This window comes from Telmatherina bonti (assembly GCF_933228915.1).
Source record: "Telmatherina bonti genome assembly, chromosome: 9".
NCBI lineage: Eukaryota > Metazoa > Chordata > Actinopteri > Atheriniformes > Telmatherinidae > Telmatherina > Telmatherina bonti.
Window position 1 is genome coordinate 40,152,656 of NC_136627.1, and position 72,089 is coordinate 40,224,744.

Here is a 72,089-nt window from a genome sequence, read left to right on the forward strand (position 1 = left end):
ACAGACCGGGTCCACCACAGACCAGGTCCCCCATCAGACCGGGTCCCCCATCAGACCAGGTCCCCCATCAGACCGGGTCCCCCATCAGACCAGGTCCCCCATCAGACCGGGTCCACCACAGACCAGGTCCCCCATCAGACCGGGTCCCCCATCAGACCGGGTCCACCACAGACCGGGTCCCCCATCAGACCGGGTCCCCCATCAGACCGGGTCCACCACAGACCGGGTCCCCCATCAGACCGGGTCCCCCATCAGACCGGGTCCCCCATCAGACCGGGTCCCTTATCAGACCGGGTCCCCCATCAGACCGGGTCCCCCATCAGACCGGGTCCCTTATCAGACCGGGTCCACCACAGACCAGGTCCCCCATCAGACCGGGTCCACCACAGACCAGGTCCCCCATCAGACCGGGTCCCCCATCAGACCGGGTCCACCACAGACCGGGTCCCCCATCAGACCGGGTCCCCCATCAGACCGGGTCCACCACAGACCGGGTCCCCCATCAGACCGGGTCCCCCATCAGACCGGGTCCCCCATCAGACCGGGTCCCTTATCAGACCGGGTCCCCCATCAGACCGGGTCCCCCATCAGACCGGGTCCCTTATCAGACCGGGTCCACCACAGACCAGGTCCCCCATCAGACCGGGTCCACCACAGACCAGGTCCCCCATCAGACCGGGGTCCTTCAGAGAATTCATGCAAATTAGCCACATAGCGATGTTTTGGGGTTTTTCTACTGGCTGCAGAGGATTTGATTTGGATTTTCAAAGCTTTTCTCCCTCATTTTTTTTTTCTAAAACATGTAAATGCAAAAACAGCATCTCCATTCCACTTTTATGATCTGTTTCTATCTCAAAACATCTCAAAAACCTCCTCATGGGAACGAAGAAACCTTTTAGCCGTATTTTATAGACTTTTCTTTAATGTACTGGTTTCCATTCGTGGTTTTATTGCAATATTTAGTTTTTAAACAATTCTAGGTGTGATAGAAACTCACAACCCTGGTTCCCACATAGACTTGGTCCTGGTCCTGGTTCTGTCCAGACCTGGGTCTTGGACAACCCTGGTTCCCACATAGACTTGGTCCTGGTCCTGGTTCTGTCCAGACCTGGGTCTTGGACAACCCTGGTTCCCACATAGACTTGGTCCTGGTCCTGGTTCTGTCCAGACCTGGGTCTTGGACAACCCTGGTTCCCACATAGACTTGGTCCTGGTCCTGGTTCTGTCCAGACCTGGGTCTTGGACAACCCTGGTTCCCACATAGACTTGGTCCTGGTCCTGGTTCTGTCCAGACCTGGGTCTTGGACAAACCTGGTTCCTACATAGACTTGGTCCTGGTCCTGGTTCTGTCCAGACCTGGGTCTTGGACAACCCTGGTTCCTACATAGACTTGGTCCTGGTCCTGGTTCTGTCCAGACCTGGGTCTTGGACAACCCTGGTTCCTACATAGACTTGGTCCTGGTCCTGGTTCTGTCCAGACCTGGGTCTTGGACAACCCTGGTTCCTACATAGACTTGGTCCTGGTCCTGGTTCTGTCCAGATCTGGGTCTTGGACAAACCTGGTTCCTACATAGACTTGGTCCTGGTCCTGGTTCTGTCCAGACCTGGGTCTTGGACAACCCTGGTTCCTACATAGACTTGGTCCTGGTCCTGGTTCTGTCCAGACCTGGGTCTTGGACAACCCTGGTTCCTACATAGACTTGGTCCTGGTCCTGGTTCTGTCCAGACCTGGGTCTTGGACAAACCTGGTTCCTACATAGACTTGGTCCTGGTCCTGGTTCTGTCCAGACCTGGGTCTTGGACAAACCTGGTCCCTAGTAGTCCCCATACAGAGCAGCTGCAGACCCTCAGATCTGGTCCTTGATAGACCTGATCCATGCAAGGTCTGATGGGGATTTAGTTCGGGTCAAGAAGCTGCGTTTCAGTGAGGTTCCAGGCCCTGTGGTTTAGTCCGAAAGTGGTGCCCTGTGGAGGAGGTTTGGTTTAAGCCCACTTCCTGTTACGTGTTGCCAAAACCAGGTTGTTATTTTAAGTCCTGGGGCGTTTCAGACCTCCGTTTCAGATCCGGGTGCCTGAAACTTACCATTTAGCTGTTAGTCCATCAGCTCCCTGATCAAAAAGGCCCAGCAGAGGATGTACTTTCTTCGGCAGCTGAAGAAAGCCAAGCTGCCGGCCCAGATGATGGTGCAGTTCTACACGGCCATCATTGAGTCCGTCCTCACCTCCTCCATCACCGTGTGGTACGCTGGAGCCACGGTCAGGGACAGACACAGACTGCGGCGCATTGTGCGCTCTGCTGAGAAGGTGATTGGCTGCAGCCTTCCATCTCTCCAGGACCTGTACGTCTCCAGGACTCGGGGGTCGGATAGCAGCTGACCCTTCTCACCCTGGACACAGACTTTTTGAACCACTCCCCTCGGGCAGGAGGCTACGGTCCATCCGGACCAGAACCTCACGCCACAAGAACAGTTTCTTTCCCTCTGCCGTTGGACTCATGAACACTTTATAAAACACTGGTTTCATCACATGGTCACTTTACACCTGTCACTTTATTTCTCATACTAGTATCATCTTTCTACTTGCACTGACAATTGCACTATTGCTTCGATTGTTTCGATTGCTGTATATATTTTTATTGTCTTTTTTTTTTTTTTTAATTTATTTTGGTATACATATTTCCTTTGCATGCCCTTTTATTTTATATTACATTTTTAAAGTATTTTTTATTTTTTATCATAACTAATATTCCTTCTTTTATACTATTACTTTATTAATGTTATATGTTGCACATTAGCATCGAAGCAAGTTCCTAGTTTGTGAATTTTGTAACTCACTGACAATGGCAATAAAATTTATTCTGATTCTGATTCTGATGCTAATGTTCGCGTGCTAATGTTCGCATGCTAATGTTCGCATGCTAATGTTCGCATGCTAATGTTAGCATGGTGACCGTTGGCTCCGCAGACATCGTATTTATCTCCTCCTGGTTCTCGGTGTCTCATCATGGCTTTGGGTGCCGGTTTGTGATTGACGCTGCCGTCAGATCGAGCCAGGACTAAAGTAATGAGATGGAGGCTAATGGAGACCGGACTGACGAGGCCAGTTTCGCTGCTGACGCTCGTCCATCTCAAGGATCCAGACTCAGCATCTTCTCCGCTCAGTCTGAATTCATGGCGTTGCTGCTGCTGTAAATTATGTTTGCATTTATCAATAAAGTTTAGTGACGGCTAAAAATCAATCTTCCAATGAATGAAGGAAACCATCTGCAGAGCTGGAAAATGATTCAGCAAACATCTGGTTCCAGATGCCAAAACTCGTCCTGATTGGACGATGACAAACCAAAGCGGCGAGAAGACAGCGATGACACGGCATGCAGCGGTTTATGAACGCTGCTTTATGCCTCTGAGACGAAACAAACGTGATGAAGTTTCCTCTCCGGCTTCATTCACACTGAAGCCATTGATCAGACATTGATCAGGCCACCAGTATCGATCAGAAGTCTGATCATAAGCTGTGCCGCTCGATCAGACGGATGTAAACACAGGAGGAATAAAACAGGAGCCGACCCGGTTCCTGGTTCAGTTGGGCTCTTCAGAGAGTCCTGCCTCCACGTCAGCTCTTTCATCAGTCTCTACATTGTTTACGCTGGTACCTGGTGTTGACCTGGGGGGCAGCGCCGAGCAGGATGGCTGACACACAAGCAGTGAAAGGAAGAAACCAGAGAAGAAGACAAGATGGCGGGAGCTCTAGAAGACCAGTCATATGAGGTTCAGGCTTGTTAAGAGGTTTCTCGCTGCAACGCCACCGACCTGGTCTCTGATTGACATCAGGCTCAGTGCTGCCCCCTAGTGGATAAACTGACTCCATCGCCTTGGCAACGTAAAGGCCACGTGGACGCTCGAGGACGGGGGACGTCCTGTGAAACCGACGTCCTCGAGGGACACAGTCCTGCAGGTTTTCCATGTTTCCCTGCTCCAACACACCCCACTCAAACTGATCAGTCATTGTGCAGAACTTCATATATTGTGTCCATAAAAGCTGGGGTCAGTCACGTTGGGGAGCTAGCGCCCTGTCTTGTCCCTCCTCTTGTCCTGGCTCCTCCCCTTTGTCTTGGCTCCTCCCCCTCTGGTTTTGCTCCATGTGTGGTCCAAGGCTTTTTTATTCGCAGCTTTTTCCACCAACGGTTTTTCGGCAACGGGAGAAGAAGCTACGAAATATAAGAAATGAACAACTTCATCTGGATTGGTCAGAGTTTTTACAGATTTACAGTAAACTGAGGGGTCTAACTAAATTTCTTATTGTTCATGATTACAGAATGTATAGACTACTATCAGGACGAGGAACCACTTCACCCAGAGGAACATGTCTCTCAGCAACGTTACCTAGTAGAGCTTGAAAGTGAGCCAGGTCTGTTGGAGCAGAGATACATGGAAAACCGCAGGACAGCGACCCATGAGAACCGACTCTGGGTACTCCTCCCATTTGACCCAATGGAGGAGAAACACCAGGACCAGGTCTCTGCAGGGACCAGGTCTCTGCGGGGACCACTTCTACGCGGGGACCAGGTCTACGCGGGGACCAGGTCTACGCGGGGACCAGGTCTACGCGGGGACCAGGTCTACGCGGGGACCAGGTCTCTGCGGGGACCAGGTCTACGCGGGGACCAGGTCTACGCGGGGACCACTTCTACGCGGGGACCACGTCTACGCGGGGACCAGGTCTACGCGGGGACCAGGTCTACGCGGGGACCAGGTCTCTGCGGGGACCAGGTCTACGCGGGGACCAGGTCTACGCGGGGACCAGGTCTCTGCGGGGACCAGGTCTACGCGGGGACCAGGTCTACGGGGGGACCAGGTCTATGCGGGGACCAGGTCTACGGGGGGACCAGGTCTACGGGGGGACCAGGTCTTTGCGGGCACCAGGTCTCTGCGGGCACCAGGTCTATGCGGGGACCAGGTCTACGGGGGGACCAGGTCTACGCGGGGACCAGGTCTACGCGGGGACCAGGTCTTTGCGGGCACCAGGTCTCTGCGGGCACCAGGTCTACGCGGGGACCAGGTCTACGCGGGGACCAGGTCTACGCGGGGACCAGGTCTACGCGGGGACCAGGTCTATGCGGGGACCAGGTCTACGGGGGGACCAGGTCTACGCGGGGACCAGGTCTATGCGGGGATCACGTCTACGCGGGGACCAGGTCTACGCGGGGACCAGGTCTATGCGGGGACCAGGTCTACGCGGGGACCAGGTCTACGCAGGGACCAGGTCTATGCGGGGATCACGTCTACGCGGGGACCAGGTCTACGCGGGGACCAGGTCTTTGCGGGGACCAGGTCTCTGCGGGCACCAGGTCTATGCGGGGACCAGGTCTACGCGGGGACCAGGTCTCTGCGGGCACCAGGTCTATGCGGGGACCAGGTCTACGGGGGGACCAGGTCTACGCGGGGACCAGGTCTACGCGGGGACCAGGTCTTTGCGGGCACCAGGTCTCTGCGGGGACCAGGTCTACGCGGGCACCAGGTCTATGCGGGGACCAGGTCTACGCGGGGACCAGGTCTACGCGGGGACCAGGTCTACGCGGGGACCAGGTCTATGCGGGGATCACGTCTACGCGGGGACCAGGTCTACGCGGGGACCAGGTCTATGCGGGGACCAGGTCTACGCGGGGACCAGGTCTACGCGGGGACCAGGTCTATGCGGGGACCAGGTCTACGCGGGGACCAGGTCTACGCGGGGACCAGGTCTATGCGGGGACCAGGTCTACGCGGGGACCAGGTCTATGCGGGGATCACGTCTACGCGGGGACCAGGTCTACGCGGGGACCAGGTCTATGCGGGGACCAGGTCTACGCGGGGACCAGGTCTACGCGGGGACCAGGTCTCTGCAGGGTTTACTGCTGATGTAACTGCGGTATTGATCATCTGTCGCTGATGATCATGTCGAGCTCCAACACGACGTCCTGCTGCATCTTCTGCTTGTAGAAACAGAATCATACTTCGGATCCACAGAGGAAGCTTCAGCCAGTTTTCTGCTGAAAAACTCGTCCTGGATCGGAAGAAGCCATCTGTTTCCGATCTGGAGACGATCTGGGACATAAGTCTAAACGCTCCGCTTGAGTCTGCATGAATCTTTCATGATGTTTACGTGCTGTTTCTCCCCTCCAGCTGCTCTCTACTTCCCTGTGATGATTCAGGATTTTCTCTCCGTAATGATGCAGTTTATTATTCATATGAGCTTTATGTCTCCATTAACGGTGTTTACATCCGCTGGTTTCTGCTCATCCCTCATCTCATCCGGCATCTCATCCCTCATCTCATCCGGCATCTCATCCGGCATCTCATCCCTCATCTCATCCGGCATCTCATCCGGCATCTCATCCGGCATCTCATCCGGCATCTCATCCCTCGTCTCATCCGGCATCTCATCCCTCATCTCATCCGGCATCTCATCCCTCGTCTCATCCGGCATCTCATCCCTCATCTCATCCGGCATCTCATCCGGCATCTCATCCCTCATCTCATCCGGCATCTCATCCCTCATCTCATCCGGCATCTCATCCGGCATCTCATCCCTCATCTCATCCGGCATCTCATCCCTCATCTCATCCGGCATCTCATCCGGCATCTCATCCCTCGTCTCATCCGGCATCTCATCCCTCGTCTCATCCGGCATCTCATCCCTCATCTCATCCGGCATCTCATCCGGCATCTCATCCCTCGTCTCATCCCTCATCTCATCCCTCGTCTCATCCGGCATCTCATCCCTCGTCTCATCCGGCATCTCATCCCTCGTCTCATCCGGCATCTCATCCCTCGTCTCATCCGGCATCTCATCCGACATCTCATCCGGCATTCCATCCCTCATCTCATCCGGCATCTCATCCCTCGTCTCATCCGGCATCTCATCCGACATCTCATCCGACATCTCATCCGGCATCTCATCCGACATCTCATCCGGCATTCCATCCCTCATCTCATCCGGCATCTCATCCGGCATCTCATCCCTCGTCTCATCCGGCATCTCATCCGACATCTCATCCGGCATCTCATCCCTCTTCTCATCCGGCATCTCATCCGACATCTCATCCGGCATCTCATCCGGCATCTCATCCCTCATCTCATCCGACATCTCATCCGGCATCTCATCCGGCATCTCATCCCTCGTCTCATCCGGCATCTCATCCGGCATCTCATCCCTCATCTCATCCGGCATCTCATCCGGCATCTCATCCCTCATCTCATCCGGCATCTCATCCGGCATCTCATCCCTCATCTCATCCGGCATCTCATCCGGCATCTCATCCCTCATCTCATCCGGCATCTCATCCGGCATCTCATCAATCATCTCATCAATCATCTCATCCGGCATCTCATCCCTCATCTCATCCGGCATCTCATCCGGCATCTCATCCCTCATCTCATCCGGCATCTCATCCCTCGTCTCATCCGGCATCTCATCCCTCATCTCATCCGGCATCTCATCCCTCAACTCATCCGGCATCTCATCCGGCATCTAATCCCGAATCTCATCCGGCATGTCATCCCTCATCTCATCCGGCATCTCATCCGGCATCGCATCCGGCATCTCTTCCGGCATCTCATCCCGCATCGCATCCCGAATCTCATCTGGCATCTCATCCCGCATCTCATCCCGCATCGCATCCTGCATCTCATCCCTCATCTCATCCCTCATCTCATCCGGCATCTCATCCCTCATCTCATCCGGCATCTCATCCCTCATCTCATCCGGCATCTCATCCCTCATTTCATCCGGCATCATATCCGGCATCTCATCCCTCATCTCATCCGGCATCTCATCCCTCATCTCATCCGGCATCTCTTCCCTCCTCTCATCCGGCATCTCATCTGGCATCTCATCCCTCATCTCATCCGGCATCTCATCCCTCATCTCATCCGGCATCTCATCTGACATCTCATCTGGCATCTCATCCGGCATCTCATCCGGCATCTCATCCGGCATCTCATCCAGCATCTCATCCCTCATCTCATCCGGCATCTCATCCTGCATCTCATCCCTCATCTCATCCGGCATCTCATCCGGCATCTCATCTGGCATCTCATCTGGCATCTCATCCCTCATCTCATCCGGCATCTCATCCCTCATCTCATCCGGCATCTCATCCGGCATCTCATCTGGCATCTCATCTGGCATCTAATCCCTCATCTCATCCGGCATCTCATCCGGCATCACATCCCTCATCTCATCCGGCATCTCATCCCTCATCTCATCTGGCATCTCATCTGACATCTCATCCGGCATCTCATCCGGCATCTCATCCAGCATCTCATCCGGCATCTCATCAATCATCTCATCCTTCATCTCATCCGGCATCTCATCCGGCATCTCATCCAGCATCTCATCCCTCATCTCATCCGGCATCTCATCCTGCATCTCATCCCTCATCTCATCCGGCATCTCATCTGGCATCTCATCCCTCATCTCATCCGGCATCTCATCCCTCATCTCATCCGGCATCTCATCCGGCATCTCATCTGGCATCTCATCTGGCATCTAATCCCTCATCTCATCCGGCATCTCATCCGGCATCACATCCCTCATCTCATCCGGCATCTCATCCGGCATCTCATCTGGCATCTCATCCCTCATCTCATCCGGCATCTCATCCGGCATCACATCCCTCATCTCATCCGGCATCTCATCCCTCATCTCATCCGGCATCTCATCCCTCATCTCATCTGGCATCTCATCCCTCATCTCATCCGGCATCTCATCCCTCATCTCATCTGGCATCTCATCCCTCATCTCATCCGGCATCTCATCCCTCGTCTCATCCGGCATCGCATCCCGCACCTCATCCCGAATCTCATCCGGCATCTCATCCCTCATCTAATCCGGCATCTCATCCCTCATCTCATCCCTCATCTCATCCGGCATCTCATCCCTCATCTCATCCAGCATATCATCCCTCATCTCATCCGGCATCTCATCCCTCATCTCATCCGGCATCTAATCCCTCATCTCATCCGGCATCTCATCCCTCATCTCATCCCGCATCTCATCCCGCATCTAATCCCGAATCTCATCCCGCATCTCATCCCTCATCTCATCCCTCATCTCATCCGGCATCTCATCCCTCATCTCATCCGGCATCTAATCCCTCATCTCATCCGGCATCTCATCCCGCATCTAATCCGGCATCACATCCCTCATCTCATCCGGCATCTCATCCGGCATCTCATCCCTCATCTCATCCGGCATCTCATCCCTCATCTCATCCGGCATCTCATCCCTCATCTCATCCGGCATCTCATCCCTCATCTCATCCAGCATATCATCCCTCATCTCATCCGGCATCTCATCCGGCATCTAATCCCGAATCTCATCCGGCATCTCATCCCTCATCTCATCCCGCATCTCATCCCGCATCTAATCCCGAATCTCATCGAGCATCTCATCCCTCATCTCATCCGGCATCTCTTCCGGCATCGCATCCCGCATCTCATCCGGCATCTCATCCCTCATCTAATCCGGCATCTCATCCGGCATCTCATCCCGCATCGCATCCCGCATCTCATCCCGAATCTCATCCGGCATCTCATCCAGCATCTCATCCCGCATCGCATTCCGAATCTCATCCAGCATCTCATCCCGCATCGCATCCTGCATCTCATCCCTCATCTCATCCCTCATCTCATCCGGCATCTCATCCCTCATCTCATCCGGCATCTCATCCCTCATCTCATCCGGCATCTCATCCGGCATCTAATCCCTCATCTCATCCGGCATCTCATCCCGCATCTAATCCCGAATCTCATCCGGCATCTCATCCCTCATCTCATCCGGCATCTCATCCGGCATCGCATCCCGCATCTCATCCCTCATCTCATCCGGCATCTCATCCCTCATCTCATCCGGCATCTCATCCCTCAACTCATCCGGCATCTCATCCGGCATCTAATCCCGAATCTCATCCGGCATCTCATCCCTCATCTCATCCGGCATCTCATCCCGCATCTAATCCCGAATCTCATCCGGCATGTCATCCCTCATCTCATCCGGCATCTCATCCGGCATCGCATCCGGCATCTCTTCCGGCATCTCATCCCGCATCGCATCCCGAATCTCATCTGGCATCTCATCCCGCATCTCATCCCGCATCGCATCCTGCATCTCATCCCTCATCTCATCCGGCATCTCATCCCTCATCTCATCCGGCATCTCATCCCTCATTTCATCCGGCATCATATCCGGCATCTCATCCCTCATCTCATCCGGCATCTCATCCCTCATCTCATCCGGCATCTCTTCCCTCCTCTCATCCGCCATCTCATCTGGCATCTCATCCCTCATCTCATCCGGCATCTCATCCCTCATCTCATCCGGCATCTCATCTGACATCTCATCCGGCATCTCATCCAGCATCTCATCCGGCATCTCATCAATCATCTCATCCTTCATCTCATCCGGCATCTCATCCAGCATCTCATCCCTCATCTCATCCGGCATCTCATCCTGCATCTCATCCGGCATCTCATCCGGCATCTCATCCGGCATCTCATCCCTCATCTCATCCGGCATCTCTTCCCTCCTCTCATCCGCCATCTCATCTGGCATCTCATCCCTCATCTCATCCGGCATCTCATCCCTCATCTCATCCGGCATCTCATCTGACATCTCATCCGGCATCTCATCCAGCATCTCATCCGGCATCTCATCAATCATCTCATCCTTCATCTCATCCGGCATCTCATCCAGCATCTCATCCCTCATCTCATCCGGCATCTCATCCGGCATCTCATCTGGCATCTCATCTGGCATCTAATCCCTCATCTCATCCGGCATCTCATCCGGCATCACATCCCTCATCTCATCCGGCATCTCATCCCTCATCTCATCCGGCATCTCATCCCTCATCTCATCCGGCATCTCATCTGACATCTCATCCGGCATCTCATCCAGCATCTCATCCGGCATCTCATCAATCATCTCATCCTTCATCTCATCCGGCATCTCATCCAGCATCTCATCCCTCATCTCATCCGGCATCTCATCCTGCATCTCATCCCTCATCTCATCCGGCATCTCATCCGGCATCTCATCTGGCATCTCATCTGGCATCTCATCCCTCATCTCATCCGGCATCTCATCCCTCATCTCATCCGGCATCTCATCCGGCATCTCATCTGGCATCTCATCTGGCATCTAATCCCTCATCTCATCCGGCATCTCATCCGGCATCTCATCCCTCATCTCATCCGGCATCTCATCCCTCATCTCATCCGGCATCTCATCCGGCATCTCATCTGGCATCTCATCCCTCATCTCATCCGGCATCTCATCCGGCATCACATCCCTCATCTCATCCGGCATCTCATCCCTCATCTCATCCGGCATCTCATCCCTCATCTCATCTGGCATCTCATCCCTCATCTCATCCGGCATCTCATCCCGAATCTCATCCGGCATCTCATCCCGAATCTCATCCGGCATCTCATCCCGAATCTCATCCGGCATCTCATCCCTCGTCTCATCCGGCATCTCATCCGGCATCGCATCCCGCACCTCATCCCGAATCTCATCCCGCACCTCATCCCGAATCTCATCCGGCATCTCATCCCTCATCTAATCCGGCATCTCATCCGGCATCTCATCCCGCATCGCATCCCTCATCTCATCCGGCATCTCATCCAGCATCTCATCCCGCATTGCATCCCGCATCTCATCTGGCATCTCATCCCTCATCTCATCTGGCATCTCATCCGGCATCTCATCCGGCATCTAATCCCTCATCTCATCCGGCATCTCATCCCTCATCTCATCCGGCATCTCATCCCTCATCTCATCCGGCATCTCATCCCTCATCTCATCCGGCATCTCATCCCGCACCTCATCCGGCATCTCATCCCTCATCTCATCCGGCATCTCATCCCGCACCTCATCCGGCATCTCATCCGGCATCTCATCCGGCATCTAATCCCTCATCTCATCCGGCATCTCATCCCTCATCTCATCCGGCATCTCATCCCTCATCTCATCCGGCATCTCATCCCTCATCTCATCCCGCATCTCATCCCGCATCGCATCCCTCATCTCATCCCACATCACATCCGTCATCTCATCCTGCATCTCATCCTGTATCTCTTCCCGCATCTCATCCCGCATCTCATCCCGCATCGCATCCCACATCTCATCCGGCATCTCATCCGGCATCTCATCCTGCATCTCATCCTGTATCTCTTCCCGCATCGCATCCCTCATCTCATCCCGCATCTCATCCCTCATCTCATCCGGCATCTCATCCGGAATCTCATCCCTCATCTCATCCCGCATCTCATCCCGCATCGCATCCCTCATCTCATCCGGCATCTCATCCGGCATCTCATCCGGAATCTCATCCCTCATCTCATCCCGCATCTCATCCCGCATCGCATCCCACATCTCATCCGGCATCTCATCCGGCATCTCATCCTGCATCTCATCCTGTATCTCTTCCCGCATCGCATCCCTCATCTCATCCCGCATCTCATCCCTCATCTCATCCGGCATCTCATCCGGCATCTCATCCCTCATCTCATCCCGCATCTCATCCCGCATCGCATCCCTCATCTCATCCCGCATCTCATCCCTCATCTCATCCGGCATCTCATCCGGAATCTCATCTGGCATCTCATCCCTCATCTCATCCCACACGTATCCGTGGTTTCAAACAGCATCTGACTTTATACCAGTGACATTAAGGAAGACGTTGCTGCTGTAGACATTGCAGATGCTAATGCTAATGCTAACTCAGGTCAGAACCCGTGCTGTTTGGACAGCAGCTGATTGTGATTCTGATTGGACCAATCCCTGAGCTGACGAGAGCAGGTGATCTGGTTGCTCCCTGGAGACCCGGCAGTTTCCTGTAACTGATGCTGCTGATTGAAGGGAAGTTGAGAGCTAATGGAGGCTAAAAGCTAATTAATGGCAACAGAGGCCAGGATGGCGAGGATGAAGACTAATGGAAGGATTCTGCTGATGGTTTGAGGTCTTCATGTTGATGTGACTCTTTGGCCCAGTTAAGCCTGTTCTGCGGCTCGGTTCTTGTCTTTTGGTCCAATGTGGTCTGCAAGTTTTTTTTTAGACTGAATAGATCAAAGTGTCCTGATCTGTTTTTCTGTCTGATTTCAGGGTGTTTAAGAAAGCAAGTCCAAACGGAAAGGTGAGGTCCTGCACGTGGTCTTCCCTCCTTCCTGGGGTTATTTTACCTCTTCTAGGATTACATTACCTCATGTAGGATTACTTTACATCTTCTAGGATTACTTTACCTCTTCTAGGATTACTTTACCACATCTAGGATTACTTTACCTCTTCTAGGATTACTTTACCAATTCTAGGATTACTATACATCTTCTAGGATTACTTTACCACATCTAGGATAACTTTGTCTTGTAGGATTACTTTACCTCTTCTAGGATTACTTTACCTCTTCTAGGATTACTTTACCACATCTAGGATTACTTTACCACATCTAGGATTACTTTACCTCTTCTAGGATTACTTTACCAATTCTAGGATTACTATACATCTTCTAGGATTACTTTACCACATCTAGGATAACTTTGTCTTGTAGGATTACTTTACCTCTTCTAGGATTACTTTACCTCTTCTAGGATTACTTTACCACATCTAGGATTACTTTACCTCTTCTAGGATTACTTTACCAATTCTAGGATTACTATACATCTTCTAGGATTACTTTACCACATCTAGGATAACTTTGTCTTGTAGGATTACTTTACCTCTTCTAGGATTACTTTACCACATCTAGGATTACTTTACCTCTTCTAGGATTACTTTACCAATTCTAGGATTACTATACATCTTCTAGGATTACTTTACCACATCTAGGATAACTTTGTCTTGTAGGATTACTTTACCTTTTCTAGGATTACTTTATCACTTCTAGGATTACTTTACTAATCAGGATTACTTTATGAGTCAGGATTACTGTGCAGTCAGGATTACTCTACCAGTCAAGATTACTCTACGGTCAGGATTACTTTACCAGTCAGGATTACTCTGGACTAGTGGACTAATGGACCGATGGATTGTTGGACTGATGGACTGACTGGTTGACTGATGGACTGTTGGACTGACTGATGGACTGACTGGTGGACTGATGGACCGATGGACTGTTGGACTGATGGACTGACTGTTGGACTGACTGATGGACTGACTGGTGGACTGATGGACCGATGGACTGTTGGACTGATGGACTGACTGGTTGACTGATGGACTGTTGGACTGACTGATGGACTGACTGGTGGACTGATGGACCGATGGACTGTTGGACTGACTGATGGACTGACTGTTGGACTGACTGATGGACTGACTGGTGGACTGATGGACCGATGGACTGTTGGACTGATGGACTGACTGGTGGACTAATGGATTGTTGGACTGACTAGTTGACTGATGGACTGTTGGACTGACTGGTGGACTGATGGACTGACTGGTGGACTAATGGATTGTTGGACTGACTAGTTGACTGATGGACTGTTGGACTGACTGGTGGACTGATGGACTGACTGATGGACTGACGGACTGACTGATGGACTGATGGACTTGTGGACTGACTGGTGGACTGGTGGACCTACTGATGGACTTGTGGACTGACTGGTGGACTGATGGACTGACTGATGGACTGATGGACTGACTGATGGACTGACTGGTGGACTGATGGACTGTTGGACTGACTGGTTGACTGATGGACTGACTGGTGGACTGATGGACTGACTGATGGACTGACTGATGGACTGTTGGACTGACTGGTGGACTGATGGACTGACTGGTGGACTGATGGACTGATGGACTTGTGGACTGACTGGTGGACTGGTGGACCTACTGATGGACTTGTGGACTGACTGGTGGACTGATGGACTGACTGATGGACTGACTGGTGGACTGCTGGACTGATGGACTGACTGGTTGACTGATGGACTGACTGGTGGACTGATGGACTGACTGATGGACTGACTGATGGACTGTTGGACTGACTGGTGGACTGATGGACTGACTGATGGACTGATGGACTGACTGGTGGACTGATGGACTGACTGGTTGACTGATGGACTGACTGATGGACTGTTGGACTGACTGGTGGACTGATGGACTGACTGATGGACTGATGGACTGACTGATGGACTGACTGGTGGACTGATGGACTGACTGATGGACTGACTGGTTGACTGATGGACTGACTGGTGGACTGATGGACTGACTGATGGACTGACTGATGGACTGTTGGACTGATGGACTGACTGATGGACTGATGGACTGACTGATGGACTGACTGGTGGACTGACTGATGGACTGACTGGTGGACTGATGGACTGACTGATGGACTGATGGACTGACTGATGGACTGACTGGTGGACTGACTGATGGACTGACTGGTGGACTGTTGGACTGACTGGTGGACTGATGGACTGACTGATGGACTGATGGACTGACTGATGGACTGACTGGTGGACTGACTGATGGACTGACTGGTGGACTGATGGACTGACTGATGGACTGATGGACTTGTGGACTGACTGGTGGACTGGTGGACCTACTGATGGACTTGTGGACTGACTGGTGGACTGCTGGACTGATGGACTGACTGGTGGACTGGTGGACTGATGGACTGACTGGTGGACTGCTGGACTGATGGACTGACTGGTGGACTGCTGGACTGACCGCCTGCCTGCTGTGTCCTGCAGCTCACCGTCTACCTGGGGAAGAGGGACTTCGTGGACCACGTGGACCTGGTGGAACCTGTCGGTGAGTTCTGTTCAGGCAGAAAGAAGACACCTGTCCTCACCTGGCTGACTGTTTGTGGTCTGTTGCAGACGGAGTTGTTCTCGTTGACCCGGATTACCTGAAGGAAAGGAAAGGTGAGGCGACGGCGGCGGCGGCGTTCCCGTGGACGGAAGTGTCCTGGAGCTTGTGGTTCCGATGATGTACCGAGAGTTCGGTTCTGGACTCTCGGGTCGTCTAACCCGCTGCGACGTTCTGCTTTTCCTTGTCAGTGTTCGTGACGCTGACCTGCGCCTTCCGCTACGGACGCGAGGACCTGGACGTGCTGGGGTTGACGTTTCGGAAGGACCTGTTTGTGGCGAACATCCAGACGTTTCCTCCGCTGCCGGAAGAGAAGAAGAGTCTGACTCGCCTTCAGGAACGACTGATTAAAAAGCTGGGAGAACACGCTTATCCGTTCATGTTCCAGGTACCGGGACCAGAACCGTCTTCTCTGGGCTGTCCACACGCAGCCGGGATTCATTTCTGGATCATCAGGTGTAGAAAAGAAACGAGCTGGAACCCAAGTTAGGACTGAAACACCGTAGTGTTGGACTGGTTCCCTGTGGACAGCAGGGACAGGGGGGGCAGAAGGGACAGGGGGGACAGCAGGGACAGGGGGGACAGCAGGGACAGGGGGGGCAGCGGGGGACAGGGGAGACAGCAGGGACAGAAGGGACAGGGGAGACAGGGGGGGCAGCGGGGGACAGGGGAGACAGCAGGGACAGGGGGGGACAGGGGAGACAGCGGGGACAGGGGGGGACAGGGGAGACAGGGGGGGGCAGCGGGGGACAGGGGAGACAGCAGGGACAGGGGGGGCAGCGGGGGACAGGGGGGGCAGCGGGGGACAGGGGAGACAGGGGGGGCAGGGGGGGACAGGGGGGGGCAGCGGGGGACAGGGGAGACAGCAGGGACAGGGGGGACAGGGGAGACAGCGGGGACAGGGGGGGACAGGGGAGACAGGGGGGGCAGCGGGGGACAGGGGAGACAGCAGGGACAGGGGGGGCAGCGGGGGACAGGGGGGACAGGGGGGGCAGCGGGGGACAGGGGAGACAGGGGGGGCAGGGGGGGACAGGGGGGACAGGGGGGGCAGCGGGGGACAGGGGAGACAGCAGGGACAGGGGGGGGGCAGCGGGGGACAGCAGGGACAGGGGGGAAAGCAGGGACAGAAGGGACAGGGGGGACAGCAGGGACAGGGGGGAAAGCAGGGACGGGGGGGGGGGGCAGCGGGGGACAGGGGGGACAGCAGGGACAGGGGGGGCAGCGGAGGACAGGGGGGACAGGGGAGACAGCAGGGACAGGGGGGGACAGGGGAGACAGGGGGGGCAGCGGGGGACAGGGGAGACAGCAGGGACAGGGGGGGCAGCGGGGGACAGGGGGGGCAGCGGGGGACAGGGGAGACAGGGGGGGCAGGGGGGGACAGGGGGGGCAGCGGGGGACAGGGGAGACAGCAGGGACAGGGGGGACAGGGGAGACAGCGGGGACAGGGGGGGACAGGGGAGACAGGGGGGGCAGCGGGGGACAGGGGAGACAGCAGGGACAGGGGGGGCAGCGGGGGACAGGGGGGACAGGGGGGGCAGCGGGGGACAGGGGAGACAGGGGGGGCAGGGGGGGACAGGGGGGACAGGGGGGGCAGCGGGGGACAGGGGAGACAGCAGGGACAGGGGGGGGGCAGCGGGGGACAGCAGGGACAGGGGGGAAAGCAGGGACAGAAGGGACAGGGGGGACAGCAGGGACAGGGGGGAAAGCAGGGACGGGGGGGGGGGGCAGCGGGGGACAGGGGGGACAGCAGGGACAGGGGGGGCAGCGGAGGACAGGGGGGACAGGGGAGACAGCAGGGACAGGGGGGACAGCAGGGACAGGGGGGGCAGCGGAGGACAGGGGGGACAGGGGAGACAGCAGGGACAGGGGGGACAGCAGGGACAGGGGGGGCAGCGGAGGACAGGGGGGACAGGGGAGACAGCAGGGACAGGGGGGACAGCAGGGACAGGGGGGGGCAGCAGGGACAGGGGGGGGCAGCAGGGACAGAAGGGACAGGGGGGACAGCAGGGACAGGGGGGGGCAGCAGGGACAGAAGGGACAGGGGGGACAGCAGGGACAGGGGGGGCAGCGGGGGACAGCAGGGACAGGGGGGACAGAAGGGACAGAAGGGACAGGGGGACAGCAGGGACAGGGGGGGGCAGCAGGGACAGAAGGGACAGGGGAGAGAGCAGGGACGGGGGGGGGGCAGCGGGGGACAGGGGGGGCAGCGGGGGGCAGCGGGGACAGAAGGGACAGGGGGGACAGCAGGGACAGGGGGGGCAGCGGGGGACAGCAGGGACAGGGGGGACAGAAGGGACAGAAGGGACAGGGGAGACAGCAGGGACAGGGGAGACAGCAGGGACAGGGGGGGGGCAGGGGGGACAGCAGGGACAGGGGAGAAAGCAGGGACAGGGGGGACAGCAGGGACAGGGGGGACAGCAGGGACAGGGGGGAAAGCAGGGACAGGGGGGAGGGGCAGCGGGGGACAGCAGGGACAGGGGGGGCAGGGGGGACAGCAGGGACAGGGGAGACAGCAGGGGGAGGGGGGGACAGCAGGGACAGGGGGGGGCAGGGGGGACAGCAGGGACAGGGGAGACAGCAGGGACAGGGGGGACAGCAGGGACAGGGGGGACAGCAGGGACAGGGGGGGGGGGCAGCGGGGGACAGGGGAGACAGCAGGGACAGGGGAGACAGCAGGGACAGGGGAGACAGCAGGGACAGGGGGGGCAGGGGGGACAGGGGGGGCAGCGGGGGACAGGGGGGACAGGGGAGACAGCAGGGACAGGGGAGACAGCAGGGACAGGGGGGGACAGCAGGGACAGGGGAGACAGCAGGGACAGGGGAGACAGCAGGGACAGGGGGGGACAGCAGGGACAGGGGGGGCAGGGGGGACAGGGGGGGCAGCGGGGACAGGGGGAGACAGCAGGGACAGAAGGGACAGGGGGGACAGCAGGGACAGAAGGGACAGGGGGGACAGCAGGGACAGGGGGGGGCAGCGGGGGACAGGGGAGACAGCAGGGACAGGGGGGGCAGCGGGGGACAGCAGGGACGGGGGGGCAGCGGGGGACGGGGGACAGGGGAGACAGCAGGGACAGGGGGGGGGCAGCGGGGGACAGGGGGGACAGCAGGGACAGCAGGGACAGGGGGGGCAGCAGGGACAGGGGGGGGGCAGCGGGGGACAGGGGGGACAGGGGGGGCAGCGGGGGACAGGGAGACAGCAGGGACAGGGGGGACAGCAGGGACAGGGGGGCAGCGGGGGACAGGGAGACAGCAGGGACAGGGGGGGCAGCGGGGGACAGGGGGGACAGGGGAGACAGCAGGGACGGGGGGGCAGCGGGGGACAGGGAGACAGCAGGGACAGGGGGGACAGCAGGGACAGGGGGGACAGCGGGGGACAGGGAGACAGCAGGGACAGGGGGGACAGGGGAGACAGCAGGGACGGGGGGGGGCAGCGGGGGACAGGGGAGACAGCAGGGACAGGGGGGACAGCAGGGACAGGGGGGGCAGCGGGGGACAGGGGAGACAGCAGGGACAGGGGAGACAGCAGGGACGGGGGGGGGGCTGCGGGGGACAGCAGGGACAGGGGGGACAGCAGGGGGGGGGGGCAGCGGGGGACAGGGGGGACAGCAGGGACAGGGGGGGGGGCAGCGGGGGACAGGGGAGACAGCAGGGACAGAAGGGACAGGGGAGACAGCAGGGACAGAAGGGACAGGGGAGACAGAAGGGACAGAAGGGACAGGGGGGACAGCAGGGACAGAAGGGACAGGGGGGACAGCAGGGACAGAAGGGACAGGGGAGACAGAAGGGACAGGGGGGACAGCAGGGACAGGGGGGGCAGCGGGGGGACAGGGGAGACAGAAGGGACAGGGGAGACAGCATGCTCATTTTGTCTGGATTGTTCTGGATTCTTCCCAACAACAACAACAACAGTCGTTATTTTTCCGTTTTAGTGGTGAAATTCTCCTCAGCGTCCCGGTTGACCGATTCCCGCTGCTTCCCGTCATCGTTTCTCTCTGTAGTTTACTTATTCCGGTCCTCGTTAGGAAGATTAATCCTGTAATCAGTGTACCAACAAGCTAATCGTTAGCTGGATCGGCGTTTACCGGTGCAGGTCGGCAGGACCCCGTCCTGCATGGTCTACCTTAACACACCTGGAAGAAATTAGGCCTGTTAGTCTTTTTCATTCTAAACACTGAGAAGATAAAAACAGACTTTTCCCTTCATTTCCTCAGACGGACAATAGTCCATGTCTTTGGAGTCATGGGACGTCCAAGCAGAAACGAAAAGAGCTGCACGACTGGTGGCAGTTTACACGAATCCAGGCTCCTGGCTGGTCTTTCTTCACGGGAAGCCATGAAAACTTCTTCTGCAACTCTGCCATCGTCTTGCTGAAGAAGGTTCTGTAGACATCTGCTTGGACATCCAAGCTTCTCTGGACTCGGGTCTCGTTGCGAGCGTGAGTGGGTGAACCATCGTCTGGTCCTGGAGCTCCTCCAGGCATTCCAGCCACCAGATGCTTTACTTCCAGATCTTACTCCGCGTACGGATGGCCAGTAGAGGCCGAGTGGTTGGGAGAACGTTGCCAGTCGCTGCTCTACAGCGTGAGCTTCTCTCCACTGCTCCACATTCAGGAGCCCAGATCCACGTGGAGGCAGCTGCTGAACTGGAAGCTGATGAAACTCCAGTCAAGCCAAACTGAGTTCCAGGAAACCGGATGAAATATTGTCCAGATGAGGTTCAACTTTTGCCTCAACTGCTTATCAATGATTTCCATCAGTCCGTCTCTGTCTGATCCGTCTCAGAGAGGGCAGGAAGGTCTAAGAGCCAAAAATCCTTCACACGTTTGAATTTTTCATTCATGTGTTCCCAGATTCCTCTGAACCTGCCGTGCTCCGTCACCCTGCAGCCGGGACCAGAGGACACCGGGAAGGTAAGGCATCTCTTGGGGATCCTCCCCTCTGCTTTCTGTCACAAATCCCCAAGATGCCGTTCTGTCTTCAGGCCTGTGGAGTCGACTTCGAGGTGAAAGCTTTCTGCGCTGAAAACGTGGAAGAAAAGATCCACAAAAGGTAAAAGCTGCCCCCCCCCTTGCAGAATAAGGAGATGAATTATGGATGAAAGAGGAATGGGTGGAGCATCAGCAGCTTCCTGCTCTTACGGAGCAGTGCGGCAGGGAATCTGGGACAGATCCGGCTTTCCTGTAGTCCTGCTGCAGAGTCACCCTGCTGGATTACAGTCCTGTCGTTGCAGGAACTCGGTGCGTCTGGTGATCAGGAAGGTGCAGTATGCTCCAGAGAAACCTGGTCCTCAGCCGACCGCAGAGACCACCAGACAGTTCCTGATGTCGGACAAACCCCTGCATCTGGAGGCCTCTCTGGACAAGGAGGTAACACCTGCGTCCTGATCCAGGTCACGGGTCTACAGAGCTGAGCTCCTTCTGGAAGTTTCACCTTAAGACTAGTTTTACGTTACCGTAGCCAATCAGCTTCTCCGTCAGCACCCCTGTCTCCGTCCCTACGGTTGTTACTGGAGGAGGCTACCCAGGGGCGGGCTCCCAGACTCAGACCAGGTACAGAAGCTGAGTCATGGAGACAATAAGTCATCTCCAGACACGATCAATACAAACCGATCACTGGTTTCCAATTAAAACAATCCCAGTTAGATGTATCCGTCCACCCATCCATCCATCCATTATCCATCCATCCATCTATCCATCGACCCATCCACCCATCCATCATCCAACGACCCATGCATTATTCATCCACCCACCCATCCATCATCCATCCACCCATCCATCATCCAACGACCCATGCATTATTCATCCACCCACCCATCCATCATCCATCCACCCATCCATTATCCATCCATTCATCATCCATCCACCCATTATCTAACCATCCATCCATTATCCATCCATCCATCCATTATCTGTCCATCAATCCATCCTTCATCCATCCCTTATCTATCAACCCATTCATCCATTATCCAACCACCCAGCCATTCATCTATTATCCAACCATCCATCCATCCATTGTCCATCCATCCATCCATTATCCAACCATCCATCCATCTATTATCCAACCATCCATCCATTATTCAACCAGCCATCCATCCATCCAACCATTCATTATCCACCCATCCATCCATTGACCATCCATCCATCCATCCATCCATCCATCCATCCATCCACCCATTCATTATCCACCCATCCATCTATTGACCAACCACCCATCCATCTATTATCCATCCATCCATTATCTATCATCCATCCATTATCCATCCACCCATCCATTATCCAACCATCCATCCATCCATCCATCCACCCATCCATTATCCAACCATCCATCCATTATCCATCCTCCCATCCATCCATTATCCAACCATCCATCTATCCATTATCCAACCACCCATCTATTATCCATCCATCCACACATTATTTAACCAACCATCCATCCATCCTTTATCCATCCACCCATCCATCCATTATGCAACCATCCATCCATCTATTATCCAACCACCCATCCATTGTTTAACCATCCACCCATCTATTATCCATCCATGGTTTTTTGACGTGCTGACGTTGCAGTAACGTGTCATTTCCTGTTTCCCTAGCGTGTGACTCTGTGGATTACTACGAGCCGTTGGCTCCCTTAACTTCTTTCTAACTTCTATCTATTGTTAACCAACCACTCACTTTAGCGCACAATATCTTCCCAAACCACTGTTTTTTATATTGCATATATTTTCGGGATCTTTGGCTTTCTGTTTACTGACTTAAACAGCTCAAGCACTCGGTTTTAGCATGGCTGCTAGCTCTCTTCCCACACCCCGGTCCCCTGCCTTCTCTTGCTCGGTGTGTCTGATGTTTAGCTACTCCTCCGCCTCCTTTAGTGATAACGGTAGGTGTATTAAGTGTAGCAGCTTGGCAGCTTTGGAGGCGAGGCTCTGTGAGTTAGAAGCCCAGCTCCGCACTCAGTTAGGGAAGCAGTTAGTCAGCAAGCCCCCATTAGCCAGCTACCAGCCAGGGCAGCTAGCCCACCTAGCGGTCCCTCAGCAGTTCCCGCGCAGCCGGGAGCCGAGGCGGGCTGGACGACGGTCAGGCGGAAGCGTAGCCCCAAACCAAAACCCACTGGCCACCACCGACCTGTTCACGTTTCTAACAGATTTTCCCCGCTCAGCGACACACCCGCTGAGGCAGAAACCCTGATTATAGGTAGTTCCATAGTCAGAAACGTGGCTCTAGAGACACTGGGGACCATAGTCAAATGCATTCCTGGGGCCAGAGCGGGCCACGTCGAATCATATTTGAAACTGCTGGCTAAGGCTAAACGTAAATACCGTAAGATTGTAATTCACGTCGGCGGTAACGACACCCGGTTACGCCAATCGGAGGTCACTAAAATTAATGTTGCTTCGGTGTGTAACTTTGCCAAGAGCATGTCAGACTCTGTAGTTTTCTCTGGTCCCTTGCCAAATTTAATCAGCGATGACATGTTTAGCCGCATGTCATCCTTCAACCGCTGGTTGTCTAGGTGGTGTCCCGATAACAACGTGGGTTTTATAGATAATTGGAGCGCTTTTTGGGGAAAGCCTGGTCTTATTAGGAGAGATGGCATCCATCCCACGTTGGATGGAGCCGCTCTCTTATCTAGCAATATGGACTCTTTCATTAGTCAGCTAAATTGACAACTCAGGGTTGGGACCAGGAGGCAGAATTGTAGTCCTACACACTTTTCTGCAGCTTCCCACCTGCCGCCGCCCACCCAAAACCCCATTCCGACCTTATACAACTTCCCAGCAGTAAGAATTAAACAACACAAAAACACTTCTGGGGTTAGTCGTGAAAACCTCATAAAAATAAAAACAATGGATCTAATAAAATCTGAAAATAAGACCATAAAGTGTGGCCTACTGAATATTAGATCCCTCCCAAATAAGTCTTTATTAGTCAATGACTTGATAGGTGATCACCACATTGATTTATTCTGTCTTACGGAAACCTGGTTACAGCAAGAGGATTATGTTAGTATTAATGAAGCTACGCCAGCTAACTATTTAAACTTTCACATTCCTAGAACTACAGGCAGAGGAGGAGGTGTTGCAGCTATTTTTCAGTCAGAATTATTAATTAATCCTAAGCTCAAAACTAACTATAAATCCTTTGAATTCCTGACATTAAATTTATCTCATCCAAAATGGAATTCAGAGAAACCGCTGCTTTTAGCATTAGTGTATCGCCCACCTGGACCTTACTCCGAGTTTCTGACCGAATTCTCTGATCTCTTGTCTGAGTTAGTGCTGACTACTGATAAGGTCATTGTACTAGGTGATTTTAATATTCATGTTGACCATGAAAATGATAGTTTAAACATTTCCTTTAGCTCTATTCTAAACTCAATTGGGTTTTCACAAAATGTCCATGGAGCCACTCACTCTCATGGTCATACTCTTGATCTGGTTCTAACATCTGGTATTGAGACTGATAAGCTCCAAGTATTTCCTCAAAACCCTGTCTTGTCCGATCACTTCTTATTAACCTTTGAATTCACTTTATTTGATTACTCACTGACCAAAAATAAATTCTACTATAGTAGATGTTTATCAGACAATAATATTACAAAATTTAAACAATTAACTGAATCAATTTTTTCCCCTCTACCATGTGTTAGCATGACTGAGAGTCCCCCTTTAAGCCTTACTCCTGCTCAGATTGATCAACATGCTGATACTATAACAGCTTCAATGCGTACAACCTTGGATAATGTTGCTCCCCTAAAGAAGAAGAAATTAGGTAAGATTATGAAGGCTCCCTGGTTTAATTCCCAGCTTCGAGCTCTAAAACAGGCATCAAGGCGTTTGGAAAACAGATGGCGTTCATCAGGACTAGAGGAGTCTCACTTAACCTGGAAAGAAAGTTTAATTGTATACAAAAAAAGCCTTACGTACGGCAAGAACAGCTTATTATTCATCATTGATAGAGGAAAACAAAAACAACCCCCGGTTTCTTTTCAGCACTGTAGCCAGGCTTACTAGGAGTCGGAGCGCTGTGGAGCCATGTATTCCTTTCTCACTTAGCTGTGATGATTTCATGTATTTTTTCAGGACTAAAATTGACACTATTAGAGATCAAATCCACAATACTCTTCCTTCTACCTATAATGTTGAGCCTGTTGTGGTCTCCGAAGCATCCTTAGAACCAGGATCTGACTTGTGTCTAAATAGTTTCTGTCCTGTCCAACCCTCTGAATTAACTAAAATAATAGCTTCATCTAAACCATCCACCTGTATCTTAGACCCTCTCCCAACGAGCCTCTTTAAGGACATTTTCCCTTTAATTAATACATCACTACTAAATCTTATCAATATGTCTTTAGTGACAGGATATGTACCACAATCATTTAAAACTGCTGTAATCAAGCCTTTACTTAAAAAGCAATCTCTGGATCCAGAGGTGATAGCAAATTATAGACCTATATCTAACCTCCCGTTTATGTCCAAAATTCTGGAGAGAATAGTTTCAGCTCAGCACATGCCCACCTGAGCAGAAATAATTTATGCGAGGAGTTTCAGTCAGGATTTAGAGCTCATCATAGCACTGAGACAGCATTGGTGAAAGTTACTAATGACCTTCTTATGGCCTCAGACAAAGGACTTGTGTCCGTACTTATCTTGCTTGATCTTAGTGCTGCATTTGATACAGTCGATCATAACATTCTGTTACAGAGACTAGAACAGGTGATTGGAATTACAGGTACAGCGTTAAGCTGGTTTAAATCATATTTATCTGATAGACTTCAGTTTGTTCATGTAAATGACAAGTCCTCCTCCCAAACTACAGTAAGTCATGGAGTTCCTCAAGGTTCTGTACTTGGACCAGTACTCTTCACGCTATATATGCTCCCTTTAGGCAAAATTATTAGACAGCATGGAATAAACTTTCATTGTTATGCAGATGATACTCAGATATACTTATCCTTTAAACCAGATGAAACAAATCAGCCCAATAGGCTACAAAATTGTCTCATAGACATAAAGACTTGGATGTCTAGAAATTTTCTCCTCTTAAACTCAGATAAGACTGAAGTAATTCTCTTTGGATCTGAAAAACTCAGAGCTAAATTTTCCAGTTTTGTAATGAACCTGGATGGCATTACTTTAGCTTCCAGTGCTACAGTGAGAAACCTTGGAGTAATATTTGACTCTGACCTGTCCTTTGGCCCACATGTTAAGCAGGTTACTAAAACAGCCTTCTTTCATTTACGTAATATAGCCAAAATTAGGGACATTCTGTCTCAGAGTGATGCAGAAAAACGGGTTCACGCTTTTGTTACTTCGAGACTAGATTACTGTAACTCTCTATTACTGGTCTGTCCTAAATATGCCCTGAAAAGCCTTCAGCTGATCCAGAATTCTGCAGCCAGAGTCCTGACCAGAACCAGCATGAGAGATCATATTTCTCCAGTTTTAGCCTCTCTTCATTGGCTGCCTGTTGAATCTAGAATAGAATTTAAAATCCTTCTCCTTACATATAAAGCCCTCCACAACCAGGCACCACTATATATCAAAGACCTCATAGGTCCTTATATACCAAGTAGAGTACTTCGTTCGCAGACTGCAGGCTTACTTGTGGTTCCTAGAGTCTCAAAGAGCCGAGCAGGAGGCAGAGCCTTTGGTTATCAGGCCCCTCTCTTATGGAATAAGCTCCCAGTTAGTGTTAGGGAAGCAGACACCCTCCCCACCTTTAAGACTAGGCTGAAGACTTATCTTTTTGATAAGTCCTATAGCTAGGGATGAGTTGGACCTCCAACTCAATCTGTTGGTTTCCTTATATAGGCTGTTATGAATTGGCCTTCATTATGCTTTCTTCTCTGTCTGTAAAGTGTCTTGAGATGGCATTGCCGTGAATCCATCCATTATCCAACTGTCCATCCATCCATCTTTCATCCACCCATTCATCCATTATCCATCCATCTATCCATCTATCCATCCATCAATCCATTCATCCATCCATTATCCAACCATCCATCCATCCATCTATCCATCCATCTTCTCTGCAGGTTTCAGGTTCTCCAGCAGGTCCAGGACTTTTGGATAATCTAAAAGTCTGAGAGGACTTTAGGGTCCAGTCAAACTCATCATTCAGAGGACAGTCAGATAAACGTGAAGGTCCTGGACCATCAAGACGTTTATAAACCTGGTTTCTGTTTCCTTCCGTGAAGCTGTAGGTCCGGTTTCATTTCACCATGAGTCCACTTGAGTCCAGCTCAGTTTTCCTGTAATCATCATGAAGGGTTCAGGCCCAGAGACCATCTTATGATCTTCGATGTTCCATCTCTGTCCTGAAGATAATGTCTTCTCCTCTCCTCTGTCCCAGATTTATTACCATGGGGAACCAATCAGCGTCAATGTCCATGTCACCAACAACACCAACAAGACAGTGAAGAAGATGAAGATCTCAGGTGGGTGTTGGCGAGGCGTCTGTCCCATGAGTGTCCGTTGTTCTGTCCTCTAATGCTGCTGTGTGTGTCCACAGTGCGACAGTACGCAGACATCTGTCTCTTCAACACGGCGCAGTATAAATGTCCGGTGGCTGTCGAGGAGTCCGAGTGAGTTCTAGTCTTTCACTTTACTAAACAACCAGGAGAAAAGCTGGTTCCACCCTCCCTGAGGAGGACTGTCCTGCTACTCAGGTCTGAAGCTGCTGTGTCACGTTGTGTCCAGCTGAGGCACCGCCTGTCCACGAGGATGCAGACGTACAAGGCGTTCCAAGGCCCAGAAAGTAGCAGATTCATAGAAAAGGACCAAAACTAATGTTCTTTATCCAGCTGAAGTCAGAGCAAAACCAAATGACAACAATATTATTTCATTTTATTGTTTACTTGTTTGTTGTCATTTTCTTAACTTTGATATTACCATTATTTATTATTAGTTTTCTGTTATTATAAGCCTGATTATTTTTCATTCTATTCTATTCTATTCTATTCTATTCTATTCTATTCTATTCTATTCTACTCCAGTCATTAGCAGATGCTTCTATCCAAAGTGACGTACATCTGAGTGTGAACAACACACCAAACAGCAGAGGAAATCTAGATGAATTATTGCTGTTATTGGAGCAGGTTTTCTGTGGTTTTTATCGTCTGACCCGGTAACATGCCATCTGAAGGTTCATGGTCATGTGACCCACGTTGAAGACCTGTCAGTCAGCCTTAGCTTCTGATTGGTCGTTGGGGAGTTCTGCTTTCAGATAACTGGGCAGATTTGCAACTGGAGGCTCATTTCTGTCCTCAGTGACGTCGTCGCTCCCAGTTCAACCTTCTGCAAAGTCTTCACCCTCACGCCATTTCTGGCCAACAACCGAGAGAAACGAGGCCTGGCTCTGGACGGAAAACTGAAGCACGAGGACACCAACCTGGCCTCCAGCACACTGTGAGTCCCGCTGCACTCCTGATGCATTCACTGCCTGCTGGAGACGGGGGTGCTCACGCCTGACTGTGTTCTGTCCCATGTAGTCTGAGAGAAGGAGCCAACAGAGAGATCCTGGGCATCATCGTGTCCTACAAGGTCAAAGTGAAGCTGGTGGTGTCGCGAGGCGGGTCAGTACATCCCATAATAGAAAAATCTGCACTTCCTCATGTCCTGAACTCAGCATCATCATTAATAAAAGCTCTAAACACGGCGCTGGCAGGATGAGCCAAGCTTAATGACTTCATCATCTTAACTGAGGCTGATCAACCTTTATCCATTTCAGGCTGCTGGGAGATCTGGCTGCCAGGTAACCTTTCACCGACACAGACCCCCACTGGGATTTACAAAGGCCACTTGAACATCTCACTGCACAACCTCCTGAGGCTGGATGTGATCCGGTCTCGGATGCTGTGGAATTCTCTCATCCCAACCGTCTGTTTTCCAGCGACGTCTCTGTCGAGCTGCCGTTCACCTTGATGCATCCCAAACCGCTTGACGAGTCCATCTGCCGAGACGGTGAGTCACCGGCAGGAAGATCCCACGCTGCATTTAGACACGTTTAGCAGTGGGGAGTATCCTGGATCCAGATTCAGACTGGATCTCATCTAGATCCAGTCTGAATCTGGCTGGGAAAACCAGGTTTACCTGAAATAGGGATGTTTGTCATTATTTATTCAAACATCACCTGCATATGTTCATAACTACAACAAGATGGATGGGTTGATGAATGGATGGATGTATGGATGAATATTATGGTGGATGGTATTATGGGTGGATGGTATTATAGATGAATGATGGATGGGTGGATGGATGGATGGATGGATGGATGGTATAATGGATGGATGGTTGGATAAAGGATGGATGATGGATGGATGGTTGGATAATGAATGGATGGATAAATAATGGATGGATAATGGATGGATGGATGGGTGGATAATGGATGGATGGATAATGGATGGATGCATGATGGATGGATGGATGGATGGATGGATTGATTGATTGATTGATGGGATGATGGATGGTGGATGATGGATGATGGGTGGATGGATGGATGGATAATGAATGGATGGATCATAATGAATGGATGGATGGATGGATAATGAATGGATGGATGATAATGAATGGATGGATGGATGGATAATGAATGGATGGATAATGAATGGATGTAAAGATGGATGGATGGATGGATGGGAGGATGGTATTGTAGATGGATGATGGATGGATGGATGGATGGTATTGTAGATGAATGATGGATGGATGGATAATGAATGGGTGGATAGATGGATGGATGGATAATGAATGGATGGATAGATGGATCGATGGATTGATGGATAATGAATGGATAGATGCTTGGATAATGGATGGATGGGTGGATGGATCGATGGATAATGGATGGATGATGATGGATGGGTGGATGGATGTGTGGATGGGTGGTTGATGGATGGAAGGATGGTATTATAGATGAATGATGGCTGGCTGGATGGATGGATGGATGGATGGATGGTATAATGGATGGATGGTTGGATAATGGATGGATGATGGATGGATGGTTGGATAATAAATGGATGGATAAATAATGGATGGATAATGGATGGATGGATGGTGGATAATGGATGGATGGATAATGGATGGATGCATGATGGATGGATGGATGGATGGATGGATTGATTGATTGATTGATGGGATGATGGATGATGGGTGGATGGATGGATGGATAATGAATGGATGGTGATGAATGGATGGATGGATAATGAATGGATGGATAATGAATGGATGGATAATGAATGGATGGAAAGATGGATGGACGGATGGATGGATTGATGAATGGATGGGTGGATGGTATTGTAGATGGATGATGGATGGGTGGATGGTGTTGTGGATGAATGATGGATGGATGGATGGATGGTTTTGTAGATGGATGATGGATGGGTGGATGGTATTGTAGATGAATGATGAATGGATGGATGGTATCGTAGATGAATGATGGATGGATGGATGGATGTTATTGTAGATGAATGATGGATGGATGGATAATGAATGGGTGGATAGATGGATGGATGGATAATGAATGGATGGGTGGTTGGATGATGATGGATGGGTGGATGGATGCATGGATGGTTAGTTGATGAATGGAAGGATGGTATTATAGATGCATGATGGATGGATGGATGGATGGATGATGGATGGGTGGATGGATGGATGGATTGATGGATAATATATGGATGGATTGATAATGAATGGATGGGTGGATGGATGGAAGGATGGAAATATAGATGGATGACGGATGGAAATATAGATGGATGACGGATGGTATTATAGATGCATGATGGATGGTATTATAGATGCATGATGGATGGAATGATGGATGATGGATGGGTGGATAAATGATGGATGGGTGGATGGATGGATGGATGATGGGTAGATGGATGATGGATGGATAGTTGGATAATGGATGGATGGATGATGGATGGATGGATGGTATTATAGATGGATGATGGATGGTATTATAGATGCATGATGGATGGATGGATGGATGGATGGATGATGGGTGGGTGGGTGGGTGGATGAATGATGGATGGATGGTTGGATAATGGATGGATGGATGATGGATGAATGGATGGATGGATGGTATTATAGATGGATGATGGATGGTATTATAGATGCATGATGGATGGATGGATGGATGGATGGATGATGGGTGGGTGGGTGGGTGGATGGATGGATGGGTGGATGGGTGGATGATAGATGGATGGATGGTATTATAGATACATAATGGATGGATGGATGGATGGATGGATGATAGATGGGTGGGTGGATGGATGGATGATGGACGGATGGGTGGATGGATGGATGGATGATGGATGGGTGGGTGGATGGATGGATGATGGACAGATGGGTGGATGGATGGATGGATGATGGATGGGTGGGTGGATGGATGGATGATGGACAGATGGGTGGATGGATGGATGGGTGGATGGGTGGATGATAGATGGATGGATGGTATTATAGATACATGATGGATGGATGGATGGATGGATGATGGATGGGTGGGTGGATGGATGGATGATGGACGGATGGGTGGATGGATGGATGGATGATGGACAGATGGGTGGATGGATGGATGATGGATGGGTGGGTGGATGATAGATGGATGGATGATATTATAGATACATGATGGATGGATGGATGGATGGATGATGGATGGGTGGGTGGATGGATGGATGATGGATGGGTGGGTGGATGATGGATGGATGATATTATAGATACATGATGGATGGATGATGGATGGGTGGGTGGATGATAGATGGATGGATGATATTATAGATACATGATGGATGGATGGATGGATGGATGATGGATGGGTGGGTGGATGGATGGATGATGGATGGGTGGATGGATAGATGATGGATGGGTGGATGTATTTAACAGGTTAAGGTAACAAGCAGACTCTGGGTTCGTAAGAGGACAGCAGGTTTATGGTTTATAAAAACATGTAACAGGACATTTTAAGGATAGTTATGGACAAGCTGAGTCTGGATTTTGGACGTGCAGGACTCAACAAGATCCATCTAATGACATATTTCGGAAAATATTTAATTTTTTTCTTTTAACAAACAAAAAGAATAAAATGGAAGGAATAAGAAGAACACAGCCCAGGTGATCATGGATCTGTATCACATGTGAATCTATAAACATGGATGTTGTCCATCAGCAGTCAGAGCAGGACCAGCTGAACCAGTTTGGGAAAACCACTATCAGTAGCGTGGACCCAACAACTGTTATCTTTTAATGTCCTACCTGTCATATCTGAAAGTTTCGTAGACATTCAGATCCAGAAAACCTCCACCAAGGGCCAGTTGTCCCCATATTGTCCAAACGGTGATCCGGATCACTACCAACATTATATCTGTTCTTCCTTTTCACATTTTCAAGAAGTCCTAAAAATTCCATTAAATTGTGTGCATAACTTTTTGAGTTATCTTAAACATAAACAAACAAATAACACCTTGGTGGAGGTAATCAATAAAAAAAAAAAAAACTTAAGTTACACAACCTCTTCTGCCACCTGGTGGACACATTTTCTACCGCACTTATTCAATGTCAAACAATGATAAATGTTTGATAAATGATAAATGTTGGGGAGCTGGTGCCCTGCCTTGCCTCCTCCCCCTGTCTTGTCTCCTCCCCCTGCTCTGGCCCCTCCCCTGTCTTAGCCCTCCTCCTGTTTTGGCTCCCCCCCGCCCTGGCTTATCCATATGTATTGGCTCCTACTCCTTTTCTGGCTCATCCCTCTGTCTTGGCTCCTCCCTCTATATTGGATCCTCCCTTGTCTTGTCTCCTCCCCTTGTCTTGGCCCCTACCCCTGTCTTGACCACTCCCCTCGTCTTGGCCCCTCCTCTGCCTTGGCTCCTCCCTCTATATGGGCTCCTCCTCCTCCTGTTCTGGCTCCTCCCCTGTCTTGTCTCCTCCCCCTGTCTTGGCTCCTCCCCCCTCTGGTTCTGCTCCTTGCGTGATCCGAGGCTTTTTTATTCGCAGCTTTTTCCACCAACGATTTTCTCTTTCTCGGCTGTTTAGCTGAAGGAGGCAAATGAACCGAGCCAGGTCGGGAAATCCTTCCTGCATTTTCTCAGCCATGTTTGCCTTCCGAGTTTCTTCTTCACTACTTTGTATTTTCATCCTAACACGCTGTTTATATGCAGGGTGTGGCTATCAGGTATGCTCTGCTGGAGGGGGAGGAGGGGAGCTGGGAGAAGAATCTCACGAAATCTAAGAAATGAACAACTCCATTTGGGTCGGAACATTTGGATCGGTCAGAGTTTTTACAGATTTACAGTAAACTGAGGGGTCTAACTATATTTCTGATTGTTCATGATTATAGAATGTATAGACTACTATCAGGACGAGGAACACTTCACCCAGAGGAACATGTCTCTCAGCAGGAGGACCTACTAGAGCTTTGAAGGGCCATTTTAAGAATTTCTCAATTTTTGTCTTGGTTCAGACTTTAAACGGTTCAATGCAGCTCTCTGGGTTTGGGGGAAGACTGTCGTGATAATGGATGTGATGTTCCCATTGTATAACCCTCCTCTGTATGTCTCTCTCAGCTCCAGATGAAGCTCCGATTGACACAAACCTCATCCAGTTTGACACAAAGTAAGCATCCCGCCTCTCCTCTTCATTGATTGGCTGCGCTCTGGCCAGCAGCCCCATCTCAGGTTTCCTCTCAGACGGTGATGAAGCCGTCTCCAGAGTTTCAGCCTTAATGTGCTGCAGGAAATGGCTTCCTGGCGTCCGCAGAGAGCAGACAAACAGCCAGCCGTAATCACTTCCTGCTGCTCGCTTCACGTCCAGCTGCAGCTGGCACAGTGGGAACCAGGAGGTGGATGTAGGTCCGATTTGGATGAGCAGCGACTGGTCTTCAGATGGACGGGGCAGCAGCTTTACTTTCTCCTATGATGGAGTTCAGCTGGTGTTTCCGGTTATTTTCAGGTTTCTGCTGAGCTCTGCTCATTTCTGAAATCCATCCGACTCCAGACAACCGAACACAGACATGATTCCGCCTGGGGGGGACATGCTTCCCCTCTGCTCTCTGCTGACGTTCAGGTTTCAACTCAAACCTGAGTCCAGATGCTTGTTGTTCTGAAGAACTTCTAAACAGATGCTGTGAGTTCAATTGGACATTGAAAGCAGCATCTTCTCAGGCATCATGATGTCCCTGCTTCTGTTTCCTCTCCTCACCTCTTTGCTCCTCCCCTTTCAGAGGTGAGAGAAGGCCAGGTAACAGGTCATGTTAAGCTGCTGTCAGACTGATCAGAACTCACTCGGACTGATCTGACCTGGATTTTCATTATTATAATTAAAAATATAAATGTATACAGTATAGAACATTTAAGCCTCTTCAACCGAGCCTGCAGACGTTCTGTCTGAAGGAAAACTGAACAAACTGATTTTAATAGATCTAAATGTATGTTTTAACAACACAATGCTAACATCATGATGCTAACAGGGCGATGCTAACAACATGATGCTAGCAGGGCAATGCTAACATCATGATGCTAATAGGGCGATGCTCACAACATGATGCTAATATTGCGATGCTAGCATCATGATGCTAGCAGGGGAATGCTAACATCTTGATGCTAACAGGGCGATGCTAACATCATGACGCTAATAGGGTGATGCTAACAGGGCGATGCTAACATCAGGATGCTAGCAGGGCGATGCTGTTAGCATCCATTAGGACAGTAACAGACAACTGTAACAGATCAACACCACTGGGACAATTAGAGACCACCTGGAACATATAAAGACCACCTCGGACAGATAGAGACCACTGGGACAGATAGAGACCACTGGGACAGATAGAGACAACTAGGACAGATAGAGACCACCGGGACAGAAAGAGACCACCGGGACAGATAGAGACCCCCGGGACAGATAGAGACCACTAGGACAAATCCTCTGAACTAAACTTGATAACCTTCTTTGCCTTGCAGTGACGATGACATCATCTTCGAAGACTTCGCCCGCCAGCGGCTGATTGGAGCGAAGGACGAGAAGGAGGAAGACGAGGAACCAGTGGACTCTCCTAAACTTAATGACAGATAAGGTGGCAAGGGTCTGGCCTCGGCGCCTGAGCTGCCCGAGGTCACCTGGAGGTCAAACCACAGTCTGGACACCCTTCAAACACTCCGTGTTTGTGTGCTCGTTCACGTTTGTCCTTCGTCTGCGTCTGGCAGGGTGTACAAAGCTAGAATACCTGCTGTCTTCAGATGGTGTGCTACCGGCAGGACGTCCTCATGCCGGCGGGACGTCCTAGTGCCGACAGCATGCCTCTCATGTCTCTATCCCATGTGTTTCTGTCAGACGTCCTCCAGGAGTGAAGTCGTCCTGATTTTAGCTTCAGTCTTTGTAAACAACAACACTGCCAACCGGAGCCACGACGGGGACTCCAGATGTTCACATCTGCAGCGTGGAGCTGCAGGAGGTTCTGGAACTGGATGAGGAACTGCTGCATGAAATATGTCATTAGCCTCCACAGAGGAGAAGCTCTGCTTGTTGCTCCATGCTGATCGTTTTCCATGATCATTTTCAATGTTTGAAACCAGGTGAAGATCCATCAAGAGGTTCTGCAGAACTCTGGAGACTAGTTCAACAACCTCACAGCTGGGTTCACACACTAGGAATTTTTAAATGTGAAGAGGTTTTTTATCCGTCCGACCCGGATGGAGTAAAAATGCCGGATTGAACAGTTTTCATCGTATGTGGCGCTCCGATCATCCAAAGCTGAGCAGAGCCGGGTTGGGACGGGCTTAGTCAGGTTGGGTCAAACCGAGCCCAGCCAAGTCGGGTAGGATCAGGTTGTGCCGAGCTGATCTGAGCCGAGTCAAGCCGAACCGACTCGTCGGGTTCCCCAGGTCAAGATTCTTGATCAAAATCAAAGTGAAACGTTGCGATTGTCGGCCCCAACATGTTTTGGGGCAGACTGTCGGGACGGATTGACCTTGAACGCACCGCAGACATCAGGATGAATTTGTTGGTTGAACTCATCTGATAATCTTCTGATAATCTGCCGTTGGCCGTTCTGGGTCGGGACTAAGCGGCAACCTTCGGCGGTTAAAAGTGAAGCCAATGCAGAAGTGCGTAAAACTGCAGTTCCCCCTTCATCCACTAGAGGCTGCAAAACAGAGCAAATCCCCATAGACTCCCATGTTAAAAAGACCAACTTCACAGCAGGAATAAACATGTTTACAACCTGGTTCAAAAATCCATTTTCAGTTTAATAAGGTTTACCTCCATTGTTCTGCTGGGAGACTTCAGTGCTCACGTGGGCAATGACAGTGAGACCTGGAGGGGAGTGATTGGGAGGCATGGTCCCCCCCCTCTGAACCCAAATGGTGTTTTGTTATTGGACTTCTGTGCTCGTCATGGATTGTCTATAACGAACACCATGTTCCAGCATAAGAGTGTCCATATGTACACCTGGCATCAGGACTCCCTGGGCCGCAGTTTGATGATTGATTTTGTAGTCGTATCGTCGGACCTGCGGCCACATGCCTTGGACACTCGGGTGAAGAGGGGGGCAGAGCTGTCAACTGATCACCACCTGGTGGTGAGTTGGCTCAGATGGTGGGGGAGGAAGCCGGTCAGATCCAGCAGGCCCAAACGTGTTGTGAGGGTCTGCTGGGAACGTCTGGCTGAGTCCCCCGTCAGAGCGAGCTTCAACTCCCACCTTCAGCAGAGCTTCGAACATGTCCCGAGTGAGGCGGGGGACATTGAGTCTGAATGGGCTGTGTTCCGTGCCTCTATTGCCGAGGCGGCCAGCCGGAGCTCTGGCTGTAAGGTCGTTGGTGCCTGTCGTGGCGGTAATCCCAGGACTCGTTGGTGGACACCAGCAGTGAGGGATGCTGTCAAGCTGAAGAAGGAGTCCTATCGGGCCTTCTTGGCCTGTGGGACTCTGGAGGCAGCTGATGGGTACCGGCGGGCTAAGCGGGATGCGGCTTCGGCTGTTGCCGAGGCAAAAACTCGGGCATGGGAGGAGTTCGGCGAGGCCGTGGAGAAAGACTTCCGGATGGCTTCGAGGAGATTCTGGTCCACCATCCGGCGGCTCAGGAGGGGGAAGCAGTGCTCCATCAATACTGTGTACAGTGGAGGTGGGGAGCTGCTGACCTCAACTCAGGACGTTGTGGGTCGGTGGAAGGAATACTTCGAAGACCTCCTCAATCCTACCAACACGTCTTCCGATGAGGAAGCAGAGCTGGTGGACTCAGGGGTGGACTCTCCTATCTCTGGGGCTGAAGTCGCTGAGATGGTCAAAAGGCTCCTTGGTGGCAAGGCTCCGGGGGTGGATGAGATCCGCCCGGAGTTCCTTAAGGCTCTGGATGCTGTGGGGCTGTCCTGGCTGGCACGCCTCTGCAGCATCGCGTGGACATCGGGGACAGTACCGCTGGATTGACAGACCGGGGTGGTGGTCCCCCTTTTTAAGAAGGGGGACTGGAGGGTGTGTTCCAATTACAGGGGAATCACACTCCTCAGCCTCCCTGGTAAGGTCTATTCAGGGGTCCTGGAGAGGAGGGTCTGCCGGATAGTCGAATCCCGGATTGAGGAGGAGCAGTGTGGTTTTCGTCCTGGTCGCGGAACAGTGGACCAGCTCTATACCCTCTCTGGGGTCCTGGAGGGGGCATGGGAGTTTGCCCAACCAGTCTACATGTGTTTTGTGGACCTGGAGAAGGCATTTGACCGTGTCCCCCGGGGGCTCCTGTGGGGGGTACTCCGGGAGTATGGGGTACCGGACCCCCTTGTACGAGCTGTCCGGTCCCTGTACGACAGGTGTCAGAGCTTGGTCCACATTGCCGGTAGTAAGTCGGATCCGTTTCCGGTGAGGGTTGGACTCCGCCAAGGCTGCCCTTTATCACCGATTCTGTTCATAACTTATATGGACAGAATTTCTAGGTGCAGCCGAGGTGTTGAGGGGATCCGGCTTGGTGGCCTCAGGATTGGGTCTCTGCTTTTTGCAGATGACGTGGTCCTGTTGGCTTCATCTGGTCGTGATCTCCAGCTCTCGCTTAAGCGATTCGCGGCCGAGTGTGAAGCGGATGGGATGAGAATCAGCACCTCCAAATCTGAGACCATGGTCCTCAGCCGGAATAGGGTGGATTGCCCTCTCCGGGTCGGGAGTCAGGTCCTGCCTCAAGTGGAGGAGTTTAAATATCTCGGGGTCTTGTTCACGAGTGAGGGAAGGATGGAGCGCGAGATGGACAGAAGGATCGGTGCGGCGTCTGCAGTAATGCGGACTCTGCGCCGGTCTGTCGTGGTGAAGAAGGAGCTGAGCCAGAAGGCGAAGCTCTCCATTTACCAGACGATCTACGTTCCTACCCTCACCTATGGTCATGAGCTGTGGGTCGTGACCGAAAGAATGAGATCTCGTATACAGGCGGCTGAAATGAGTTTCCTCCGCAGGGTGGCCGGGCTCTCCCTTAGAGATAGGGTGAGGAGCTCGGTCATCCGGGAGGAGATCAGAGTAGAGCCGCTGCTCCTCCGCATCGAGAGGAACCAGTTGAGGTGGCTCGGGCATCTGGTCAGGATGCCTCCTGGACCTCCCTGGTGAGGTGTTCCAGGCACGTCCCTCTGGGAGGAGACCCCGGGGAAGACCCAGGACACACTGGAGGGATTATATCTCTTGGCTGGCCTGGGAACGCCTCGGGATCCCCCCGCAGAGTTGGCAAATGTGGCTGGGGAGAGGGAAGTCTGGGCTTCCCTGCTTAGGCTGCTGCCCCCGCGACCCGACCCCGGATAAGCAACTGAAAATGAAGATTAAGATGAAGAGGGTTACCTTCATGACAACTGTGGGGGGAGTGAATTTTTTTCCAACTCGCTCGTTTAAAAGTGATTTAATCTCGAAGTTCGGCATATTTAGGGGCGTGTCCTTTTGATTGACAGGTACCAGATCTCCTGCTTCAAGTCAGAAGAATATAGAACAACTGTGGTTTTTAGCCGGTTAACAACATGAGTTAGCTTTAGCTTTCTTACCTCCGTTAGCTGGTTAGCTCCTGTTATCTTCAGGTTCGCTCGATGTCAATCATCCACCATGACGCTCACAGCCCCCCTCTCAGCTCCACGTCTTTGCCAATATTTGTATTTTTCGGGTGAGACGACGCGCATGCTCCTTCCATAATGGCGATGGTAGGAACCACCCACCGAGCTTCAAGTCAGCTCTTCTGAAACCTACGGGTGACGTCACGGAGGCTCCACCCATCTTTTATGTACAATCTATGGTTGGGACGGAGAATTGGGACAACAGCAACGCAACAAGCCTCATGTGTACCCAGCTGCCAAGTCCTGCTTATAAAACTCTTTAAGTTTTTATTTATTATGTAAACAATGTGTCCTCTTTTTATTCCTAAAAACTGAGTTTGTAAATTAACGATAATTGAAAGAACTCAGCTGGCTGTTCAGACACCAGGATTCCAAGTCCAACCACACGGAGGAAAAAAAAATGCTGCTGATGTAAGGAATAAAGTGTTGCCATGGAAACATGATTTACTGCACCTGGACGGGTCGCCGCTGTAGCTGCGTCGCTGGTCGATCACATCGACACAGAGTCTTTATTTTTACTTTTTATTAAACAAAAGAAAAACACAAAGAAGTACGTCTTTGATGTTTGGATAAAAGTTGGCCCAATGGCCATAGCATAGAATAGAATAGAATAGAATAGAATAGAATAGATGAACAAATATGGAAAATCAGTAACAATAAAAATGATGAATTTAACAGTTTTTCTGTAAAATAAAAGGCTGATGTTACAGGATACATGACTAGATTTTAATCTGGTCCACAGATTGAAAAAAGTCCTTTTAACGGGACTAAATCGTTCATGTTGCCGTCAAGCAGCAAGTTATTTATCTGAGACGGAACTTCATGTCAAACCACCCATAATCTAGAGAATCTGGGTCTTTAGTTTAAAAAAAAAAAAAAAAAAAAAAAAAAAGGATTTTGTGTTATAAAATATCAATTTTAAGGCTTAAAATCATTTGAATTATCACATTTTTGGAATCTTTAATCTGGACTAAAAATTACTGAAAGATCTGAGAAATAAGAAGGAACAAATATGATCATTTATAGGAGATTCAGGGCTGAACTTTTTGTCCTCCGATGACCTAAAAAGGAAGTAAATTTGTCCCTGGTGACTTTTGACCTTCAGTTATGACCGAGTTTGACCGAGTCCCCAGCCGGACCGAGTCTAGCTGACCAACTTGATGGGAATGCTCCCTAAAAAGGGTTAACTGGGGGACATGGTCCTCAGCTGAGGACAGATTCAACCTGAAACGCTGAAAACAAAGGTGTTCAGTTCACCAGGTCCCATCTGGTCCATCTGGTCCATCTGGTCCATATGGGTCCATCTGGTCCATATGGTCCATCTGGTCCATCTGGTCAATATGGGTCCATCTGGTCCATATTGTCCATCTGGTCCATATGGTCCATCTGGTCCATATTGTCCATCTGGTCCATATGGTCCATCTGGTCCATATTGTCCTTCTGGTCCATATTGTCCATCTGGTCCATATGGTCCATCTGGTCCATATTGTCCATCTGGTCCATATTGTCCATCTGGTCCATATGGTCCATCTGGTCCATATTGTCCATCTGGTCCATATGGGTCCATCTGGTCCATATTGTCCATCTGGTCCATATGGTCCATCTGGTCCATATTGTCCATCTGGTCCATATGGTCCATCTGGTCCATATGGTCCATCTGGTCCATATGGGTCCATATGGTCCATATGGGTCCATCTGGGTCCATCTGGGTCCAGGTCTACAATTGTTTATGACCATCAGTCCAAAACAACAGAAGTGTCCCAGTTTCAGAGTGAAAACATCCGACGTCTGAGTGTCCCTGAACACAGCACAGGTTCTGAGATGATGATGTGTAAACTGATCAGATGATTTATTGATGAACATGAAACATATTAAAGAGTTTGTTCATGGCATCATGTATGTTGTCAGGAGGCGTGTCTGGGTGTGTGTGTGTGTGTGTGTGTGTGTGTGTGTGTGTGTGTGTGTGTGTGTGTGTGTGTGTGTGTGTGTGTGTGTGTGGCTGTGTGTGTGCATGCGTGGAGTGCCAAACACAGGGCTGTAGCCAGGACTAAACCCTGCTGGGGCCCCGGCCCCCGTCACACAGCATGTAGACTTTCTGATGGATTTATGGTCTGTTTTATGACCCGAATCTCACAAGACTCATTTCCGTCTCCCCTTTCTCTGGCGTCTCTCTTTTCTGTTTTCTCTTTTGATCAGTCAGAACCAACAGTTCAGTTCGGATCATTCAAGTCGTTGCCTTCAGTTCTGTCAACTAATTCTGGATCTGAAAAGTAAGTATGTTTAGCTGCTTGGTGTGGATATGCGTGCTGCCACAGACGATGTTTTTATTTGGAGTTAAACATTCCTGAGAACTGAACTCGGAGGGGATTTAAACGCAGCATCTGCTGGCCCGGCTGATGAAAACTGACACAAACTCCTGTGAACGTGAAAAACAGCTTTTGCTGTGTCATGTCTGAGAGGAGGTTGGAGGTTATGGACTGAACCTCTGCGCTGTCAGCAGGAAATTCTGCGTTTAGTTCGTACTTGGAGGTCGATTTTCCAAATTCCCAGTTGGAAATTCAACATGAATGTCCTCGTCAGAAATCTGACTGGGAATGTGGGCGCAGACCCAACTAACCAGAGTTTACCAGTAAATATGGCCGTCCAACAAAACAAGGATGAATGAAACCAAAAGCAAACACACATTTCTGTCTAAATGTACCTGTTTAATTGTACATAAATCAGAATTACAGGTAGAGCTTTGTCACTGCTCCTCGTAGACCGAGTTTACAAAATGCATTGGATGAAGTCTCTCTGCTAACATGTTAGTATCATGTTCGTTTTCCAACTCTGTCAATGTGAAAAGTCTCAACCAGGTTATGGCGTCATTCCCAGTTCCGACTTCGGACCTCCAAGTCAAATGGAAAACCTTGGTTTAGCTCATGAAAACCATCATTCCCAGTATAAATGTGAGGGCCATCACGGTCCTGTTTGGGGTTTTCCAGGAGAAATTTTCACAGACGAGCTTCTCTTCGAGTTGAGCCAGAAAAGTCGCAGGAGTCCATTCCGGATTTCTTTGGTGCGAATGCCATAGACGATTGGGTTGATTGTCGCCGGGAGCAAAATATACATGACTCCCATCAAGGTGTTGATGTCTGTTGCAATGCGGATGTTCAGGTTATGAGAGAGGAAGGTGATGCTGCCCACCAGGTAGAAGCAGGTGATGACCATCAGGTGGCTGCTGCAGGTGTTAAATGCCTTCAGGCGCTCTTCGCCAGCCACTCGCAGAACCACACTCGTTATCTTCATGTAGGAGAAAAAGATGACAGGTATGTCCACAGCCACAAAGCAGATGATCACAGCCAGGCCCGCGGTGTGGTTCTTTTCTGTGCTGTTGCACGCCAATCGGACCAGCGCCATGTGGTCGCAGTAGCAATGCTCGATGATGTTGGAGCCACAGAACCACAGAGAACCCGCCAAACCCACCAGGGTCGCCATGATGGACACACTGCGTACAAGCGTGAAGAGCAGCAGCTTCAGCAGCGTGGAGGAGCCCATGATGTCGGCGTAACGGAGAGGCGTGCAAATGGCCACGTAGCGGTCCAACGCCATGGCCAGAAGCAGTGTGGATTCCACAGACGACAGGAAGTGAGTGCAGAACATCTGAACCAGGCAGCCCGCCAATGAAATGTGGTTCCAGTCGAAGAGCAGGCCGAGGAGCATGTTGGGGAGGATGGTGGTCACTACCAGGATGTCAACGATGCACAGCGTGCAGATGAGGAGATACATGGGGCTGTGGAGGCGCTCCACCCGGCGGATCACGTACACCAGCAGGAAGTTTCCCAGCAGCACCGACAGGTAAAACATGGAGAACAGGAGCGCCAGCAGCCAGCGATGATTCTGCAGCTCTGGAAATCCTCTGAACACAAAGCTGTCGTGGGAAAAGTTCCAGCCTGGCAGAGCCTTCAACATGGTGCTGCAACAAGGAGGGCGTCAAATTAAAACCGGAGCGGAAGGCGTTGCTCAAGCTGGACAGAGGTTGACGCAAAACGTCTTTAAACCGGAAGACATCCGTTTACTCTGCGTTGAAGAGAAACAACTGACAAAAAGGAGCTTTAAAGCTAAATTAGCAAGTGCTATAAGTTATTTTCCCCAAATATATATACACACATATATAAATCAGACACCTGCTTGTCATTTAGAACTCTGATGTTTCAGTCCTTACCAAAACCAGGAAGGTGGACCAGATCAGTCCAGTTCTGAGGTCTTTATGCTGGCTGCCTGTTCGTCAGAAGATAGACTGTAAAGTTTTGCTGCTGGTCTTTAAAGCTCTGATTGCTTTAGGGCCAAAGTACATCAGAGACCTTCTGTCCCAACCTGTTAGACAATTCAGGTTATCTGGATCTGGTCTTTCATAAGCACTGGGAGTCAGAACGAGACCTGGAGAAGCTGCATTCAGCTTCTATGCTCCACATGTCTGGAAGAAACTAACAGAAAGTTGTCAGATCAGCTGGAACATCCAGTTAAAGACTCTCCTGTTCTCTGCTGCAGTTCCCTAGTTTTTATTTTATGCTATTTTAGGTGTAATTTTTATTATTTTATAAATCATTGTCTCACCTATTTTATGACACATAATTTACAATATTATTGTTTTACAGAATTATAGTTTTTTTTTTTTTTTTTTTTAATTTATCTGGTTTATATTGTGCTTCTTTCTTGTTTTATCTTTTTAATTTTTAAGCTCCAGTGTTTTTCCTTATGGGGATCATCCATGTCAGGGGCTGCACCTGTTTTGTCTGCGGGGTCATCCTGACCCAGTTGTCGATAGGGGTTCTGCACTGCAGCCTTATGGCTGTGATGTGGACCCTGTCCCAACCCCGAATGGACGTTTTCTGTGACTGCGTCTCCAGTGGTTGTTCCTGGTTCAGCTCCTGATGTAGATGGATTCCCCAGATATCATTTCCTTGCAACAATGTCAAGCCAGATAGAGAAGCAGAAAGCTGAAGGTACTTTTATATTTTAGTACAGTTATATTTTGGAGTTATTTATTTGTGTGTGTACGTGTGAAATTGTTTTTATTTTGTAAAGCACTTTGACATGAATCTGTATGAGAAGTGCTGTATAAATTATTTGATTTATTTTAAGTTAAAATCTGCACATTTCTTCAAACTGAAATCGATCCCCGAATTTAATTGTTTTTTTTTTATTTATTTATATATCGCTTTTTTTTTCTTTTTTTTTTTTTTCTTTTTTTGTTTTAATTTTAAATGAGGCTTTTCATCATCTAATGTTTTATTGTCTCTGTGAAGCACTTTGAATTAACCTGTTGTTGAATTGTACTGCATAAACTTGCCTTGCCATAGCTTAACATAGTATAACGTGACATAGCATAGCATAGCTTAACATAGCATAACGTTACATGGCATAGCATAGCTTAACATAGCATAACGTGACATAGCATAGCATAGCTTAACATAGCATAACGTTACATAGCATAGCATAGCTTAACATAGCATAACGTTACATAGCATAGCATAGCTTAACATAGCATAATGTTACATAGCATAGCATAGCTTAACATAGCATAACGTTACATAGCATAGCATAGCTTAACATAGCATAACGTTACATAGCATAGCATAGCTTAACATAGCATAACGTTACATAGCATAGCATAGCTTAACATAGCATAATGTTACATAGCATAGCATAGCTTAACATAGCATAACGTGACATAGCATAGCATAGCTTAACATAGCATAACGTTACATAGCATAGCATAGCTTAACATAGCATAACGTTACATAGCATAGCATAGCTTAACATAGCATAACGTTACAAAGCTGCTCAACCATCCAAGTAAGCACAAAAACACACCCCACACATTACTTCACTCCCACACAAACACACAAACAGGTGATTTATTTGAGCTGACTGGTGACTGTTTACGAGAAACATCTGAAGGTAAAACACTTTTTACATCGGTTGTTGGGCGAGGAAAATAAACTTAACAAACGCGAAGTTAAGGGTCAGTTTAGCTGGATTTTAATGGACCGAGTGATGACAGAGCTGATGACTCAGGAAAACAGGATACAGGAACAAATGGGAGCAACAAACACAACAAAAACACAACACAACAAGTGGCAGCAGAGGATAGGTGAGCAAAGCTTTTGTTTGTTTGTTTTTGTTGAAGTTGAAACAAACAGGAAAGATGACGACATTCTTTATGTCTCAGCTTGACAATCAAGTGAGGGAACAGAATATTGTGGATGTGTCCACACCAGGACCCATCACCACGAAGACCAACCTGACCACATAGGGTCACAACATGACCGTAGGGCTGCAGCGCGAGACCTCCGGCTACCCAGACAAGGACGATCACCATGGCAACAACCCTTCCAACCAGGCAGGCAAAGGCCCAGATGTGGAGGATCCCCATGAGGACTACATGGTCCTGCATTCATTTACACTGTTTAAACATGCCGTGGGCATTTGATAAACATATTAATATTCAAATATTTATTAAAAACCTGGTGACCTAGTTCCAGTTCTTCACAACAACATCAAAACATTTCCAGACATATATGTGAGTATCTTGACGTTGCATATTAATAATGTCACGCACAAACATGTCCTGTTTTCCCCATTCTTTCCAGATCATTCCCAAATTTTACTGGAATGAAGTTAAAAATCCAGCTTGTAGTTTTTATGTAAAATTGCAAACTAGCAGATAAATTCAGAAAAACCCACAACCTCCTCACCTGAGTTAATAAATAGGACGAGACGTTTGCCTCGGTCGTGGAAAGCTGAGTCGCTCCGACACCACAAGTCAGTAGTTGATCGGACAAATAAGTAATAAATAGCTCTTACCGGACGGGCCCAGTGGGAATCAGGAGGTTAAAGCCAACAAGTACACAAACTATCGCACAATAACACAATCCTAGCATGACGGGGTGTCTTGTGAATCCAGCTGCGACAGACGTGTTCTGAAACGCTGCTGATGGAACAGGAAGCCAGGTGGGAAACTCAATGCTTCCATGTTTAGTGGCCCCAGTTAACCAGCTGTAACTGGTTAACCAGTTAACCATTTGTTGCTGGTTAACTCATGAATCAAAGCTTCTACCAGTTCATCTTCAGATGAAAACAAGCTATCTGAACAGAATGGCCCCTCTCAGCTCCCATAGGAAACGTCTGAAATGTCTTCAGTCTGTTAGACGTGAAGGACCAGTCCAACGTTTTCCACGCCAACATGTCCAAACCAGTTTGGTTTCAGGAGAACGTTCAGAGTGCTGGTTCCTACCTGCAGCCGCCGCCTTCTTTGGGAAAATCTGCATCTTCCCTTATTCCTTTTTAAAGGCAGCGTCCAGATGTCCCACGGGATGGCAGCACTGTGATTGGCTGACCAGGAAACGACCAGACTCTCTGGAGCTTCGTTACGGTTAGCTGTTTACAAGAGGAAGGTTTTTTTCTGGTGACCGAACGACTACGATGATCATATGAAGTCAAACAAACTCAGCTGGCAGAAGAAGTTCCATCTGTTAACATGGCAACGGGCTGCTGGACGAAGACAGATTGTCCAATTATGGAAGACGGACCTCTGAGGATTAATTTTCCTGCTGCTCTTGTTGTCCTCTTTCCTTGAAACTAATTGGCCCGAGGTTCGTTATCTCTGCTTCATTAGTGTTTCTGTCTGACTGCTGCTGCGGGATCTGGTTCCGTCCCCACGGGACTCACAGGAACCTACACCGGTCCAAAACTGCATTGTCAAGAAAAACATTTCTTATTTGCAACTGTTAAACAAGTTTTACCAAATCCATGAACCTGCACCTGGTCTGCAGAACCTCCAGAACCTCCAGAACCTTCAGAACCTCCTGAAACACCAGAACCTCCAGAACCTTCAGAACCTCAGGAACCTCCAGAACCTCCTGAACCTCCTGAACCTCCAGAACCTCCAGAACCTTCAGAACCTCCTGAAACACCAGAACCTCCTGAACCTCCAGAACCTCCAGAACCTTCAGAACCTCCTGAACCTCCAGAACTTCCAGAACCTTCAGAACCTCCAGAACTTCCAGAACCTTCAGAACCTCCAGAACCTCCAGAACTTCCAGAACCTTCAGAACCTCCTGAAACACCAGAACCTCCCGAACCTCCAGAACCTCCAGAACCTTCAGAACCTCCTGAAACACCAGAACCGCCAGAACCTCCTGAACCTCCAGAACCTCCAGAACCTTCAGAACCTCCTGAACCTCTTCAACCTCCAGAACTTCCAGAACCTTCAGAACCTCCTGAAACACCAGAACCTCCAGAACCTCCAGAACCTTCAGAACCTCCTGAACCTCCAGAACTTCCAGAACCTTCAGAACCTCCTGAAACACCAGAACCTCCTGAACCTCCAGAACCTCCAGAAACTCCTGAACCTCAGGAACCTCCAGAACCTCCTGAACTTCCTGAACCTCCAGAACCTCCTGAACCTCCAGAAACTCCTGAACCTCAGGAACTTCCAGAACCTCCTGAACCTTCTGAAACTCAAGAATCTCTGAAACCTCCAAATCTTCAGAACCTCCTGAACCTTCTAAAACTCCAGAACCTTCAGAACCTCAGGAACCTCCAGAACCTCCTGAACATCCAGAACCTCCTGAACCTCCAGAAACTTTAGAACCTCAGGAACGTCCAGAACCTCCTGAACCTCCTGAACCTCCTGAACCTCCAGAACCTTTAGAACCTCAGGAACTTCCAGAACCTCCTGAACCTTCTGAAACTCCAGAACCTTCAGAACCTCAGGAACCTCCAGAACCTCCTGAACGTCCAGAACCTCGAGAACCTCGAGAACCTTCAGAATCTCCTGAAACACCAGAACCTCCTGAACCTCCAGAACCTTCAGAACCTCCAGAACCTCCGGAACCTAGTGAACCTCCAGAACCTCCTGAACCTTCAGAAACTCCTGAACCCCAGGAACCTCCAGAACCTCCTGAAACACCAGATCCTCCTGAACCTCCAGAACCTCCAGAACCTCCTGAAACACCAGATCCTCCTGAACCTCCAGAACCTCCAGAACCTTCAGAACCTCCTGAACCTCCAGAAACTCCAGAACCTCCTGAACCTCAGAAACCTCCAGAACCTCCAGGACCTCAGGAACCTCCTGAACCTCCTGAACCTCTAGAACCTCCAGAACCTTCGGAACCTCCAGAACCTCTTGAACCTCCCGAACGTCCTGAACCTCCTGAACCTCCAGAAACTTTAGAACCTCAGGAACTTCCAGAACCTCCTGAACCTTCTGAAACTCAAGAATCTCTAGAACCTCCCAAATCTTCAGAACCTCAGGTACGTCCAGAACCACCTGAACCTCCAGAACCTCCTGAACCTCCTGAAACACTAGAACCTCCTGAACCTCAGGAACCTCAGGAACCTCCAGAACCTCCGGAACCTTCAGAACCTCAGGAACCTCCTGAACCTTCAGAAACTCCGGAACCTCCTGAACCTCCTGAACCTTCAGAAACACCTGAACTTCCTGAACTTTCAGAACCTCTTGATCCTCCTGAAAGTCAGAAACTTCCAGAACCTCCAGAACCTCCTGAACTTCCAGAACCTTTTTAACCTTCAGAACATCCTGAACCTCCTGTCCGTCCAGAATCTCTTGAACCTCAGGAATCTCCAGAACCTCCAGAACCTCCTGAACCTCAGGAACCTCCACAACCTCCTGAACCTCCAGAACCTCCAGAACCTCCTGAACCCCCTTAATCTTCAGAACCTCAGGAAACTCAATAACCTCCAGAACCTCTTGAACCTTTAGAACCTCAGGAACCTCCTGAACATCCAGAACCTCCAGAACCTCAGGAAACTCCTGAATATCCAGAACCTCCAGAAAATACTGAACCTTCTGAACCTCCAGAAGCCCCTGGACCTCCAGATCCTCAGGAACCTCCAGAACGTTCAGAAACTCAGGGACCGCCAGAACCTCAGGAAGCTCCTGAAGCTCAGGGACCTCCTGAACTTCTAGAACCTCAGTAACCTCCAGAACCTCAGGAATCGCCCTAAACATTCAGAACCTCCTAAACCTCCAGAACCTTCAGAACCTCAGGAACCTCCAGAGCCCACTGAAACTCCAGAACCTTCGGAACCTCCCGAACCTCCTGAACCTCCAGAACCTTTAGAACCTCAGGAACTTCCAGAACCTCCTGAACCTTCTGAAACTCCAGAACCTTCAGAACCTCAGGAACCTCCAGAACCTCCTGAATCTCCAGAACCTCCGGAACCTCCTGAACCTCCAGCAACTCCTGAACCTCCAGAACCTCCAGAACCTCCTGAAACACCAGAAACTCCTGAACCTCCAGAACCTCCTGAACCCCAGGAATCTCCAGAACCTCCAGAACCTCCAGAACCTCTTGAACCTCAGGAACCTCCTGAACCCCCTGAATCTTCAGAACCTTAGGAAACTCAAGAACCTCAGGAACCTTCAGAAACTCCTGAACCTCAAAAACCTCCAGAACCTTCAGAACCTCCAGAACCTTCTGAACCTTCAGAAACTCCTGAACCTCCCGAATCTTCAGAAGCTCAGGAACGTCCAGAACCTCCTGAACCTCCAGAATCTCCTGAAAGTTGAGAACCTCCTGAACCTCCTGAACCTCCAGAACCTTTAGAACCTCAGGAACTTCAGGAACCTCCTGAACCTTTTGAAACTCCAGAACCTTCAGAACCTCAGGAACCTCCAGAACCTCTTGAAAACTCCTGAACGTCAAAAACCTCCAGAACCTCCAGAACCTCTTGAATATCCACACCGTCCTGAACATTCAGAAGCTCCAGAATCTCAGGAACCTCCAGAACCTCAGGAACCTCAGGAACCTCCTGAACCTCTGGAACCTTCAGAACGTCAGGAACCTCCTGAACCCCCTGAACCTCCAGAACCTCTGGAACCTCCAGATCCTCAGGAACCTCCAGAACCTTCAGAAACTCAGGAACCGCCAGAACCTCAGGAACCTCAGGAACCTCCAGAACCTTTAGATCCTCAGGAACTTCTAGAACCTCCTGAAATTCCTGAACCTTCAGAACATCGAGAACCTTTAGATCCTCAGGAACTTCCAGAACCTCCAGAACCTCCACAGCCTCCTGAACCTCCAGAACCTCAGGAAACCTTATGAACCTCCTGAACCTCCAGAACATACTGAACCTCCTGAACCTCCTGAACCTTCAGAACTTCAGGAACCTCCTGAACCTTCAGAAACTCCGGAACCTCCTGAACCTCCTGAACCTTCAGAAACTCCTGAACTTCCTGAGCTTTCAGAACCTCCTGAACCTCCTGAAACTCAGGAACTTCCAGAACCTCCAGAACCTCCTGAACCTCCATAACCTCCACAGCCTCCTGAACCTCCAGAACCTCTAACCTTCAGAACCTCAGGAACCTCGTGAACCTCCTGAACCTTCAGAACTTCCAGAACCTCCAGAACCTCCTGAACCTCCATAACCCCCACAGCCTCCTGAACCTCCAGAACCTCTAACCTTCAGAACCTCAGGAACCTTGTGAACCTCCAGAACTTCCAGAACCTCCAGAACCTCCTGAACCTCCATAACCCCCACAGCCTCCTAAACCTCCAGAACCTCTAACCTTCAGAACCTCAGGAACCTCGTGAACCTCCTGAACACCCAAAACCTCCAGAACCTCTGGAACCTCTTCAACCTCCAGAACCTCCTGAACCTCCAGAACCTTCAGAACCTCAGGAAACCTGAGGAAACTGCAGAACTTCCGGAACCTCCTGAAAATCCAGAACCTCTTGAACCTCTAGAACCCTGTGGACCTCCAGAAGATGCTGAAACTCCAAAACCCCCTGAACCTCCAGTACCTTTAGATCCTCAGGAACTTCCAGAACCTCCTGAACATCCAGAAAATACTGAACCTCCTGAACCTCCAGAACCTTAGGAAACCTCTGGAACCTCCTGAACCTCAGGAACCTCCAGAACCCCCTGAACTTCCTTAACCTCCGGAACACCCTAAACCTCCTGAACCTCCAGAACCTCAGGAACCTCCAGAACCTTCAGAAACTCAGGAACCGCCAGAACCTCAGGAACCTCAGGAACCTCCAGAACCTCAGGAACCTCTGAAACCTCCAGAACCTTTAGATCCTCAGGAACTTCCAGAACCTCCTGAAATTCCTGAACCTCCAGAACATCCAGAACCTTTAGATCCTCAGGAACTTCCAGAACCTCCTGAACCTCCAGAACATCCAGAACCTTTAGATCCTCAGGAACTTCCAGAACCTCCAGAACCTCCTGAACCTTCAGAACTTCAGGAACCTCCTGAACCTTCAGAACTTCAGGAACCTCCTGAACCTTCAGAAACTCCGGAACCTCCTGAACCTCCTGAACCTTCAGAAACTCCTGAATTTCCTGAGCTTTCAGAACCTCCTGAACCTCCTGAAACTCAGGAACTTCCAGAACCTCCAGAACCTTTAGAACCTCAGGAACTTCAGGAACCTCCTGAACCTTTTGAAACTCCAGAACCTTCAGAACCTCAGGAACCTCCAGAACCTCTTGAAAACTCCTGAACGTCAAAAACCTCCAGAACCTCCAGAACCTCTTGAATATCCACACCGTCCTGAACATTCAGAAGCTCCAGAATCTCAGGAACCTCCAGAACCTCAGGAACCTCAGGAACCTCCTGAACCTCTGGAACCTTCAGAACGTCAGGAACCTCCTGAACCCCCTGAACCTCCAGAACCTCTGGAACCTCCAGATCCTCAGGAACCTCCAGAACCTTCAGAAACTCAGGAACCGCCAGAACCTCAGGAACCTCAGGAACCTCCAGAACCTTTAGATCCTCAGGAACTTCTAGAACCTCCTGAAATTCCTGAACCTTCAGAACATCGAGAACCTTTAGATCCTCAGGAACTTCCAGAACCTCCAGAACCTCCACAGCCTCCTGAACCTCCAGAACCTCAGGAAACCTTATGAACCTCCTGAACCTCCAGAACATACTGAACCTCCTGAACCTCCTGAACCTTCAGAACTTCAGGAACCTCCTGAACCTTCAGAAACTCCGGAACCTCCTGAACCTCCTGAACCTTCAGAAACTCCTGAACTTCCTGAGCTTTCAGAACCTCCTGAACCTCCTGAAACTCAGGAACTTCCAGAACCTCCAGAACCTCCTGAACCTCCATAACCTCCACAGCCTCCTGAACCTCCAGAACCTCTAACCTTCAGAACCTCAGGAACCTCGTGAACCTCCTGAACCTTCAGAACTTCCAGAACCTCCAGAACCTCCTGAACCTCCATAACCCCCACAGCCTCCTGAACCTCCAGAACCTCTAACCTTCAGAACCTCAGGAACCTTGTGAACCTCCAGAACTTCCAGAACCTCCAGAACCTCCAGAACCTCCATAACCCCCACAGCCTCCTAAACCTCCAGAACCTCTAACCTTCAGAACCTCAGGAACCTCGTGAACCTCCTGAACACCCAAAACCTCCAGAACCTCTGGAACCTCTTCAACCTCCAGAACCTCCTGAACCTCCAGAACCTTCAGAACCTCAGGAAACCTGAGGAAACTGCAGAACTTCCGGAACCTCCTGAAAATCCAGAACCTCTTGAACCTCTAGAACCCTGTGGACCTCCAGAAGATGCTGAAACTCCAAAACCCCCTGAACCTCCAGTACCTTTAGATCCTCAGGAACTTCCAGAACCTCCTGAACATCCAGAAAATACTGAACCTCCTGAACCTCCAGAACCTTAGGAAACCTCTGGAACCTCCTGAACCTCAGGAACCTCCAGAACCCCCTGAACTTCCTTAACCTCCAGAACACCCTAAACCTCCTGAACCTCCAGAACCTCAGGAACCTCCAGAACCTTCAGAAACTCAGGAACCGCCAGAACCTCAGGAACCTCAGGAACCTCCAGAACCTCAGGAACCTCTGAAACCTCCAGAACCTTTAGATCCTCAGGAACTTCCAGAACCTCCTGAAATTCCTGAACCTCCAGAACATCCAGAACCTTTAGATCCTCAGGAACTTCCAGAACCTCCTGAACCTCCAGAACATCCAGAACCTTTAGATCCTCAGGAACTTCCAGAACCTCCAGAACCTCCTGAACCTTCAGAACTTCAGGAACCTCCTGAACCTTCAGAACTTCAGGAACCTCCTGAACCTTCAGAAACTCCGGAACCTCCTGAACCTCCTGAACCTTCAGAAACTCCTGAATTTCCTGAGCTTTCAGAACCTCCTGAACCTCCTGAAACTCAGGAACTTCCAGAACCTCCAGAACCTTTAGAACCTCAGGAACTTCAGGAACCTCCTGAACCTTTTGAAACTCCAGAACCTTCAGAACCTCAGGAACCTCCAGAACCTCTTGAAAACTCCTGAACGTCAAAAACCTCCAGAACCTCCAGAACCTCTTGAATATCCACACCGTCCTGAACATTCAGAAGCTCCAGAATCTCAGGAACCTCCAGAACCTCAGGAACCTCAGGAACCTCCTGAACCTCTGGAACCTTCAGAACGTCAGGAACCTCCTGAACCCCCTGAACCTCCAGAACCTCTGGAACCTCCAGATCCTCAGGAACCTCCAGAACCTTCAGAAACTCAGGAACCGCCAGAACCTCAGGAACCTCAGGAACCTCCAGAACCTTTAGATCCTCAGGAACTTCTAGAACCTCCTGAAATTCCTGAACCTTCAGAACATCGAGAACCTTTAGATCCTCAGGAACTTCCAGAACCTCCAGAACCTCCACAGCCTCCTGAACCTCCAGAACCTCAGGAAACCTTATGAACCTCCTGAACCTCCAGAACATACTGAACCTCCTGAACCTCCTGAACCTTCAGAACTTCAGGAACCTCCTGAACCTTCAGAAACTCCGGAACCTCCTGAACCTCCTGAACCTTCAGAAACTCCTGAACTTCCTGAGCTTTCAGAACCTCCTGAACCTCCTGAAACTCAGGAACTTCCAGAACCTCCAGAACCTCCTGAACCTCCATAACCTCCACAGCCTCCTGAACCTCCAGAACCTCTAACCTTCAGAACCTCAGGAACCTCGTGAACCTCCTGAACCTTCAGAACTTCCAGAACCTCCAGAACCTCCTGAACCTCCATAACCCCCACAGCCTCCTGAACCTCCAGAACCTCTAACCTTCAGAACCTCAGGAACCTTGTGAACCTCCAGAACTTCCAGAACCTCCAGAACCTCCAGAACCTCCATAACCCCCACAGCCTCCTAAACCTCCAGAACCTCTAACCTTCAGAACCTCAGGAACCTCGTGAACCTCCTGAACACCCAAAACCTCCAGAACCTCTGGAACCTCTTCAACCTCCAGAACCTCCTGAACCTCCAGAACCTTCAGAACCTCAGGAAACCTGAGGAAACTGCAGAACTTCCGGAACCTCCTGAAAATCCAGAACCTCTTGAACCTCTAGAACCCTGTGGACCTCCAGAAGATGCTGAAACTCCAAAACCCCCTGAACCTCCAGTACCTTTAGATCCTCAGGAACTTCCAGAACCTCCTGAACATCCAGAAAATACTGAACCTCCTGAACCTCCAGAACCTTAGGAAACCTCTGGAACCTCCTGAACCTCAGGAACCTCCAGAACCCCCTGAACTTCCTTAACCTCCGGAACACCCTAAACCTCCTGAACCTCCAGAACCTCAGGAACCTCCAGAACCTTCAGAAACTCAGGAACCGCCAGAACCTCAGGAACCTCAGGAACCTCCAGAACCTCAGGAACCTCTGAAACCTCCAGAACCTTTAGATCCTCAGGAACTTCCAGAACCTCCTGAAATTCCTGAACCTCCAGAACATCCAGAACCTTTAGATCCTCAGGAACTTCCAGAACCTCCTGAACCTCCAGAACATCCAGAACCTTTAGATCCTCAGGAACTTCCAGAACCTCCAGAACCTCCTGAACCTTCAGAACTTCAGGAACCTCCTGAACCTTCAGAAACTCAGGAACCTCCTGAACCTTCAGAAACTCCTGAACTTCCTGAGCTTTCAGAACCTCCAGAACCTCCTGAAACTCAGGAACTTCCAGAACCTCCAGAACCTCCAGAACCTCCTGAACCTCCATAACCTCCACAGCCTCCTGAACCTCCAGAACCTCTAACCTTCAGAACCTCAGGAACCTTGTGAACCTCCTGAACCTCCAGAACCTCCAGAACCTCTGGAACCTCTTCAACCTCCAGAACCTCCTGAACCTCCAGAACCTCTGGAACCTCTTCAACCTCCAGTACCTCCTGAACCTCCAGAACCTCCAGAACCTTTAGAACCTCAGGAACTTCAGGAACCTCCTGAACCTTTTGAAACTCCAGAACCTTCAGAACCTCAGGAACCTCCAGAACCTCTTGAAACTCCTGAACGTCAAAAACCTCCAGAACCTCCAGAACCTCTTGAATCTCCACACCGTCCTGAACATTCAGAAGCTCCAGAATCTCAGGAACCTCCAGAACCTCAGGAACCTCCTGAACCTCTGGAACCTTCAGAACGTCAGGAACCTCCTGAACCCCCTGAACCTCCAGAACCTCTGGAACCTCCAGATCCTCAGGAACCTCCAGAACCTTCAGAAACTCAGGAACCGCCAGAACCTCAGGAACCTCAGGAACCTCCAGAACCTTTAGATCCTCAGGGACTTCTAGAACCTCCTGAAATTCCTGAACCTCAGGAACCTCCAGAACCTTTAGATCCTCAGGGACTTCTAGAACCTCCAGAACCTCCTGAACCTCCAGAAACTCCTGAACCTCAGGAACTTCCAGAACCTCCTGAACCTTCTGAAACTCAAGAATCTCTGAAACCTCCGAATCTTCGGAACCTCCTGAACCTTCTAAAACTCCAGAACCTTCAGAACCTCAGGAACCTCCAGAACCTCCTGAACATCCAGAACCTCCTGAACCTCCAGAAACTTTAGAACCTCAGGAACGTCCAGAACCTCCTGAACCTCCTGAACCTCCTGAACCTCCAGAACCTTTAGAACCTCAGGAACTTCCAGAACCTCCTGAACCTTCTGAAACTCCAGAACCTTCAGAACCTCAGGAACCTCCAGAACCTCCTGAACGTCCAGAACCTCGAGAACCTCGAGAACCTTCAGAATCTCCTGAAACACCAGAACCTCCTGAACCTCCAGAACCTTCAGAACCTCCAGAACCTCCGGAACCTAGTGAACCTCCAGAACCTCCTGAACCTTCAGAAACTCCTGAACCCCAGGAACCTCCAGAACCTCCTGAAACACCAGATCCTCCTGAACCTCCAGAACCTCAAGAACCTCCTGAAACACCAGATCCTCCTGAACCTCCAGAACCTCCAGAACCTTCAGAACCTCCTGAACCTCCAGAAACTCCAGAACCTCCTGAACCTCAGAAACCTCCAGAACCTCCAGGACCTCAGGAACCTCCTGAACCTCCTGAACCTCTAGAACCTCCAGAACCTTCGGAACCTCCAGAACCTCTTGAACCTCCCGAACGTCCTGAACCTCCTGAACCTCCAGAAACTTTAGAACCTCAGGAACTTCCAGAACCTCCTGAACCTTCTGAAACTCAAGAATCTCTAGAACCTCCCAAATCTTCAGAACCTCAGGTACGTCCAGAACCACCTGAACCTCCAGAACCTCCTGAACCTCCTGAAACACTAGAACCTCCTGAACCTCAGGAATCTCAGGAACCTCCAGAACCTCAGGAACCTCAGGAACCTCCTGAACCTCTGGAACCTTCAGAACGTCAGGAACCTCCTGAACCCCCTGAACCTCCAGAACCTCTGGAACCTCCAGATCCTCAGGAACCTCCAGAACCTTCAGAAACTCAGGAACCGCCAGAACCTCAGGAACCTCAGGAACCTCCAGAACCTTTAGATCCTCAGGAACTTCTAGAACCTCCTGAAATTCCTGAACCTTCAGAACATCGAGAACCTTTAGATCCTCAGGAACTTCCAGAACCTCCAGAACCTCCACAGCCTCCTGAACCTCCAGAACCTCAGGAAACCTTATGAACCTCCTGAACCTCCAGAACATACTGAACCTCCTGAACCTCCTGAACCTTCAGAACTTCAGGAACCTCCTGAACCTTCAGAAACTCCGGAACCTCCTGAACCTCCTGAACCTTCAGAAACTCCTGAACTTCCTGAGCTTTCAGAACCTCCTGAACCTCCTGAAACTCAGGAACTTCCAGAACCTCCAGAACCTCCTGAACCTCCATAACCTCCACAGCCTCCTGAACCTCCAGAACCTCTAACCTTCAGAACCTCAGGAACCTCGTGAACCTCCTGAACCTTCAGAACTTCCAGAACCTCCAGAACCTCCTGAACCTCCATAACCCCCACAGCCTCCTGAACCTCCAGAACCTCAAACCTTCAGAACCTCAGGAACCTTGTGAACCTCCAGAACTTCCAGAACCTCCAGAACCTCCTGAACCTCCATAACCCCCACAGCCTCCTAAACCTCCAGAACCTCTAACCTTCAGAACCTCAGGAACCTCGTGAACCTCCTGAACACCCAAAACCTCCAGAACCTCTGGAACCTCTTCAACCTCCAGAACCTCCTGAACCTCCAGAACCTTCAGAACCTCAGGAAACCTGAGGAAACTGCAGAACTTCCAGAACCTCCTGAAAATCCAGAACCTCTTGAACCTCTAGAACCCTGTGGACCTCCAGAAGATGCTGAAACTCCAAAACCCCCTGAACCTCCAGTACCTTTAGATCCTCAGGAACTTCCAGAACCTCCTGAACATCCAGAAAATACTGAACCTCCTGAACCTCCAGAACCTTAGGAAACCTCTGGAACCTCCTGAACCTCAGGAACCTCCAGAACCCCCTGAACTTCCTTAACCTCCGGAACACCCTAAACCTCCTGAACCTCCAGAACCTCAGGAACCTCCAGAACCTTCAGAAACTCAGGAACCGCCAGAACCTCAGGAACCTCCAGAACCTCAGGAACCTCTGAAACCTCCAGAACCCTTAGATCCTCAGGAACTTCCAGAACCTCCTGAAATTCCTGAACCTCCAGAACATCCAGAACCTTTAGATCCTCAGGAACTTCCAGAACCTCCTGAACCTCCAGAACATCCAGAACCTTTAGATCCTCAGGAACTTCCAGAACCTCCAGAACCTCCTGAACCTTCAGAACTTCAGGAACCTCCTGAACCTTCAGAACTTCAGGAACCTCCTGAACCTTCAGAAACTCCGGAACCTCCTGAACCTCCTGAACCTTCAGAAACTCCTGAACTTCCTGAGCTTTCAGAACCTCCTGAACCTCCTGAAACTCAGGAACTTCCAGAACCTCCAGAACCTCCTGAACCTCCATAACCTCCACAGCCTCCTGAACCTCCAGAACCTCTAACCTTCAGAACCTCAGGAACCTCGTGAACCTCCTGAACCTTCAGAACTTCCAGAACCTCCAGAACCTCCTGAACCTCCATAACCCCCACAGCCTCCTGAACCTCCAGAACCTCTAACCTTCAGAACCTCAGGAACCTTGTGAACCTCCAGAACTTCCAGAACCTCCAGAACCTCCTGAACCTCCATAACCCCCACAGCCTCCTAAACCTCCAGAACCTCTAACCTTCAGAACCTCAGGAACCTCGTGAACCTCCTGAACACCCAAAACCTCCAGAACCTCTGGAACCTCTTCAACCTCCAGAACCTCCTGAACCTCCTGAACCTTCAGAAACTCCTGAACTTCCTGAGCTTTCAGAACCTCCTGAACCTCCTGAAACTCAGGAACTTCCAGAACCTCCAGAACCTCCTGAACCTCCATAACCTCCACAGCCTCCTGAACCTCCAGAACCTCTAACCTTCAGAACCTCAGGAACCTCGTGAACCTCCTGAACCTTCAGAACTTCCAGAACCTCCAGAACCTCCTGAACCTCCATAACCCCCACAGCCTCCTGAACCTCCAGAACCTCAAACCTTCAGAACCTCAGGAACCTTGTGAACCTCCAGAACTTCCAGAACCTCCAGAACCTCCTGAACCTCCATAACCCCCACAGCCTCCTAAACCTCCAGAACCTCTAACCTTCAGAACCTCAGGAACCTCGTGAACCTCCTGAACACCCAAAACCTCCAGAACCTCTGGAACCTCTTCAACCTCCAGAACCTCCTGAACCTCCAGAACCTTCAGAACCTCAGGAAACCTGAGGAAACTGCAGAACTTCCGGAACCTCCTGAAAATCCAGAACCTCTTGAACCTCTAGAACCCTGTGGACCTCCAGAAGATGCTGAAACTCCAAAACCCCCTGAACCTCCAGTACCTTTAGATCCTCAGGAACTTCCAGAACCTCCTGAACATCCAGAAAATACTGAACCTCCTGAACCTCCAGAACCTTAGGAAACCTCTGGAACCTCCTGAACCTCAGGAACCTCCAGAACCCCCTGAACTTCCTTAACCTCCGGAACACCCTAAACCTCCTGAACCTCCAGAACCTCAGGAACCTCCAGAACCTTCAGAAACTCAGGAACCGCCAGAACCTCAGGAACCTCAGGAACCTCCAGAACCTCAGGAACCTCTGAAACCTCCAGAACCTTTAGATCCTCAGGAACTTCCAGAACCTCCTGAAATTCCTGAACCTCCAGAACATCCAGAACCTTTAGATCCTCAGGAACTTCCAGAACCTCCTGAACCTCCAGAACATCCAGAACCTTTAGATCCTCAGGAACTTCCAGAACCTCCAGAACCTCCTGAACCTTCAGAACTTCAGGAACCTCCTGAACCTTCAGAAACTCAGGAACCTCCTGAACCTTCAGAAACTCCTGAACTTCCTGAGCTTTCAGAACCTCCAGAACCTCCTGAAACTCAGGAACTTCCAGAACCTCCAGAACCTCCAGAACCTCCTGAACCTCCATAACCTCCACAGCCTCCTGAACCTCCAGAACCTCTAACCTTCAGAACCTCAGGAACCTTGTGAACCTCCTGAACCTCCAGAACCTCCAGAACCTCTGGAACCTCTTCAACCTCCAGAACCTCCTGAACCTCCAGAACCTCTGGAACCTCTTCAACCTCCAGAACCTCCTGAACCTCCAGAACCTCCAGAACCTTTAGAACCTCAGGAACTTCAGGAACCTCCTGAACCTTTTGAAACTCCAGAACCTTCAGAACCTCAGGAACCTCCAGAACCTCTTGAAACTCCTGAACGTCAAAAACCTCCAGAACCTCCAGAACCTCTTGAATCTCCACACCGTCCTGAACATTCAGAAGCTCCAGAATCTCAGGAACCTCCAGAACCTCAGGAACCTCAGAAACCTCCTGAACCTCTGGAACCTTCAGAACGTCAGGAACCTCCTGAACCCCCTGAACCTCCAGAACCTCTGGAACCTCCAGATCCTCAGGAACCTCCAGAACCTTCAGAAACTCAGGAACCGCCAGAACCTCAGGAACCTCAGGAACCTCCAGAACCTTTAGATCCTCAGGGACTTCTAGAACCTCCTGAAATTCCTGAACCTTCAGAACATCGAGAACCTTTAGATCCTCAGGAACTTCCAGAACCTCCAGAACCTCCACAGCCTCCTGAACCTCCAGAACCTCAGGAAACCTTATGAACCTCCTGAACCTCCAGAACATACTGAACCTCCTGAACCTCCTGAACCTTCAGAACTTCAGGAACCTCCTGAACCTTCAGAAACTCCGGAACCTCCTGAACCTCCTGAACCTTCAGAAACTCCTGAACTTCCTGAGCTTTCAGAACCTCCTGAACCTCCTGAAACTCAGGAACTTCCAGAACCTCCAGAACCTCCTGAACCTCCATAACCTCCACAGCCTCCTGAACCTCCAGAACCTCTAACCTTCAGAACCTCAGGAACCTCGTGAACCTCCTGAACCTTCAGAACTTCCAGAACCTCCAGAACCTCCTGAACCTCCATAACCCCCACAGCCTCCTGAACCTCCAGAACCTCTAACCTTCAGAACCTCAGGAACCTTGTGAACCTCCAGAACTTCCAGAACCTCCAGAACCTCCTGAACCTCCATAACCCCCACAGCCTCCTAAACCTCCAGAACCTCTAACCTTCAGAACCTCAGGAACCTCGTGAACCTCCTGAACACCCAAAACCTCCAGAACCTCTGGAACCTCTTCAACCTCCAGAACCTCCTGAACCTCCAGAACCTTCAGAACCTCAGGAAACCTGAGGAAACTGCAGAACTTCCGGAACCTCCTGAAAATCCAGAACCTCTTGAACCTCTAGAACCCTGTGGACCTCCAGAAGATGCTGAAACTCCAAAACCCCCTGAACCTCCAGTACCTTTAGATCCTCAGGAACTTCCAGAACCTCCTGAACATCCAGAAAATACTGAACCTCCTGAACCTCCAGAACCTTAGGAAACCTCTGGAACCTCCTGAACCTCAGGAACCTCCAGAACCCCCTGAACTTCCTTAACCTCCAGAACACCCTAAACCTCCTGAACCTCCAGAACCTCAGGAACCTCCAGAACCTTCAGAAACTCAGGAACCGCCAGAACCTCAGGAACCTCAGGAACCTCAGGAACCTCCAGAACCTCAGGAACCTCAGGAACCTCTGAAACCTCCAGAACCTTTAGATCCTCAGGAACTTCCAGAACCTCCTGAAATTCCTGAACCTCCAGAACATCCAGAACCTTTAGATCCTCAGGAACTTCCAGAACCTCCTGAACCTCCAGAACATCCAGAACCTTTAGATCCTCAGGAACTTCCAGAACCTCCAGAACCTCCTGAACCTTCAGAACTTCAGGAACCTCCTGAACCTTCAGAAACTCAGGAACCTCCTGAACCTTCAGAAACTCCTGAACTTCCTGAGCTTTCAGAACCTCCAGAACCTCCTGAAACTCAGGAACTTCCAGAACCTCCTGAACCTCCAGAACCTCCTGAACCTCCATAACCTCCACAGCCTCCTGAACCTCCAGAACCTCTAACCTTCAGAACCTCAGGAACCTTGTGAACCTCCTGAACCTCCAGAACCTCCAGAACCTCTGGAACCTCTTCAACCTCCAGAACCTCCTGAACCTCCAGAACCTCCAGAACCTCTGGAACCTCTTCAACCTCCAGAACCTCCTGAACCTCCAGAACCTCCGGAACCTCTAGAACCTCTAGAACCCTGTGGACCTCCAGAACATGCTGAAACTCCAAAACCCCCTGAACCTCCAGAACCTCTAGATCCTCAGGAACTTCCAGAACCTCCGGAACCTCCGGAACCTCCGGAACCTCCTGAACATACTGAACCTGCTGAGGCTCCAGAACCTTTAGATACTCAGGAACTTCTATAACCTCCTGAACCTCCTGAACCTCCAGAGTCTCCAGAACCTCCGGAATCTCAGGAAACCTTAGGAACCATCTGAAACTCAGGAACCTTCAGAACCCCAGGAACCTCCAGAACCCTCTGAACCTCAGGAACCTTCAAAACCTCCTGAACCTCCCGAAGCTCAGGAACCTCTTCAACCTCCAGAAACCCCTGAACATCCTGAACCACCAGAACCTCCAGTACCCCCTGGATCTCAAGATCCTAAGGAACCTCCAGAACCTCAGGAACCCCCAGAACATCTGGAACCTCAGGAAACCTTAGGAACCTCCTGAACCTCCAGAACATACTAAACCTCCTGAACGTCCAGAACCTTTAGATCCTCCGGAACCTCCAGAACCTCTGGAACCTCAGGAACCTCCTGAACCTCCTGAAAATCAGGAACCTCCAGAACCTCCAGAACCTCCAGAACCTACATAACCTCCACAACCTCCTAAACCTCCAGAAAGTTCAGAACCTCAGGAACCCCGTGAACCTCCTAAACCTCCAGAACCTTCAGAACCTCAGGAAACCTTAGGAAACCTAGAAAACCTCCTGAACCTCCTGAATATCCAGAACCTCTTGAACCTACAGAACCCCCTGGACCTCCGGAACCTCCTGAAACTCCAGAACCCCCTGAACCTCCAGAACCTCCAGAACCTTCAGAAACTCCTGAACCTCCAGAACCTCCGGAACCTCCTGAACCTTCAGAACCTCAGGAACCTCCAGAACCTTTTGAACCTCCAGAACCTCTTAAACCTCCAGAACATCCTGAATGTCCAGAACCTCCTGAACCTCCTTAACCTACTGAACCTCCAGAACCTCCAAAACCTCCTGAACCTCCAGAACCTCCTAAACCTCCAGAACTTCAGGAACCTCTGGAACCTCCTTAACCTCAGAAACCTCCAGAACCTCCAGAACCTTCGGAACCTCCAGAACCTCTTCAACCTCCCGAACGTCCTGAACCTCCAGAAACTTTAGAACCTCAGGAACTTCCAGAACCTCCTGAACCTTCTGAAACTCAAGAATCTCTAGAACCTCCCAAATCTTCAGAACCTCAGGTACGTCCAGAACCACCTGAACCTCCAGAACCTCCTGAACCTCCTGAAACACTAGAACCTCCTGAACCTCAGGAACCTCAGGAACCTCCAGAACCTCCGGAACCTTCAGAACCTCAGGAACCTCCTGAACCTTCAGAAACTCCGGAACCTCCTGAACCTCCTGAACCTTCAGAAACACCTGAACTTCCTGAACTTTCAGAACCTCTTGATCCTCCTGAAAGTCAGAAACTTCCAGAACCTCCAGAACCTCCTGAACTTCCAGAACCTCTTTAACCTTCAGAACATCCTGAACCTCCTGTCCCTCCAGAATCTCCTGAACCTCAGGAATCTCCAGAACCTCCAGAACCTCCGGAACCTCAGGAACCTCCACAACCTCCTTAACCTCCAGAACCTCCAGAACCTCCTGAACCCCCTTAATCTTCAGAACCTCAGGAAACTCAAGAACCTCCAGAACCTCTTGAACCTTTAGAACCTCAGGAATCTCCCTAAACATTCAGAACCTCCTAAACCTCCAGAACCTTCAGAACCTCAGGAACCTCCAGAGCCCACTGAAACTCCAGAACCTTCGGAACCTCCCGAACGTCCTGAACCTCCTGAACCTCCTGAAACTTTAGAACCTCAGGAACTTCCAGAACCTCCGGAACCTTCTGAAACTCAAGAATCTCTAGAACCTCCGAATCTTCAGAACCTCCTGAACGTCCAGAACCTCCTGAACCTCCAGAACCTTTAGAACCTCAGGAACTTCCAGAACCTCCTGAACCTTCTGAAACTCCAGAACCTTCAGAACCTCAGGAACCTCCAGAACCTCCTGAACCTCCAGAACCTCCAGAACCTCCTGAACCTCCAGCAACTCCTGAACCTCCAGAACCTCCAGAACCTCCTGAAACACCAGAAACTCCTGAACCTCCAGAACCTCCTGAACCCCAGGAATCTCCAGAACCTCCAGAACCTCCAGAACCTCTTGAACCTCAGGAACCTCCTGAACCCCCTGAATCTTCAGAACCTTAGGAAACTCAAGAACCTCAGGAACCTTCAGAAACTCCTGAACCTCAAAAACCTCCAGAACCTTCAGAACCTCCAGAACCTTCTGAACCTTCAGAAACTCCTGAACCTCCCGAATCTTCAGAAGCTCAGGAACGTCCAGAACCTCCTGAACCTCCAGAATCTCCTGAAAGTTGAGAACCTCCTGAACCTCCTGAACCTCCAGAACCTTTAGAACCTCAGGAACTTCAGGAACCTCCTGAACCTTTTGAAACTCCAGAACCTTCAGAACCTCAGGAACCTCCAGAACCTCTTGAAACTCCTGAACGTCAAAAACCTCCAGAACCTCCAGAACCTCTTGAACCTCCACACCGTCCTGAACATTCAGAAGCTCCAGAATCTCAGGAACCTCCAGAACCTCAGGAACCTCAGGAACCTCCTGAACCTCTGGAACCTTCAGAACGTCAGGAACCTCCTGAACCCCCTGAACCTCCAGAACCTCTGGAACCTCCAGATCCTCAGGAACCTCCAGAACCTTCAGAAACTCAGGAACCGCCAGAACCTCAGGAACCTCAGGAACCTCCAGAACCTTTAGATCCTCAGGAACTTCTAGAACCTCCTGAAATTCCTGAACCTTCAGAACCTCAGGAACCTTTAGATCCTCAGGAACTTCCAGAACCTCCAGAACCTCCACAGCCTCCTGAACCTCCAGAACCTCAGGAAACCTTATGAACCTCCTGAACCTCCAGAACATACTGAACCTCCTGAACCTCCTGAACCTTCAGAACTTCAGGAACCTCCTGAACCTTCAGAAACTCCGGAACCTCCTGAACCTTCAGAAACTCCTGAACTTCCTGAGCTTTCAGAACCTCCTGAACCTCCTGAAACTCAAGAATCTCTAGAACCTCCGAATCTTCAGAACCTCCTGAACGTCCAGAACCTCCTGAACCTCCAGAACCTTTAGAACCTCAGGAACTTCCAGAACCTCCTGAACCTTCTGAAACTCCAGAACCTTCAGAACCTCAGGAACCTCCAGAACCTCCAGGACCTCAGGAACCTCCTGAACCTCTAGAACCTCCAGAACCTTTGGAACCTCCAGAACCTTCGGAACCTCCCGAACGTCCTGAACCTCCTGAACCTCCTGAAACTTTAGAACCTCAGGAACTTCCAGAACCTCCGGAACCTTCTGAAACTCAAGAATCTCTAGAACCTCCGAATCTTCAGAACCTCCTGAACGTCCAGAACCTCCTGAACGTCCAGAACCTTTAGAACCTCAGGAACTTCCAGGACCTCCTGAACCTTCTGAAACTCCAGAACCTTCAGAACCTCAGGAACCTCCAGAACCTCCAGGACCTCAGGAACCTCCTGAACCTCCTGAACCTCTAGAACCTCCAGAACCTTCGGAACCTCCAGAACCTCTTGAACCTCCCGAACGTCCTGAACCTCCTGAACCTTGAGAAACTTTAGAACCTCAGGAACTTCCAGAACCTCCTGAACCTTCTGAAACTCAAGAATCTCTAGAACCTCCCAAATCTTCAGAACCTCAGGTACGTCCAGAACCACCTGAACCTCCAGAACCTCCTGAACCTCCTGAAACACTAGAACCTCCTGAACCTCAGGAACCTCAGGAACCTCCAGAACCTCCGGAACCTTCAGAACCTCAGGAACCTCCTGAACCTTCAGAAATTCCGGAACCTCCTGAACCTTCAGAAACACCTGAACTTCCTGAACTTTCAGAACCTCTTGATCCTCCTGAAAGTCAGAAACTTCCAGAACCTCCAGAACCTCCTGAACTTCCAGAACCTCTTTAACCTTCAGAACATCCTGAACCTCCTGTCCCTCCAGAATCTCCTGAACCTCAGGAATCTCCAGAACCTCCAGAACCTCCAGAACCTCAGGAACCTCCACAACCTCCTGAACCTCCAGAACCTCCAGAACCTCCTGAACCCCCTGAATCTTCAGAACCTCAGGAAACTCAAGAACCTCCAGAACCTCTTGAACCTTTAGAACCTCAGGAACCTCCTGAACATTCAGAACCTCCAGAACCTCAGGAAACTCCTGAATATCCAGAACCTCCAGAAAATACTGAACCTTCTGAACCTCCAGAAGCCCCTGGACCTCCAGATCCTCAGGAACCTCCAGAACGTTCAGAAACTCAGGGACCGCCAGAACCTCAGGAAGCTCCTGAAGCTCAGGAACCTCCTGAACTTCTAGAACCTCAGTAACCTCCAGAACCTCAGGAATCTCCCTAAACATTCAGAACCTCCTAAACCTCCAGAACCTTCAGAACCTCAGGAACCTCCAGAGCCCACTGAAACTCCAGAACCTTCGGAACCTCCCGAACGTCCTGAACCTCCTGAACCTCCTGAAACTTTAGAACCTCAGGAACTTCCAGAACCTCCGGAACCTTCTGAAACTCAAGAATCTCTAGAACCTCCGAATCTTCAGAACCTCCTGAACGTCCAGAACCTCCTGAACGTCCAGAACCTTTAGAACCTCAGGAACTTCCAGAACCTCCTGAACCTTCTGAAACTCCAGAACCTTCAGAACCTCAGGAACCTCCAGAACCTCCTGAACGTCCAGAACCTCCGGAACCTCCTGAACCTCCAGCAACTCCTGAACCTCCAGAACCTCCTGAAACACCAGAAACTCCTGAACCTCCAGAACCTCCTGAACCCCAGGAATCTCCAGAACCTCCAGAACCTCCAGAACCTCTTGAACCTCAGGAACCTCATGAACCCCCTGAATCTTCAGAACCTTAGGAAACTCAAGAACCTCAGGAACCTTCAGAAACTCCTGAACCTCAAAAACCTCCAGAACCTTCAGAACCTCCAGAACCTTCTGAACCTTCAGAAACTCCTGAACCTCCCGAATCTTCAGAAGCTCAGGAACGTCCAGAACCTCCTGAACCTCCAGAATCTCCTGAAAGTTGAGAACCTCCTGAACCTCCTGAACCTCCAGAACCTTTAGAACCTCAGGAACCTCCTGAACCCCCTGAATCTTCAGAACCTTAGGAAACTCAAGAACCTCAGGAACCTTCAGAAACTCCTGAACCTCAAAAACCTCCAGAACCTTCAGAACCTCCAGAACCTTCTGAACCTTCAGAAACTCCTGAACCTCCCGAATCTTCAGAAGCTCAGGAACGTCCAGAACCTCCTGAACCTCCAGAATCTCCTGAAAGTTGAGAACCTCCTGAACCTCCAGAACCTTTAGAACCTCAGGAACTTCAGGAACCTCCTGAACCTTTTGAAACTCCAGAACCTTCAGAACCTCAGGAACCTCCAGAACCTCCAGAACCTCTTGAACCTCCACACCGTCCTGAACATTCAGAAGCTCCAGAATCTCAGGAACCTCCAGAACCTCAGGAACCTCAGGAACCTCCTGAACCTCTGGAACCTTCAGAACGTCAGGAACCTCCTGAACCCCCTGAACCTCCAGAACCTCTGGAACCTCCAGATCCTCAGGAACCTCCAGAACCTTCAGAAACTCAGGAACCGCCAGAACCTCAGGAACCTCAGGAACCTCCAGAACCTTTAGATCCTCAGGAACTTCTAGAACCTCCTGAAATTCCTGAACCTTCAGAACATCGAGAACCTTTAGATCCTCAGGAACTTCCAGAACCTCCAGAACCTCCACAGCCTCCTGAACCTCCAGAACCTCAGGAAACCTTAGGAACATCCTGAACCTCCAGAACATACTGAACCTCCTGAACCTCCTGAACCTTCAGAACTTCAGGAACCTCCTGAACCTTCAGAAACTCCGGAACCTCCTGAACCTCCTGAACCTTCAGAAACTCCTGAACTTCCTGAGCTTTCAGAACCTCCTGAACCTCCTGAAACTCAGGAACTTCCAGAACCTCCAGAACCTCCTGAACCTCCATAACCTCCACAGCCTCCTGAACCTCCAGAACCTCTAACCTTCAGAACCTCAGGAACCTCGTGAACCTCCTGAACCTTCAGAACTTCCAGAACCTCCAGAACCTCCTGAACCTCCATAACCCCCACAGCCTCCTGAACCTCCAGAACCTCTAACCTTCAGAACCTCAGGAACCTTGTGAACCTCCAGAACCTCCTGAACCTCCATAACCCCCACAGCCTCCTAAACCTCCAGAACCTCTAACCTTCAGAACCTCAGGAACCTCGTGAACCTCCTGAACATCCAAAACCTCCAGAACCTCAGGAACCTCTTCAACCTCCAGAACCTTAAGAACCTCAGGAAACCTGAGGAAACTGCAGAACTTCCGGAACCTCCTGAAAATCCAGAACCTCTTGAACCTCTAGAACCCTGTGGACCTCCAGAAGATGCTGAAACTCCAAAACCCCCTGAACCTCCAGTACCTTTAGATCCTCAGGAACTTCCAGAACCTCCTGAACATCCAGAAAATACTGAACCTCCTGAACCTCCAGAACCTTAGGAAACCTCTGGAACCTCCTGAACCTCAGGAACCTCCAGAACCCCCTGAACTTCCTTAACCTCCGGAACACCCTAAACCTCCTGAACCTCCAGAACCTCAGGAACCTCCAGATCCTCAGGAACCTCCAGAACCTTCAGAAACTCAGGAACCGCCAGAACCTCAGGAACCTCAGGAACCTCCAGAACCTCAGGAACCTCTGAAACCTCCAGAACCTTTAGATCCTCAGGAACTTCCAGAACCTCCTGAAATTCCTCAACCTCCAGAACATCCAGAACCTTTAGATCCTCAGGAACTTCCAGAACCTCCTGAACCTCCAGAACATCCAGAACCTTTAGATCCTCAGGAACTTCCAGAACCTCCAGAACCTCCTGAACCTTCAGAACTTCAGGAACCTCCTGAACCTTCAGAAACTCCTGAACTTCCTGAGCTTTCAGAACCTCCAGAACCTCCTGAAACTCAGGAACTTCCAGAACCTCCAGAACCTCCAGAACCTCCTGAACCTCCATAACCTCCACAGCCTCCTGAACCTCCAGAACCTCTAACCTTCAGAACCTCAGGAACCTCGTGAACCTCCTGAACCTTCAGAACTTCCAGAACCTCCAGAACCTCCTGAACCTCCATAACCCCCACAGCCTCCTGAACCTCCAGAACCTCTAACCTTCAGAACCTCAGGAACCTTGTGAACCTCCAGAACCTCCTGAACCTCCATAACCCCCACAGCCTCCTAAACCTCCAGAACCTCTAACCTTCAGAACCTCAGGAACCTCGTGAACCTCCTGAACATCCAAAACCTCCAGAACCTCAGGAACCTCTTCAACCTCCAGAACCTTAAGAACCTCAGGAAACCTGAGGAAACTGCAGAACTTCCGGAACCTCCTGAAAATCCAGAACCTCTTGAACCTCTAGAACCCTGTGGACCTCCAGAAGATGCTGAAACTCCAAAACCCCCTGAACCTCCAGTACCTTTAGATCCTCAGGAACTTCCAGAACCTCCTGAACATCCAGAAAATACTGAACCTCCTGAACCTCCAGAACCTTAGGAAACCTCTGGAACCTCCTGAACCTCAGGAACCTCCAGAACCCCCTGAACTTCCTTAACCTCCGGAACACCCTAAACCTCCTGAACCTCCAGAACCTTCAGAAACTCAGGAACCGCCAGAACCTCAGGAACCTCAGGAACCTCCAGAACCTCAGGAACCTCTGAAACCTCCAGAACCTTTAGATCCTCAGGAACTTCCAGAACCTCCTGAAATTCCTGAACCTCCAGAACATCCAGAACCTTTAGATCCTCAGGAACTTCCAGAACCTCCTGAACCTCCAGAACATCCAGAACCTTTAGATCCTCAGGAACTTCCAGAACCTCCAGAACCTCCTGAACCTTCAGAACTTCAGGAACCTCCTGAACCTTCAGAAACTCAGGAACCTCCTGAACCTTCAGAACCTCCTGAACTTCCTGAGCTTTCAGAACCTCCAGAACCTCCTGAAACTCAGGAACTTCCAGAACCTCCAGAACCTCCAGAACCTCCTGAACCTCCACAGCCTCCTGAACCTCCAGAACCTCTAACCTTCAGAACCTCAGGAACCTTGTGAACCTCCTGAACCTCCAGAACCTCCAGAACCTCTGGAACCTCTTCAACCTCCAGAACCTCCTGAACCTCCAGAACCTCCAGAACCTCTGGAACCTCTTCAACCTCCAGAACCTCCTGAACCTCCAGAACCTCCTGAACCTCTAGAACCTCTAGAACCCTGTGGACCTCCAGAACATGCTGAAACTCCAAAACCCCCTGAACCTCCAGAACCTTTAGATCCTCAGGAACTTCCAGAACCTCCGGAACCTCCGCAACCCCCTGAACATACTGAACCTGCTGAGGCTCCAGAACCTTTAGATACTCAGGAACTTCTATAACCTCCTGAACCTCCAGAACCTCCATAATCTCCAGAACCTCCGGAACCTCTGGAATCTCCTGAACCTCCAGAGTCTCCAGAACCTCCAGAATCTCAGGAAACCTTAGGAACCATCTGAAACTCAGGAACCTTCAGAACCCCAGGAACCTCCAGAACCCTCTGAACCTCAGGAACCTTCAAAACCTCCTGAAGCTCCCGAAGCTCAAGAACCTCTGGAACCTCTTCAACCTCCAGAAACCCCTGAACATCCTGAACCACCAGAACCTCCAGTACCCCCTGGATCTCAAGATCCTAAGGAACCTCCAGAACCTCAGGAACCCCCAGAACATCTGGAACCTCAGGAAACCTTAGGAACCTCCTGAACCTCCAGAACATACTAAACCTCCTGAACGTCCAGAACCTTTAGATCCTCCGGAACCTCCAGAACCTCTGGAACCTCAGGAACCTCCTGAACCTCCTGAAAATCAGGAACCTCCAGAACCTCCAGAACCTACATAACCTCCACAACCTCCTAAACCTGCAGAAAGTTCAGAACCTCAGGAACCCCGTGAACCTCCTAAACCTCCAGAACCTTCAGAACCTCAGGAAACCTTAGGAAACCTACAAAACCTCCTGAACCTCCTGAATATCCAGAACCTCTTGAACCTACCGAACCCCCTGGACCTCCGGAAGCTCCTGAAACTCCAGAACCTCCTGAACCTCCAGAACCTCCAGAACCTTCAGAAACTCCTGAACCTCCAGAACCTCCTAGACCCCAGGAACCTCAAGAACCTCCTGAAACACCAGATCCTCCTGAAACTCAAGAACCTCCAGAACCTTCAGAACCTCCTGAACCTCCAGAAACTCCAGAACCTCCTGAACCTCAGAAACCTCCAGAACCTCCTGGACCTCAGGAACCTCCTGAACCTCCTGAACGTCCTGAACCTCTAGAACCTCCTTAACCTTCGGAACCTCCAGAACCTCTTGAACCTCCCGAACGTCCTGAACCTCCAGAAACTTTAAAACCTCAGGAACTTCCAGAACCTCCTGAACCTTCTGAAACTCAAGAATCTCTAGAACCTCCCAAATCATCAGAACCTCAGGTACGTCCAGAACCACCTGAACCTCCAGAACCTCCTGAACCTCCTGAAACACTAGAACCTCCTGAACCTCAGGAACCTCAGGAACCTCAGGAACCTCCAGAACCTCCGGAACCTTCAGAACCTCAGGAACCTCCTGAACCTTCAGAAACTCCGGAACCTCCTGAACCTCCTGAACCTTCAGAAACACCTGAACTTCCTGAACTTTCAGAACCTCTTGATCCTCCTGAAAGTCAGAAACTTCCAGAACCTCCAGAACCTCCTGAACTTCCAGAACCTTTTTAACCTTCAGAACATCCTGAACCTCCTGTCCCTCCAGAATCTCTTGAACCTCAGGAATCTCCAGAACCTCCAGAACCTCCTGAACCTCAGGAACCTCCACAACCTCCTGAACCTCCAGAACCTCCTGAACCCCCTTAATCTTCAGAACCTCAGGAAACTCAAGAACCTCCAGAACCTCTTGAACCTCCAGAACCTCAGGAACCTCCTGAACATCCAGAACCTCCAGAACCTCAGGAAACTCCTGAATATCCAGAACCTCCAGAAAATACTGAACCTTCTGAACCTCCAGAAGCCCCTGGACCTCCAGATCC

General features: G+C 50.5%; 2 protein-coding genes across 2 annotated transcripts; one reads left to right on the forward strand and one right to left on the reverse strand.

The window, feature by feature from the left end:
* Positions 1-13,074: 13,074 nt before the first annotated feature.
* arrb1 (arrestin, beta 1) lies at positions 13,075-34,896 on the forward strand (the record flags this gene model as incomplete). The annotated part of the gene is made up of 16 exons (XM_079246104.1): positions 13,075-13,079; positions 13,147-13,177; positions 15,723-15,783; positions 15,852-15,896; positions 16,032-16,228; positions 20,690-20,749; positions 20,821-20,888; positions 21,070-21,205; positions 27,194-27,278; positions 27,353-27,425; positions 28,111-28,248; positions 28,332-28,415; positions 28,571-28,594; positions 28,733-28,803; positions 33,393-33,441; positions 34,785-34,896. 16 exons carry the CDS (start codon positions 13,075-13,077, stop codon positions 34,894-34,896), a joined length of 1,239 nt encoding a protein of 412 aa, XP_079102230.1.
* Positions 34,897-41,841: 6,945 nt separating this feature from the next.
* On the reverse strand, positions 41,842-42,834 carry LOC306760305 (olfactory receptor 51E1-like; the record flags this gene model as incomplete). Its single annotated transcript, XM_079246105.1, has 1 exon — positions 41,842-42,834. The coding sequence occupies one exon, from the start codon at positions 42,832-42,834 to the stop codon at positions 41,842-41,844; it is 993 nt and encodes a 330-aa protein (XP_079102231.1).
* Between the last annotated feature and the right edge of the window lie 29,255 nt (positions 42,835-72,089).